The 54,419-nt window shown below is 43.8% G+C and overlaps 2 protein-coding genes and 1 long non-coding RNA gene across 13 annotated transcripts; 2 read left to right on the top strand and 1 right to left on the bottom strand.

Moving 5' to 3' along the window:
• The first annotated feature begins 2,131 nt into the window (after window positions 1-2,131).
• LOC116366526 (E3 ubiquitin-protein ligase MARCH3-like) lies at window positions 2,132-9,455 on the top strand. Of its 2 annotated transcripts, none has more exons than XM_031818638.1 (4): window positions 2,132-2,765; window positions 3,164-3,368; window positions 6,065-6,271; window positions 6,578-7,423. In XM_031818638.1, the coding sequence occupies exons 1-4, from the start codon at window positions 2,581-2,583 to the stop codon at window positions 6,605-6,607; spliced, it is 627 nt and encodes a 208-aa protein (XP_031674498.1). In that variant the 5' UTR covers window positions 2,132-2,580; the 3' UTR covers window positions 6,608-7,423. The 2 variants fall into 2 exon arrangements, with proteins under 2 accessions (XP_031674498.1, XP_031674497.1); XM_031818637.1 differs by lacking the exon at window positions 6,578-7,423 and adding an exon at window positions 7,577-9,455 and having other exon boundaries at window positions 2,154-2,765.
• On the bottom strand, window positions 9,443-28,026 carry LOC109884220 (lamin-L(III)). 10 transcript variants are annotated; one of them, XM_031818630.1, is made up of 13 exons: window positions 27,125-27,837; window positions 22,436-22,592; window positions 21,826-21,951; window positions 20,285-20,455; window positions 17,568-17,702; window positions 17,164-17,289; window positions 15,056-15,276; window positions 14,061-14,283; window positions 13,003-13,110; window positions 12,731-12,847; window positions 11,956-12,060; window positions 11,702-11,771; window positions 9,443-10,762 (listed from the first exon to the last, which is right to left on the bottom strand). In XM_031818630.1, exons 1-12 carry the CDS (start codon window positions 27,487-27,489, stop codon window positions 11,733-11,735), a joined length of 1,893 nt encoding a protein of 630 aa, XP_031674490.1. In that variant the 5' UTR covers window positions 27,490-27,837; the 3' UTR covers window positions 9,443-10,762; window positions 11,702-11,732. The 10 variants fall into 10 exon arrangements, with proteins under 10 accessions (XP_031674490.1, XP_031674487.1, XP_031674496.1 ...); XM_031818628.1 differs by lacking the exon at window positions 11,702-11,771 and adding an exon at window positions 27,892-28,026 and having other exon boundaries at window positions 9,488-10,762; window positions 27,125-27,515; XM_031818629.1 differs by lacking the exon at window positions 11,702-11,771 and adding an exon at window positions 27,856-28,026 and having other exon boundaries at window positions 9,488-10,762; window positions 27,125-27,515.
• A 5,974-nt stretch (window positions 28,027-34,000) lies between these two features.
• Window positions 34,001-35,157, top strand: LOC109884221 (uncharacterized). Its single transcript, XR_002254316.2, has 2 exons — window positions 34,001-34,091; window positions 34,472-35,157. It is a non-coding gene; the product is annotated as an uncharacterized LOC109884221 (long non-coding RNA).
• Window positions 35,158-54,419: the final 19,262 nt, after the last annotated feature.

A 54,419-nucleotide genomic window follows, 5' to 3' on the forward strand; every position in this document is an offset into this window, starting at 1 on the left:
GTATAACAAAACTTCTCTTCCCTCATCCAAAGAATTCATGTGTACTTCCATGTCAAATGAATAATATCAACCAAAATAAAAGAGTACACCAAAAGCCTTGCCTCAGCCACACCTTCGCTCCTCCATGGAGGTTTTATTCTAGGAGCATTACCATATGGACCGAGACGCGGGCTCAATGAGTGAAAGGGCCTTGGTTGAGGCTGTCTCTGTAACAGGATTATGGGGATATTATGGTGAGTAGGAGTGGCTACCTGGCCATGCTGCTGCTCCAGTTTCAACTTCCACCTGACTGTGCTGTGCTCTAGTTCAACTGTTCTGCCTTATTATTATTCGACCATGCTGGTCATTTATGAACATTGAACATCTTGACCATGTTCTGTCTATAATCTCCACCCGGCACCAGCCAAGAGGAGGACTGGCCACCCCACATAGACCTGGTTTCGCTCTCTAGGTTTCTTCCTAGGTATTGGCCTTTCTAGGGAGTTTTCCTAGCCACCGTGCTTCTCCACCTGCATTGCTTGCTGTTTGGGGTTTTAGGCTGGGTTTCTGTACAGCACTTTGAGATATCAGCTGATGTACGAAGGGCTATATAAATAAATTTGATATTGATTTGATTTGAGTTGATTTGCTCCCGGTGTAACTGGCTGTGATGTGAATAGGATTTCTGTGTGTCTGGTCTGATCAGGGCCGAGGGCTGGGGGAGGGTACTCTCCTCTCCCCTCCATCTTACTCCAAGATAAGTCCTTTACTGTTTCTCCCCTTCACCCCCCTGGCCGACCGTTCGACGTTCAGGATACTTCAATCTGCAGGCCACACACACACACGCTGCTACTGCTGCGGACTGGAGTTTTCTTCAGCTCCTCTCTGTCTCCACACACCAGAAACTTCACACAGAAAGGGAATATAGAGAAGAGAGAGGAGACAGAAAAAATAGCAAGCAGCCCGTGAGAGTAGGGCTTCACACTTTTTATTGAGGGCTGGTGACATGAAGAACTCTACTGGGATGGTAAGATCACTTGTTTACTTCTCTGACTGTCTCTCTCTCTCTCTCTCTCTCTCTCCCTCTCTCTCTCGCTCTCTCGCTCTCTCTCTCTCCCTCTCTCTCTCTCCGCTCTCTCTCTCGCTCTCTCTCTCTCTAAAAATGTCAATACCAGTGTGTTTACATTCAAATGAACTAGTTGTTTCCTCAGAAAATTCCCATTTTGGCATGTCCCACATCAAGATTTGAACCCACTTTATTTAACCTCTTGACCTGGGAAAACATGATTTATTATGAAGTTCAACACGTGCTCTTCATGACAGAATGTTACAATGAGGTGAAATTAATAGATTGACAGAATGACATGACCCTAAAGGCAGTCTACTCATAGAATGATGACCCATGTGTGTTTGGTGTTATCTTGGCTGTGCCTACAGTGGCAGCTTAGGTATTGGTGTATTGGCGCTAGTGTTTTGGTGATTCAGTGAAATTGTTTGTGATACTGAACATGTGGGCTATACCTGTCTCTGCAAGAAGGCTTTGGAAGTGAAAGAAGTACTCAACTTTAGAAAAAATACTAAATGAATTGAAATGAGCAAATATTTAGTCAATTCAATTGAACATTAGTTGTATGTTTTATATGAATCATTGCATTATTAGGCTTAAAGCTAGAATCTGCAGTTAATATAATAACAAAACAGAAACCCCGCCTTTGTTTTGGTAAAAAACTGAAGGATGGGGCTGGAGAAATGTAACCACTCTCAAATTCAAAGACAGAGCTATGGATGCAAAGACTGACCATCTATGGTATTAAAATGACAGTTTTAACCATGTTTTAACGCTATACAGTGTGTGTTTAAGTTGTTGACAAACATTGGAGTAAAACAAGCTTATATTTTGGGTTCTGATGGGTTACAACAGTTGATCTAAGCTCATGAAGCATTTATAAGTGTTTATAAATCCAAAAATGGATGTAGCAACTAAAGATTCTTGCTTCAATAGGTATTACAGTTTGATTGGTGTCAACATGTTTCCCTACCATAAAGCATTATGTGCAGTTCAGATATAATAACAAATTCATCTTTATATCTGACATGGTAGTAACTACATTCCATTAATTAACAGTGTCTCTTATACAGAAGGACGTATAATCAAATAAGGGACCTAGAGAGGATGTGTTATTTCAGTTGTGATTCATCTCTCTTCTCACAGCCGCTGTAGCGTGCAGAGTGCCCTCAGTCTGGCCAGAGACTGGGATTGACTATACTGAACATAGACCTTCCATAATAGTCTTATGTATTAGTGTAAATGGCTAGAGGTCATTGGTAGTGGCTATGTCAAAGCTACTTACTGTATATGGGAGCGTATTCCTGACATAATTCAATTCAAATTGGGAGTTGATTTTGCCATAATCAACCTCACAGTCAAATAGTTGGATGGTCAAACTCCTGGATTTAGCCACATGGCTTCATTGTTTTGAACTGATTCTCCTGCCAACAAATACCATTGCAAGATATATGATCACAGTGTACACTGATATTATATAATGCTAATATATTATTGTCCAAATGTGTAGCAGAACTCCACACCAGTCTGATTGAATGGCCCCCTCTGTAGCAGCCATGACCCCAGAGCAGCTCCTGGGCCCGCAGGTATGCAGTCCTGTAGGGGAAATAAAGGTCTTGCCTGAGGAGGAACGAGGGGAGGAGTCTGACCCCTGTCCCCAGGAAGTGATGGACTGCTATGGCCACTCCCCCTCAATGACTCACAGCCCCAGCACCAACAGGTGGGTCAGGAAACAAACAGACAACAGACAGAACACACACACACACACACAGAAACACCCACATCGGGAGGCAAGGGGGAGAGAGTGAAACACAGTGAGGAAGAGAGGGGATAAGAACACATGGTACAAGAAGGAGGGGGGTTAGAGAAGTTGTATGTGAGGTTATTCATAGAAGAATCCTTTAATAAGGGGATTTAAATTATGTACAATAACATCCATTGACTCTCTCTTACATCCTCCTTGTCTGGGTCCCAAATGTCTCCTTATTCCCTATATAGTGCACTACTTTAGACCAGAGCCCTGTGGTGTCATATAAAGGGAATAGTGTGCCATTAGGGACTCATCCCTGGACTCTCTGTTTTGCCCTGTGTTGACTTTGTCTCTTTGTTGTCCTGCAGTCTTAGCAGTGAGGAGCCCTTCTGTCGTATCTGCCACGAGGGAGGGGGTGTCGGGGAGCTGCTCTCCCCCTGTGAGTGTGCAGGGACGCTGGCCATGGTCCACCGAGGCTGCCTGGAACACTGGCTCACTGCCTCCAACAGCAGCCGCTGTGAACTCTGCCACCACCAGTACGCCCTGGAGAGACTGCCCAAGCCACTCACTGAGGTAGGGGAGAAAGAGTAGGGTGAAGTTACCCCTGGACGCTGATCTTGGGTCAGTTTATCATTTCCCCTCACTATTGGTTAACGTTAGGATTAAGGGAGGGGAAGCTGATCCTAGATCTGTACTTCATGGACATTTTACTGTGGCGTTAGGTGAGACGGAGACATATGCGCTCACATGCATGAAGGCACAGACACATCACTACGGTGAAGCATGGTTGTGGCAGCATCATGCTGTGGGGATATTTTTAGAGGCAGGGACTGGGAGAGTTATCAGGATCGAGGGAAAGCTGAACAGAGCAAAGTACAGAAAGAACCTTGATGAAAACTTGTTCCAGAGAGCTCAGGACCTCAGAAGGGGGTGAAGGTTCACCTTCCAATAGGACAACGACCCTAAGCACACAGTCAAGACAAAGCAGGAGTAGCTTCAGGACAAGTCTCTGAATGTCCTTGAGTGGTCCAGCCAGAGCCCGGATTTGAACCCGATCAAACATCTCTGCAGAGACCTGAAAATAGCTGTGCAGCGACGCTGCCAAAGGTGCTTCAACAAAGTAATGAGTAAAGGGTCAGAATATTTATGTAAATGTGATATTTTCAGTTTGTTTATTTTATTAACTTTGCTAAAAATTCGAAAAAACACTTTCTTCTTTGTTATTATGGGGTTTAGTGTGAAGATTGATGAGGGGGAAAAACAATTTTATACGTTTCAGAATAAGACTGTAAAGTAACAAAATGTGGGAAAAGTACTTTCCGTATGTACTGTACATCAACTATATTATGCAGTCTCAATTTATCAGGACTGAGGTCACTTTCAATTCACTTCCTGAATTGACTCAATTGAAATGGAATTTACCCCAACCCGCCTGTCACTTAATTTCAAACTGTAACGGCTCTCTTCTATCTCCTCCTCTGACGAAGAGGTAGAACAAGGATCGGACCAAAAAGCAGCGTGATGATGATTCATGATATATTTTAATGAAGGAAAAACTATACATGCAGAAACTACAGAACTAACGAAATGAAATAATGAAAACCGAAACAGCCCTATCTGGTGCAAACACAAAGACAGGAACAATCACCCACGAAAACACTCACAGAATATGGCTGCCTAAATATAGTTCCCAATCAGAGACAACGATAATCACCTGACTCTGATTGAGAACCGCCTCAGGCAGCCCTAGACTACTTAGACACCCCACAAAACCCCTAAGACAAAAACACACCACAATAACCCATGTCACACCCTGGCCTGACCAAATAATTAAAGAAAACACAAAATACTAAGACCAAGGCGTGCCACAAACCCATTAAGGAATATACAAACTGCTGTCTCAACGATAGTCTTCATAGAACAGAAGAAAACAAACATTATTCAGGTTGCAGATAGATATATATCATGTGTAGAACTGCAACGATTCCCTATACTACAGTCCACATAACCCTATCTATTCTATTCAATACATTTCTATCTGGTCATTGTGTAACAATTCACCCTCCTGAACAGAGCCCCTAGCTCGATTCACATTGGAGTGTCTGATGTCACTGACTGCTTTTACCAGTAAAGCCACTTAGCCTGAGAAACAGATTAGATGGTGTTTCCTGTCACTAGCTGTAGCTGAGCTGCAGCTGCTCCATAGAGTTTGATAGATGGTTCACTTGGCCCAAACACTGTTTTAGCATGGGCACAGTGATATCAAGGGCTTTCATCATTGTGAAGTAGTCAACTGGGTGGGACTTGCAATGGCTTAAGGAAGGATCCCAGAATTTCATCCAGGTCAGCAGAAGGGGTCAGCCAATGAAATATATTCCTGAGAAAACATTCCATAATGGCAGGTGGCAGTGAATAACCAACCTTGGCTTTAGCCTATACTTCCAGATTATACACACTCCAGCACAGTAGTGCGTTTATTTAGAAACTGGCAATTCCCTCTCAGAAGTAGAAAAAGAGGAGATTGTCTACTTTAAATGGAGACAGCATTGCCCTCAATGGCACTGCCCATGCTGAAACAGAAGCAGCCATTGCAAAGATATGAGCTTTGTAATGCATCTCTATGAGATTCCTCAGGACAGGACATTACGTCGTCTTGTATTAATGGTCTCCTCCCAGCCTATCGCATGTGTGTTGGCCACTGGCACCGGGTAATCTGTTAAGAACCATGTGTTGTATGGAGGGAGCTAATGTACGAGACACACACACACACACACACACACACACACACACACACACACACACACACACACACACACACACACACACACACACACACACACACACACACACACACACACACACACACACACACAGAGTAGGAGACAAAACAACAGCTGATCTGACAGATGAATGGAGATATGGCCTGGTCCATCACCACAGCGTTCAATATTCAGTGGTTAACATTTTAAAGTCTCAAATTCTAAAGTGAAATGTGATTTTCGATACTCATCCAAAAGCCAAAAGCCAAAAGCCAACACCATCTAGTGTAGATACTGTACTTGTACATAACAGTGATTTAGATTGTTCTGTTGTCTGGTCTACCCACTCTAACTTTATGTTCCCTGGCCTCCTCTCTGTGTCAGTGAATGAAGTCATGCGATGCTTAATGTCATTTTGAATTGAACTGATATTACCGTCATTCTATCCATTCTAATCACAGTACATCCCCCACCTCCCCCGTCCCCTATCTCCCTCCCTCCCTTCCTCAGTGGCTGGGCTCACCAGCCATGCAGCACCAGAGACGGACGCTCTGCGGTGACGTCATCTGCTTCCTGTTCATCACGCCGCTGGCTAGCCTATCAGGATGGCTGTGTGTGCAGGGTGCCATGGACCTGTATTTCAGTAACAGTATGGAGGCTGTTGGACTCATGGTGCTCACCCTGGCTCTCTTCACCATCTACTGCTTCTGGACTGTGGTGAGTTGTTGGGGCTGTTGTGGGTTGGGGTTACATTGGGATTGTGTATCGCAGTGGAGGCTGGTGGGAGGAGCTATAGGAGGACAGGCTGGAATGGAATAAACGGAACAGTATCAAACACACAGAAACCATGTTTGACTCCGTTCCATTTATTCCGTTGCAGCCATTACAATGAGCCCGTCCTCCTATAGCTCCTTCCACCAGCCTCCACTGGTATATAGTGTAATGGTGGAACAAAGTAAATAGAATGACTAATAAAACTATAATTATTAAAGGGTTAATGCAAGATTGTTTCTACTTCCCCAGAGTCAGCTGAACTCATGGACACATTTTTAAGTCTCTGTGGCCAGTTTAAAGAAAGCTAGAGGTAGTTACACCAATGCTAACTAGCGTTAAGCGCAATGACAAAGTCTATGGGATCAGCTAGCTGATTGTGCTAAAGCTAGCTGATCCCATAGACTTCCATTCATTACTATCTGTCAGAGATGATACTGTAAACCAAAGCCAGCTGTTATTGGGCAGTTTCCCATTTAAAACCTTTTTAATGTGTACGTGGACGTGGACGTTCCCTCTCTCAAGTGAGCATCTTTGAGCATGCTTACCTATGTACGCTCACGTGGAAAGCATGCTTAAGCGAGAGAGGGACCGCCTACTTACACAGACAGGAAGCAAAGATTAACTGACTTTTTGCGACGTCTTCATTATCCACCATCTTTGCTGTCCGTTTTCTTCAGTTTGGTGCCTAATCAACATGGCCCTGGTTGGGGAAGTAAACAAACACAGTTTGCATAAGTGTTTAAATTAAAGGGGAAGTTAAGTATTTTACAACTTAATGTTAGATGGTTCCTCACCCTGAAGGTAGTCTATGCACCAGGAGAGATTGTAATCCATGGTTCTGTTTTTTTAGAACAGCCACTACAAACATCCTTGACTTAAAGAGAAATGTCACAGTTTTCCCTTGTCATACACATCATCTCCAGCACCACCGCAACATCAACATGTGTGAAAATGGTGCGTTTCTATGTTTTGTAGTAAAAAAGATAGAGGAAGATAAACGTTTCCAATGACATCTGTGTGCATCATGTGATTTTAACCAATTATGAGTAGGCATTGCCTACCAAGTGGTTGATGTCATTGGAAACACTTATCTTCCTCTATCTTTATTAATACAAAACATAGAAATGCTCTGTTTTCACATATGTTGATGTTGGGGTGGTGCTGGAGTGAACATGAAGTTGAATATTTAAAAAAACGTCCCTTTAAGCCACTGTCTGGTAAAAATCAACTGCTCTCTTCCACCACCAGGTGTCGCTGCGCTACCACATCCACCTGTTCAGGACGTGGAAACAGACAGACCAGAGAGTTAGGCTACAGATCCCCCGACCAGCACGAACCATGCACACACACCACACACTGAACCTCAGCTTCCTTAGCAAGGCCACCAGAAAGGAGACTGTGGTGTAGATGGAGTGGAACTGGGTGCAGTGTCCACGATACTTTGGCAAGAAGACTGTGATGTTGCCAGAATGGGACGGGGTCTAGTGTCACATTTCTAGTGTCACATTTAACAGGTCCCCAGTGTCCGGTCTGGAGCGTGAAGTCACAAGCTCTGCTGGTTGGCTACTGCATAGCAACCTAGTGGTGCCAAAAGCCCTGGTCTGCCCTAAAAAGCCTATGTCAACCATCGCCAGAACGGCCAAACATATATATTTTTACGCCCGTTTTGGACTCCAAAATGTGTTTATTATGATCAATTTCAATCCCGATGGTGAATTATTTAAAAGTTCGCTACAAATCGAGAAATTGTATTAAATAGTGATCCATTCTGACTGCTACATTTGTCATCACACAGGATCAGGTGCTGACTCAGACCAATCAGGGACCATAAAGCTACGAGCAGGCTCTCTCAGGCAGGATGAAAACGACTACATCGACCGTGATCCTTCGCTAGTTACTGCCACTTTCACCATGATCCTTAGTGATTCTTTGGCGCCATTCAGCAATATGGTCCGCTTCAAATTCAAATAATTCCATGCGCCATCGGGAGCTTTCATAGGAACACGTGGATGACGTCAGCGCTATCACCATACTGGTTTTAATGTATATGGTTTCCTGGGCAAGGATACTTTGGTGTAGCTGGAGTGGGACTGGTCCCAGTATCCACTGTACGCTCAGCAAGGAGACAATGACATGAGCAAGGAGACTGTGGTGTAGCTGGATTGAAACCAGGCCAGATCTCACTAAGGATACAGTGGTGTTGCTGTAATGGGACTGGGCCTAGTCCTCATGCTGCTTCAACAAGGATACAAGGTTCATTTCTTTAGAATAAGGCCCCGTCTCTACACTTTTTTAACAAAGACTTGGATCAAGGAGACAGCAATGAAAATGTTCTACCAAGGAACCTTCAGAGGACCAAACCTTTCTCTGCGGAGAATACTTTTTATATATTTATAGACACCAGCCTTTGAGACTTACTCAGTTGAACATAACTATTTTCTAAAGACTGTTTTGTAAAAGAGTGATGAGATTAATGACAATGAAATTGATGTCCCACTCCCAGTTGATGTTGGGCCCAGAGTTTTTTCCAACCCTGTTCCCAGACTATGAAGAAAAAAAACCTCTTGGACTCTTGTTTAGAATGACTAGTTATCGTTCACTAAACACGATTTGTTACACCTGCAAATAACCACCATAGTTAGACGTGCAAACATCTTTAAAGGACATTTCACTCAAAAGTTTTGTTAGATATTTGGAGCTATATTCCTCAATGATGAACACTGTCTAATTTCCTGGTTTCCTGCTTAACAACCAATGTTGTGGGATGTGGCTACATTTTTACATCAGACTACTTTGAGGTTTGAAAACGTCTGACAAACTTTGACTTGAAAGTGTAATGTCTCTTTAAGTGACATTTGAAAACAATCTTTCCTGAGGACCACAAAGTCAGAAATGTTGCTTTGATGATCTGTGGTGTTTATACAAATCTTTAGTTCCACTTTATACTAAGTTTGTCACTACAAACACTGTGGCTAATTACTGTTGTAATATCACTAGAGTAACTTCAGCATTACTACAGAGGTATAAGAGAACCATTTTATGTAAAGGGTTATCCATGGTCTTTCCAGGCACAGGCTATACCAAACCACACCAACAATAAACCAAACACTGACATTAGTTAAGGAAAAATCTTTATTGAAATCATAAGTATTTTGGTGCATAAGGACAAGCCAACATTGAGTTTCTACGGACGTCAATCGGACGTTCAGAGGATGTTACAGTTAGTTGTTTTTATAAATAGAAAGAAAATAAAGTTTCAGAAATAAAATAAGAAACAATATTGCAAAGCCACCAAAGCATCCTGTCAAACACAGGCAAAGCATCCTGTCAAACACAGGCAAAGCATCCTGTGAAACACAGGCAAAGCATCCTGTGAAACACAGGCAAAGCATCCTGTGAAACACAGGCAAAGCATCCTGTGAAACACAGGCAAAGCATCCTGTGAAACACAGGCAAAGCATCCTGTGAAACACAGGCAAAGCATCCTGTGAAACACAGGCAAAGCATCCTGTGAAACACAGGCAAAGCATCCTGTGAAACACAGGAAAAGCATCCTGTCAAACACAGGAAAAGCATCCTGTCAAACACAGGAAAAGCATCCTGTCAAACACAGGAAAAGCATCCTGTCCACATACTTCCTCTCTCAATGGCAAAAGGTGCTGCAGGTTAAAGGGTAAAAACACCAGAAAACATTCATCTTACAGTTAGTTATAGTACTAACATACTGTAACACCATACAAGTGGAACAATCGGTCACTTTCCCAAACAGGATTTGAAACAGTCAGGACACAAGGCATATTCATACTGTATGACAAATGAAACAGATTTTCTTAAAAACTTTGACAATTGAATGATGTGGCATTAAAGACAGTAAGGCGCATATGAATGTCACTCGCAGCAAGCGGGAGGAGAGATGTGTTAGGAACGCCAGAATAGCAGGACAAACGCCATGTCGCTGCTTAAAGAATACAAGCCTGGTCCCAGATCTGTCTGTGCTGTTTAGACAAATGACCATAGGAGTTGACTAGACAGCACTAACAGATCTGCAATTTTAAAGGGCTACCCACTATTTTTCCAGGTACAGGCAACTATACAACCAGCCAAACTCTTGCATTAGTTTAGGAAAAATCTGCATTGAAATCACACACATTTGTGTAGCAGTGCTCCCAAATCACCATCAAGCTCCCACAGGGCACATAAATAATACCATTGGTGACATGGCCAGTGTCAAATGACACCCACTTCCCTGTGCAGTGCCCACGCTGTGGTTCATGGCAAAGTAACGCACTATGTAGGGGATAGGATGTCATTGTAGCCGTTCCAGTGGTATTCCTGGGAATTCCCGGGTCGGATGCAGCGTTCTCAGGTCAGAATTGTGAAAGGAGGAAGGTGGAGTTACATAACAGAGCAACTCTCGTTTGTTCCCCCCGGAGCCTGGAAAACATACAACAGTGTCAGTGAAGAGATACACACGCTCAGCCTCTTGACACATGCCTCGTGCAAACACTCAAACATACAATTAGTACAGCAATGATCACCCACACACCTCACACAAACAATTAGACTCATAATGTGTGCGTTGGCCAGCACACAGCAAGCATGGTTCATGCAGGGGTGAGGAACACACAGCAAGCTGAGCAAGCTGTGTCATCACACGGGAGGAACAGCAACCATTTGCAATGAGGTGTTGCAGGCCACTTCATTTCGGATGCACCCTAGGCCGTACTTAAGCCCACAGGCTCTGTTCAAAACTAGTGCTTTAAGAACCATTTTGATATTAAAAGAACATTTTGAAATGATTATGGATTATGTATTAGAAATGTGTATGGTGCCATTCAGTCATTGGAATAGGCTGATAGACGCCAAGCAGAGTTTCCAACCATGTCATTTTGTTTGGCTTCTGATCATTTTAGTGCCATTTTTTAAGATAATTTTGCCATCATCAAAATACCTGCAATGTCTTCATTACCCAATCCTGGAACTGTGTGAAAGAGCCAGACCTTGTGTGTACTACATGTGAAGATCATTGCAATCAGGAACTCACACATATTGATTGGATTTCTGGATAAATGGGAAATGAGTTGGAACCTCCAGTACCTGCATTTGTGTCTAAAAGAAATGGCTATTTAAGAATGTTGGACCCCACAAAAGCCATAACAAGTGTCATATAGAGGGAATAGAATGCCAAATGGGACTTGCTATGGCACCCTACAGGTTAGGTTATGGAGCATTAAGAGCTGTAGTAGGGATTAGACAAACAGGGGCTTCGACCCAAATGGCCCCCTCATCTTTATAGTGCACTATATAGGGAATAGGGGGCGATTTGAGACACATCCAGGGAGTCAACAGCCGCGCTGTAGACAGTCACCTCACCTCCATCGGTCTGTGTCATGAGACAGGCTGTTCACAACACCAGACAGCACTTCCTTTTCCTTCTCTTGGGCTTTTCCATCAAGGGGAATGGAGATCAAAAACACAGTACTGATCAGTTTCCCCTGGGTACAGGCCTGGGTACAGCATTTACCTGTCTGCTGAGGAGCAGCGTGTTCTGAGGGAGGGAGGGATGCATGCATGCGTGGACAGATCAGTGTGGATCTACACATCTCCTGGGGTGTGTGTGTGTGTACCTGTCTCCTGAGGTAGTGAACATCACTCCCTTCCATAAACTCTTCATCAACCTCCACATCGGAGTCGTCCTCTCCTCTCTCCTGCACACGCAGCTCTGCGGTCTCCTAGTGATGATGACAGCCAATGAACATCAAACATCCGCTCACAGCTGTACTGATTGGAGTAGGGTGAGGTTTCCCCCTAGACGTTGATTTTTTGTCAGTTTTCCATTTCCCCCACTAACGGTTAAGATTTGAACTGGTGGAGGGGAAGCTGATCCTAGATCTAAACATCCTAGAGAAAACTTCACTCTGCTGCAAATTCCTTACACTAATGGTTGCATTCCAGTTGATCTTATTTGCAGGGTGCTTAAATCATTTGTGTGGTTCGTGAGACACAAAACACTTCTCTGGGTCTTGTGAGATATCAAGCGTCTCAGAGTAGGAGTGCTGATCTAGGATCAGGTCCCCCCTGTCCATGTCATCTTATTCATTGTGATGTAAAAGGCTGAGAGGTTTGATACATATGGCCCCAGATCCATCTACGCAGCACAGCTGCATTGAAGACAACCTGAAATGCAACAGACATCTCTGCGAGCTTAGGAGCTTAAAGATCTTTGCAAGATGGCTATTAGACAAGTGCACAAGGATAGAAATCAAATGAACTATATAGTCACCCGTGTACAAGGATATGAATGAAATTAACTTGATTTCCCCTGGTGCACAAAAATGTAGAAATGTATTAAGTAGATTGGGCCAGTAGACTGGGTCGTGGTGGCCAGTAAGAATGGGTCACCTCTTCATCTGGGTTCAGTAGGGTGACAATCACGTTGTTGACCGGACCCCAGTTCCTCTGGTTCTTCATGACCAGGTCACCTGGAGAGGCCTCTACGCCTGCCTCCGAACCCCAGATCTGACACACACAATCACAGTCCCACACGGTCAGCTGGCAACAATGCATGTTTTAAATGTTATTTCAGTTTTGGAGATGAGGACCATTGTATATGGAGGCCTGATTAGTTTCCCCCAATACGTACATGTGTGTATTAGGTGCATGCGTGTACTCACAGTGAGGGTGTTGCCCCCAGCCAGTATGTAGGAAGGGGGGATCTGGAAGAACAGTTCAGGAGAGTCCAGGTGACTGCTCCTCACCACCCAGCCCCCTAGTGGCTGCTCCTGGAACAGCAGAAAAAAACAGCCAGGTCTTATTCATTAGGCATTTCCAATAAGGACTGCTTGTTCTGTTACAAAACATTTACAGCGGTGAGCCCGAATGAATACAACCCAGTTGAAATTCAGATTGGGGACAGCGGCATGTTCAGCTGGGTGTACTGGAGCAAAATGTTTTGCAATGGAAAACAATGGTCTCTTTTCTAAATTGGACAAGTTCAAGTAGCACCTCCGGTTTAAAAACGCTTCACCCTACTGAACACAACCCAGATCTTTCACACAGTTTCAGAGACTGGAATCGTTGTCAGGATACATTTGCATTGCAATGACACAAAACACAGGTTCGTAAACACAAAACACTGGACTTAAAGAGACTCTCAATGACACCCTATCCCTCATCTAGTACTCTACTGGTTAACCAGTGGCCTGGGTGACTTTAGTCTCAAAGTAGTACACTAAGTAGAGACGTAGAGCTTCAGATTCACTCAACACTTGATTGGTCGAAGCCAGGCGGTAGGTACTTCAAGATTGAATCCTTATTAATGGTCAAACTGCCTTGTCCTTTTGTGATATTACAACAAAGAAATTACAAACACTTATTTCCATCTCTGACATCATCGCACTGCACGATAGAAGAACACAATATGTACTGCATTTCATAACCATGCTGCACGATAGAAGAGCACAATATGTACTGCATTTCATAACCATGTTGCACAATAGAAGAACACAATATGTACTGCATTTCATAACCATGCTGCACAATAGAAGAACACAATATGTACTGCATTTCATAACCATGCTGCACAACGCTCCTCAGCTCAGCAACAACAATGCTGGTGGGGCGGCCAGTGGCACAGTTTCTCCCTACTGCGGATTCCATCTTTAATTGGTCAGAGTGGGTGGTAAGTTCACAGACTCTCCTAATTGGTCAGAGCAAGGCAGTAGGTAGGTACCTTCTCAGAGTTGTTCTTCAGCATGACGTAGTTCCCCTTCAGGTCTATCTCCGACACCATCATGTGACTGTGGGCCTTGGCGTGCTGCGAGACCTTGTAGGCTGGCGAGGACCCCGTGCCACCTTCGTTCTTGCGTTTCTTCCCGCGGACAACTCGGCGGGGGCCGTGTGCGTGTGTGCGTGCCACGGCCCCATGCTGGGAGGGGCTCGGGGAGAGGTGGAGTCTGGAAACACAGAACAACGTCAGGGAGATGTTTGGGAAACCCTGGTTTCTCTGTTTTATCTACTGTGCTCCATCTTTGCTGCCATCTAGTGACTTGTTTTATGTATGACTCCCTTGTTCTCACTAAATGTACCCTCCCCTATTCAAGACCACGACTACTTTGTCTTTTCTAATACTTCTAACCTTAACATGCATTTTGGATAATATATCTACATCACAATTTTGAATATATATATATATATATCCTACTGCTGTGTGGCTCAGATGGTAGAGCATGGCACATGCAACACCAGGGTTGTGGGTTCGATTCCCACAGATGACCAGTACGAACAAATATGAAAATGTAAGCACTCACTACTGTAAGTCACTCTGGATAAGAGCTCTGCTAAATGACTAAAATGGAAATGCCGTTTACTATGTTGTGTCCACCAATGACTATTCTGTAACCACTTCCTCTTCAAATCAGGGTTAAGAAGATGGTTTGTTGTTACTCCCTGATGAAGGCCAGTTTAAATAAAGGCTTTTTAACTAATTACATGAAGAGTGTCTTGGTCCCCTTAGTTTTTTATGTTTGGTGAAAGGACCTTGTAACCGTGTGTGTGTGTGTGTGTGTGTGTGTGTGTGTGTGTGTGTGTGTGTGTGCCAAACCTGGGTTGAAATTAAGGTTGCCCCAAAGATTTGAATAATTCAGAATAGATTTGCTTTACTCAGATTTGATTTAGTAGAATTCCCCATTTCAAAACGTATTTGAACCAGGTCTGAGGTGTACGTACCTCTGCTCCTCTCCCTCCAGCATCTTGCGGTAGGCGTTGATCTCCATGTCCAGGGCCAGCTTGACATCCAGCAGCTGCTCGTAGTCCTCCAGCTGGCTCTGCATCTGGGCCCGCATGGCCGACATCTCCTCGTCCTTGTGGCTCAGTCGCTGCTGCCACACCTCGCGCTCCCGGTCCAGGGTCCGCTCCAGCTCCCGCACTCGCCCCTCTAAGGCCCCGTTCTGAGGGGAGGAGACAGAGAGAAGAATCAGAGAGAAATAGGGGTTGTGAGAAAGTCTTCCACACAGACAACTTTCAGACTCCCTGACACCAGTCAACATACAGTCATGGCCAAAAGTTTAAAGAATGACACCATTATTAATTTACACAAGGTTTGCTGCTTCAGTGTCTTTAGATATTTCTGTCAGATGTTACTATGGAATACTGAAGTATAATTACAAGCATTTCATAAGTCTCAAAGGCTTTTATTGACAATTACATCAATTTTTGCAGTGTTGGCCCTTCTTTTTCAAGACCTCTGCAATCAGCCCTGGCATGCTGTCAATTAACTTCTGGGCCACATCCTGACTGTTGGCAGCCCATTCTTGCATAATCAATGCCTGGAGTTTGTCAGAATGTGTGGGTTTTTGTTTGTCCACCCGCCTCTTGAGGATTGACCACAAGTTCTCACTGGGATTAAGGTCTGGGGAGTTTCCTGGCCATGGACCCAAAATATCGATGTTTTGTTCCCCGAGCCACTTAGTTATCACTTTTGCCTTATGGCAATGTGCTCCATCATGCTGGAAAAGGCATTGTTCGTCACCAAACTGTTCCTGGATGGTTGGGAGAAGTTCCTCTCGGAGGATGTGTTGGTAGCAATCTTTATTCATGCCTGTGTTCGGAGGCAAAATTTTGAGTGAGCACACTCCCTTGTCTGAGAAGCAACCCCACACATGAATGGTCTCAGGATGCTTTACTGTTGGCATGACACAGGACTGATGGTAGCGCTCTCCTTGTCTTCTCCGGACAAGCTTTTTTACGGATGCCCCAAATAATCAGAATGGGGATTCATCAGAAAATAACTTTACCCCAGTCCTCAGCAGTCCAATCCCTGTACCTTTTGTAGAATATCAGTCTGTCCCTGATGTTTTTCCTGGAGAGAGGTGGCTTCTAGGCTGCCCTTCTTGACACCAGGCCATCCTCCAAAAGTATTCGCCTCACTGTGCGTGCAGATGCACTCACACCTGCCTGCTGCCATTCAAGCTTTGTACTGGTGGTGCCCCGATCCCGCAGCTGAATCAACTTTAGGAGACGGTCCTGGCGCTTGCTGGACTTTCTTAGGTGCCCTAAAGCCTTCTTCACAACAATTCAACCGCTCTCCTTGAAGTTCTTGATGATCCGATAAATGGTCGATTTAGGTGCAATCTTACTGGCAGCAATATCCTTGTATGTGAAGCACTTTTTGTGCAAAGCAATGATGGCGACACTGGTTTCCTTGCAGGTAACCATGGTTGACAGAGGAAGAACAATGATTCCAAGCACCACCCTCCTTTTGAAGCTTCCAGTCTATTATTCAAAGTCAATCAGCATGACAGTGATCTCCAACCTTGTCCTCGTCAACATTCACACCTGTGTTAACGAGAGAATCACTGACATGATGTCAGCTAGTCCTTTTGTGGCAGGGCTGAAATGCAGTGGAAATGTTTTTTGGGGATTCAGTTAATTTGCATGGCAAAGAGGGACTTTGCAATTGATTGCAATTGCAGAGAGGGACTTTGCAATTGATTGCAATTCATCTGACCACTCTTCATAACATTCTGGAGTATACGCAAATTGCCATCATCAAAACCTTTGGCCACGACTGTACATACATCTCTAGTCTGTTGTTTTTCAGTCTGAAACCAGTCAAATATTCCGGTACTATAATAAAGCCCTAGCAGCAGCCTGGTAGGTACAGGTTTCTGGAATGTCACTCAGACACACCGCCGGGGTGAAGTGTTCCCTAGCTACAGATCTAGGATCAGCTTCACTTCCCCAATCTTAAGCATAACCATAGTGGGGGAAATGCAAAACTGACCCAAGAACAGCATCTATGGGCAACCTTAGCCCTACACACATACAGCAAGTACCTGTTTTTGGAAGTGATTGAGTTGTGAGGAGAGGGTCTCGATGCGGAGCTTGGTGGCAGACAGCTCCTCTCTGGTGGACGAGGCAAAGTCACTACTCTTCAGCGCCGTCTGATGGGCGTTCTCCAGCTGTCAAAACACACACCCATGTTACGTACACACCAAAGGAAAAGCAATGTGTTAATGTGTGGAGATACATAACATACCAGAGTCAACTGCATACATGTTGAATACTTGAGGTGAACTTGATTTGACCAGTACATATGGTGAACTGGGTTTGCACTTTTGGGACAAGTCGGTTGGTTCCATTTTACAGAGCAAGCCAAATAAGGTGTACCTCAAGTGTTTGCTATTGGCTAGAATATGAGGACACTTCTACCTAACACGGGCTGGACCGGTGAGAATACCTTGATCAGCTGGACAAAGCTCTCCCTAATCTGCACTGGCATCTTTCTCACTCCTCTTTTCTCTTCCGTCATCATGCACTCCTGCTCTAACAGTGTGCACGACACACACAGAGAATCCCTGACACACAGCTCTCTCTGAGAGAAACACATACAGTTATACACCAGCAACACAGTGCCAGTCAAAAGTTTGGACACAGCTATTCATTCAAGGGTTTTTCTTTATTTTTGACTGTTTTCTACATTGTAGAATAAACAGTAAAGACATCAAAATAATGAAACACATATGGAAGCATTTAGTAACCAATAGAAAAGTGTTAAATCAAAATATATTTGATATTCTTCAAAGTAGCCACCCTATGGCTTGATGACAGCTTTGCACACTCTTGGCATTCTCTCAACCAGCTTTATTTTATGTTTTAACTAGGCAAGTCAGTTAAGAACAAATTCTTATTAACAATGACGGCCTACTTGTAAAGCCCCCTCGGCCAAACCCTTCCCTAACCCAGACAACGCTGGGCCAATTGTGCGCCGCCCTATGGGTCTCCCGATTACGGCTGGTTGTGATACAGCCCGGGATCGAACCCAGGTCTGTATTGATTCCTCTAGCACAACGATGTAATGCCTTAGACTGCTGCGCCACTCAGGACCAGCTTCATGAGGTAGTCACCAGGAATGCATTTCAATTAACAGGTGTGCCTTGTTAAAAGTTCAAAAGTGGAATTTATTTCCTTCTTCATGCGTTTGAGCGAATCAGTTGTGTTGTGACAAGGTAGGTTTGGTATACAGAAGGTAGACCTATTTGGTAAGACTATATTATGGCAAGAACAGCTCAAATAAGGAAAGAGAAATGTCCATCATTACTTTAAGACATCAGTCAGAGGAAAATTGAAAGAACTTTGAAAGTTTCTTCAAGTGCAGTCGCAAGAACCATCAAGCACTTTGATGAAACTGGCTTTCATGAAGACCGCCACAGGAATGGAAGACCCAGAGTTACCTCTACTGCAGAGGATGTCCATTACAGTTACCAGCCTCAAATTGCAGTCCAATGCTTCACAGAGTTCAAGAAACAGACACATCTCAACATCAACTGTTCAGAGGAGACTGCATGAATCAGACCTTCAAGGTCAAATTGCTGCAAAGAAACCACTACTAAAAGGACACCAATAATAAGAGACTTGCTCGGGCCAAGAAACAGGAGCAATGGATATTAAACCGGTGGAAATCTGTCCTTTGGTCTGAGGAGTCCAAATTTGAGATTTTGGGTTCCAACCGCCGCAGAGTAGGTGAGCTGATTATTTCTGCATGTGTGGTTTCCACCGTGAAGCATGGAGGAGGAGGAGCTGTGATGGTGCTTTTCTGGTGACACTGCAATTTATTTAGAATTCAAGGCACACTTAACCAGCATGGCTATTACAGCATTCTGCAGTGATACGCCATCCCATCTGGTTTGCGCTTAGTGGGACTATCATTTGTTTTTCAACAGGACAATGACCCAACACACCTCCAGACTGTGTAAGAGCTATTTGACCAAGAAGGAGAGTGATGGTGTGCTGCATCAGGTGATCTGGTCTCCACAATTCCCCAACCAAATTGAGATGTTTGGGATGAGTTGGACCGCAGAGTGAAGGAAAAGTAGCCAACAAGTGCTCAGCATGTGGGAACTCCTTCAATACTGTTGGAAAATTATTCTAGGTGAAGCTGGTTGAGAGAATGCCAAGAGTGTGCAAAGCAGTCATCAAGCCAAAGGGTGGCTACTTTGAAGAATATCACATATCTTGATTAACACTTTTCTGGTTTCTACATAACTCCATGTGTGTTATTTCATAGTGTTGATGTCTTCACTATTATCCTACAATGTAGAAAATAGTAAAAAATAAAACCTTTTGACTGGTACTGTACATACACACAAACCTCAACATAATCCAACATATACTGTGTCTGTAAAATGTACATAGGTTCAGAACTTAGTTAAACATCACAGCATAGTTGAACAATACATGGCATATAGAAATCACAACGGAATGGTCTTCAGATAGATGGGATGGGTTGAGGATTGCTGGGTGGGACTAAAACCATCTGCCCTTGAGCAAAGCACTTAACCCAAAAACAATACGCTGGAAGTAGAAGCCTAACTGTTGTTGTCCATTAGTTTACTCCAACTAGGGGGAAGTATATATTTAAAAAATAAAAATAGTCAGGGTGGCAGAGGCAGGGAGGCAGAGAGGGAGGGAGGCAGAGAGGCAGAGAGGGAGGGAGGCAGAGAGGCAGGGAGGCAGAGAGGCAGGGAGGCAGAGAGGCAGGGAGGCAGAGAGGGAGGGAGGCAGAGAGGGAGGGTGGCAGAGAGGGAGGGTGGCAGAGAGGCAGGGAGGCAGAGGCAGGGAGGCAGAGAGGGAGGGAGGCAGAGAGGCAGAGAGGGAGGGAGGCAGAGAGGCAGGGAGGCAGGGAGGCAGAGAGGCAGGGAGGCAGAGAGGGAGGGAGGCAGAGAGGCAGAGAGGGAGGGAGGCAGAGAGGCAGGGAGGCAGGGAGGCAGAGAGGCAGGGAGGCAGAGAGGGAGGGAGGCAGAGAGGGAGGGAGGCAGAGAGGGAGGGTGGCAGAGAGGGAGGGTGGCAGAGAGGCAGGGAGGCAGAGGCAGGGAGGCAGAGAGGGAGGGAGGGAGTGAGGGAGGGAGAGAGGCAGGGAGGGAGTGAGGGAGAGAGAGAGTGAAAGAGAGTGTGTACCTTGGCATTGAAATTCTTCTCCAGATCCTCTTTATACTGCTGGATTTGTCCGTCGTGCTCCTGCCGTAGCTGCTGCATGGCCTCAGCCAACTTACTCTCAAATTCTTTCTGTCTCCCAGAATCCACCTCCACCAGGCGACTCTCATGTCTGCTCCGGATCTCCCTGACCTCCTACACACACGCGTACGTGCGCACACACACACAGACATGAACAGAGACACACGTCTACCGCAGGAAGACGACATGGGTCACATTCCAATCGAACCCCTAGTCCTCTCCCAGACCCTATTCCCACCACCACCACCCCTTCTACTCAACATGGAGGAAACGACATGGGCCACATTCCAATTCAATCCCCAGCTCTTAACCATTTCTTCTCACCCTCCTACCCCTAGCAACTTCATTAACCCCTTCCCTCCTGCATGCTGTGGATACCCCACACCTCCTAGAAAAACAGGCAGAGACAACATTGAGTTTGATATCTTACTATTATTAGTATTTGTAAATAGTTACCCACTTCAACAACCAATCAATCTGACTTCTGTGTCGCTTCTGTGGCAATAGTGGGCCTTTCTTATGGCAGCAGTTACTGCAGTGTGTGTGTCCGGTTTCAAGTGTGTGTGTGTCCGGTTTCAAGTGTGTGTGTGTCCGGTTTCAAGTGTGTGTGTGTCTGGGTTTCAAGTGTGTGTGTGTGTCCGGGTTACAAGTGTGTGTGTGTCCGGGTTACAAGTGTGTGTGTGTCCGGGTTACAAGTGTGTGTGTGTCCGGGTTACAAGTGTGTGTGTGTCCGGGTTACAAGTGTGTGTGTGTCCGGGTTACAAGTGTGTGTGTGTCCGGGTTACAAGTGTGTGTGTGTCCGGGTTACAAGTGTGTGTGTGTCCGGGTTACAAGTGTGTGTGTGTCCGGGTTACAAGTGTGTGTGTGTCCGGGTTACAAGTGTGTGTGTGTCCGGGTTACAAGTGTGTGTGTGTCCGGGTTACAAGTGTGTGTGTGTCCGGGTTACAAGTGTGTGTGTGTCCGGGTTACAAGTGTGTGTGTGTCCGGGTTACAAGTGTGTGTGTGTCCGGGTTACAAGTGTGTGTGTGTCCGGGTTACAAGTGTGTGTGTGTCCGGGTTACAAGTGTGTGTGTGTCCGGGTTACAAGTGTGTGTGTGTCCGGGTTACAAGTGTGTGTGTGTCCGGGTTACAAGTGTGTGTGTGTCCGGGTTACAAGTGTGTGTGTGTCCGGGTTACAAGTGTGTGTGTGTCCGGGTTACAAGTGTGTGTGTGTCCGGGTTACAAGTGTGTGTGTGTCCGGGTTACAAGTGTGTGTGTGTCCGGGTTACAAGTGTGTGTGTGTCCGGGTTACAAGTGTGTGTGTGTCCGGTTACAAGTGTGTGTGTGTCCGGTTACAAGTGTGTGTGTGTCCGGTTACAAGTGTGTGTGTGTCCGGTTACAAGTGTGTGTGTGTCCGGTTACAAGTGTGTGTGTGTCCGGTTACAAGTGTGTGTGTGTCCGGTTTCAAGTGTGTGTGTGTCCGGTTTCAAGTGTGTGTGTGTTACCTGTTCGCCAATGTGTCTCTGGAACTCCAGCTGTTCCCGTAGCGTCTGCACCTGGTTCTCCAGGTCCACCCTCCTCAACATCTCAGAGTTCAGCTGGGTCTTAGTCTCCGCCAGCGCACACTCCAACTGAGACAAGGAGTCAAAGAGATCACCTTTTGAATTCAAGGACTTAACATTTAGCCAAAACGAAGCAACTCCCCTCAAATTACCTAGCCACGTCTCATAACAGCCCATAAGCGTCTTCTCTGTAGATGCTCGCAAGCTAATGTTAGCCACCCTACACTAGTACCAGCTTAAACCTATGGCTAACCGAACTAGTTAGCTTTAGACTATGATTTTTTTTTTTAAATAACATGAGAATCAAAAGGTTGAATCAGCGCATCTCTAGGCAGAATATACTTTGTTTTGTCTGATGCTGTTTAATGCCTTTTGCGTTGTCAACCACTCCTTCTCAGAGCTGCGTTCACAGCCGACACAGAACCTGATGCATAACACTGTCAAAATGCTGCAAAAACATCTGTATGTGGTATTGGTTTAATTGTATTTAACTTTAAACAAAACATTAAATTAACCTCACTAGAAGGCCTATAGATGGCAGTCTAGTCCTTACATTGGCCACCTGGGCCTGTAGGTCAGTGACGTCATCCGCTTGTCTTCTGTTATCTGCCAGTTGATTGGCCAGCTCTGCGTCTTTAGAGTTGAGGACCGCCTCCAAGTTCCTCCATTGACCCATGGCCATGTTACACTCTGCTTCCTTCTTCTGGTTCCTGGTAGGATGAAAAAGAGAGGACAGGTGGTTACTATGGTTCCTGGAAGGAGGAGGGCAGAGAGAAGACAGGTGGTTACTATGGTTCCTAGAAGGAGGAGAGCAGAGAGAAGACAGGTGGTTACTATGGTTCCAGGAAGAAGGGAAAAGTGATAGAAAGAAGTGAGAGGTCAGGGAGGTTAGTATGATTCCTGGAAGGAGTGAAGAGATGACAAGAGATGAGAAGATATGGCTTCCATTGTTCCTGGTGGGAGGAAAAAGAGATCACATTTAAATTTGAGTAATTTAGCAGATGCTCTTATCCAGAGTGACTTACAGGAGCATTTTGGGTTAAGTGCTTTGCTCAAGGGCAGATCGACAAATTTTTCATTTAGTCAGCTCAGGATACGAACTGGCAACCTTTCATGACTACAAAATTCAGGTTAGCCAACTATGGTGTTACAGGGACTACCTGTTAGTGGGACTAGGTCCCCATCTAGTGGTCTTCATGTGTATTGCACCTAGAGTATGTGACGTTGCATTGTTGTCTATCCATCCTAGCGTTCTATTATGAACATGACTGAAGTTAAAGTGCAAATGAATGCAAGAACCAACTTCTCTGGTTGAAATGTGGCATTAGTCAAACATTTATTCCAATGTCAAAATTGACACTTGGGCATAAAATCAGTATTATTCCAAAACAAAGTAGTGGGATATTTGTCTAACGAGTTATTTGGGGTTGGGTTTTGATTTCGATCATGCCCACTATAAAGGGATTGTAGCACCTATGGCGAATTGTCATGCACCGAGAAACAGCTGTGCAGATTGCGCTCGGTCTAATCATACCGAAGAACACGTAGAGTTAGAGACTTGCACCTCGGACTTGTTTACATAAGACAACACATTGCCAAATGGTGGAGTTGGTTTTGCATGGCGCCAGGGACCGATGCCCCGGGTGGGTGGAGATTTCACATTAAGAACCAATGGAATGGTCTAAAATGAGCAAACTCTGCCTACCTGGGGGCACCGGGCCAAGCAAAATGAACTTGACCATTATTATGTTGAAAGAAAACTTGGCCCAGAAGCCCTTTATGAAGTGGCCACTTGCTGAGGTGTTTGATAGGGATCACTATAGTCTGCGTAGTGGTTGACTTGGACTGATAGGTGCCGGTAGCCTACTCCTTTTGGGTGCAGGTACTGTTTATATTTAGGTGCAGGAACTCCATAATACTTTGGAGCTAATATTCTATTTGAGGTGCAGGAACTCAAGCAGTTGACCTCTTGCCCAAGTCAACCAGTCTGAGAATTGACTGGAGATGATGTGTGCACTTGTATCCCAACTGCCACTTGTCAACATTCCAACATTCTGAACCCAGTAGTGAGCATCTTGTATCCCAACTGCCACTTGTCAACATTCCAACATTCTGAACCCAGTAGTGAGCATCTTGTATCCCAACTGCCACTTGTCAACATTCCAACATTCTGAACCCAGTAGTGAGCATCTTGTATCCCAACTGCCACTTGTCAACATTCCAACATTCTGAACCCAGTAGTGAGCATCTTGTATCCCAACTGCCACTTGTCAACATTCCAACATTCTGAACCCAGTAGTGAGCATCTTGTATCCCAACTGCCACTTGTCAACATTCTGAACCCAGTAGTGAGCATCTTGTATCCCAACTGCCACTTGTCAACATTCTGAACCCAGTAGTGAGCATCTTGTATCCCAACTGCCACTTGTCAACATTCTGAACCCAGTAGTGAGCATCTTGTATCCCAACTGCCACTTGTCAACATTCTGAACCCAGTAGTGAGCATCTTGTATCCCAACTGCCACTTGTCAACATTCTGAACCCAGTAGTGAGCATCTTGTATCCCAACTGCCACTTGTCAACATTCTGAACCCAGTAGTGAGCATCTTGTATCCCAACTGCCACTTGTCAACATTCTGAACCCAGTAGTGAGCATCTTATATCCCAACTGCCACTTGTCAACATTCTGAACCCAGTAGTGAGCATCTTGTATCCTGCCATGACTTGCTTTGTTATTTATTTTTCCTTTATTTAACTAGGCAAGTCAGTTAAGAACAAATTCTTATTTTCAATGACAGCCTAGGAACAGTGGGTTAACTGCCTGTTCAGGGGCAGAACAAAATATTTGTTATTCCTTGTCAGCTCTGGGATTTGATCTTGCAACCTTTCGGTTACTAGTCCAACACTCTAACCACTAGGCTACCTGCCGCTTTACATGATTCACTATGAAACAGTGCCAGAAAGACGCATACTAATAGAGAGAAAGTTGAAAAAACCATAACGGCACCGAGGCACACACGTCACACCCGCCATTGATTTGATAGGCTGATTTATCTAACGTGGCTTTCCTGCTCAATGTGCCTGCTAGCTAGCTTCATTGACAAACACAGATGGAACTTAGCCTGCTAGTGATTTTGAGCGCTGATAAACAGCGTGTAGCTTATGCTTTATTTACAATTGTTTGTCAGCTTGCTGATTAAGGTTGGAACGAATCAGTCCTGTGCAGCTGTTGTTTATTCATGTTCTGTATGGACCCCAGGAAGAGTAGCTGCTGCTTTTGCAACAGTGAAATGGGGATCCGAATAAAATACCAAATAAACAGCTCTGTGTGTGCAGCAGCAGACAGGATATTCATCTGCATTGCAATGCTAGTTTTCATGCACATTTTTGAACTTGAGAAATACTGCACCAAACACCTAGCTAGGATGTAAAATTGCACAACAAAAAATGTCCTCTGCAAAAACATCAAAATTAATTACAGATTTCTTGATTCATCTTAGATCAATTGTGACTATTTTGGGGAGGTGGTAAGCTAGTGGCTCTGTTGTTGCTACGGTGTGTCAAAAGCGACAAATAAAAAGAGAAAATATTTCAGAGAAAAACAGCTCCCTTGGACCTTTTAAGAAAAACAAGATTTCAGTCTTGTGGGCGTGGTTCGATGTGGGCGTGTTATCAAACCACACCCCCAAGACTGAAATCAAATTTTTCTTATATATATATATTTTTTTTTAACAAGTCCACGGGTGCCATTTTTACCTCAATATCAAATCATTTCTGGGTAACAATTAAGCACCTTACTGTGAACATTTTATTTGAAAACAGTAAAAAATAAAAAATAAATATATATTTAAAATAGCTTCTTAGCAAAGAGTAATTTCTCAAGCAAGAATTTTGCTAGGACTGTCAGAGTGGTCTGAATGGGGAGGGGAAAACTGACAAAACTGGCAGAGAGGCTTGGAACTCTTTCTGATTGGTATATTAACTAATTCACAGCATGGTGATGTAACCACGGACAAAACCCTCATCCCACCAAAACAGGCCGACATTTCAGGTGGTCTTTCAAACAGCTTTTACACTAAAAGTACATTATCATTTTCACAAATTCACAGTATTAGTCCAACCTCAGTGTGAAAATGTAAATAAAACTCAGGAAAATCACATTTGACTGCATTAGGCCTTTAAATGAGCAACTGAAAAACAAAGGGAATCACTGAGTTCAGTCGCCCTTTAAATCTTAGCTCCGACTCTTTGCCATTATTACTACACAAACACCTGGTGGGAGGAAAAGAGATGACAGAAGACAGGTGGTTGCTATGGTTACTTGTAGGGTAAGCTAGAGATGACAGAAGTCTGATGGTTACTATGGTTCCTGTTAGGATAGAATAGAGATGACAGAAGTCTGATGGTTACTATGGTTCCTGTTAGGATAGAATAGAGATGACAGAAGTCTGATGGTTACTATGGTTCCTGTTAGGATAGAATAGAGATGACAGAAGTCAAGTGCTTATATGCTTCACTTCCTGAAGGGAGTGATTTTAGAGATCGTTTTTTATTCTGGGTATAATTCAATTGTTACTTTAATTGTGGATGTTAATACACGGCATATGGTTCTATTGATATTAGGCTACTATTATGATATTAGGTTACTATAATGATATTGTGGTTATTCAAACAAGAGATAGCAGAAGGATAATAATAACAGGAGGATATTCTCATGCTTCTTATTAGGAAAGAAAGATGACAAACCAAATCTATCTGAGGTCTCTTCCTCAAAAGGTAATCATTACTATCTGTAGATCATGTCTTGCAAAGACAAACAATATGATCATAAATGGGGAACCCCATACTCCAAGAGTGTCTAAGGGGAGTTGGGATATGCCAAAAACACTAACAATTCACACGTGTATAATACACATTTATACATAGGTGAAATAGGACAAATAAGCACCCACCTAATTAGTATTATTTAAATGGAGAATTTGCGATTGTTTAATTAATGATAAAGGCTAGACATTGATTTTTGAAGAATTTAACTTAGAAATGCATCATTAGCTTAGTTCAACTTTCGTACCCTATCCCAAAATATACAACTTTTTACTGCAACAATTTAGGCCTAATTGCAAACTAACCATTTATGCTATTTTTATTTTTTTTAAACTATGGATCTCAACACTCAATGACAACAGCGCGAATACACAGTACAAACATAGATTGGTTTGTAGGTTATTATATCTAACGTTACCTGGTTTGTAGGTTGCTATGCTCTTCAGAAAGATGACCCATCTCTATCTGCAGCCGGGCCCTGTCGTTAGCCAGCACGTCCAAGCTCTTCCTCGCGTCGGCCAACTCGGTCTCGTACAGCCGCCGAACGTTGGCCGTCTCCCGGGTCGTGGACTCCTCTTTCTCCTCCAGGAGAAGCAGCATTGAGGACTTGTCATTCTCCAGCTGGCGGACCCGCTCTATGTAGGCGGCCAGGCGGTCGTTCAGGTGGCTAAGCTCCTCTTTCTCCTGGCTTCTGGAGAGCCGGGTTGGGCTGGAGCTGGACGGGCCGGCGCCGCTTCGTCGGGAGGAGCGAGTTGAGCGACTGGTTGAGGTAACTGAAGCCATGGCGCGTTCTCATGTGACTGCATGCGCTGGGTTTGGGATGAGTTTGCACCAATAATTTATGTATACAACTAGATTACTTTTAGGGGGCGCTGTGTTGAAGCCACCGTGCCTCCATCTTGGCACTCCCCCAACGTTGTAAAAATTTAGGAAGCTATAGATATGCATGTATTAATGTCTACATTCGTTTTTGCCACATTCATTATATTACATACACCTTAATGCATACGTTTACATTACTATTATGTGAGCTAAACATACCAATAAAACATGACAAAAAAGATATAAACATTACAAGTAAAACAAGTATACTTTTTAGATATAGCTAATGTTACTGTCCCCAACATTACAAAATAAGTACTTAAATACATGTCATTTTGTCCTTGAAACAATTAATTGAAATACTGTAGAATTCCATTCATTCCTGTGGAGGACTGCTCCTACTGGGGTGTGCTCTCAATGGCCAATAGATAGAATTACATTCCAGGATGTTATACATTATTGGTTTGCACTGAGTTCTTCTTCTTCTTCTTCTTCTTCTTCTTCTTCTTCTTCTTCTTCTTTGGTATAATGGTGGTCCGCAAACAAGCGTTTGAGGTGAATGCTGACACCTACTGTGCTGGAGGTGGTGGCGCAGAGGAATGGAGAATAAATGAATAATCAGTGTATGTTAAATGTTATAAATAAATGGAGGGCATCCGTAGAAGAACGTGGAATACGCAGGTACGTGTAAAGCCTATCAATGACAAAAGAAACGTGCATTACACTTATTAGAGATTTCACATGACATCCTACACAATTAAATGTTCTAAGAGTGTGGAGGTGCCATTACTGTAGTCATCTGATTGTGAATTTTAAGGCCATTGATTCGATTCGATTCGAGTGAAAGTTGATTGCATTCGTTTTGGAACCGAGCTGCCTCCTGGGCGTGAGCCAGGTGCCCCGTTCAAATCCCACGGTGAAGTCATCTAAAAAAAGTGACATAATTATGAGTAGGATTCTGTGTTTTCACATGCAAAAGTGATTCGTTTTGATAAAAATGCTTTACGTGCCTCCCCAATGAAAACTAGTTTGAAAATTCAAACGTATATTTTACGGGAAAAATATGTTGTATGTTTCTGGAAGATGCACCATGCTGCCTTTATTTTGACATCATGGCCGATCAGCGCAGATTACTGCTCCATTTGAGAAAGGCGCTCCTCCCTCACCGCTTTTTCCCGTTCAAGTCATGGGCCATAGACCGATGCCCCACGGCTCAGCATAATCAAATCCGACGATTCACAGCTGACAGGGCTTCTATCCAGTCTCTGTGTTCTGTTAATGTGTTAATTGTAAGTAGTCTTATCCTGAGTACAACTTGTGTTTGGTAATTGTGCGGACATGGAGACAGCCAGCAAAGGTATTTATTGTGTAATTGTACAAAAGCGTAATTATTTAGACGCCACTGTCGGATGGTTGTAACCAACTATTATTCATTATATTGACAATATAGGCGAGTGACCACTCTAACGCATGTCCTCAAAGATGGAAGGCAGGCGAGATCAGGTGGGACCATTCTAGCCAATGAGAGGGCAGATATGTGTGTGAACAACGGGCACAACTCTAATATAACATGTTTTTTTCAAAGTTGCCGAAATTCCACATGCGTCCACTTATATCAGTGCATTCGTAACAACCTAACCATAACGAAACTTTTATTCGATCAAAGAAGCCTCATGTAGCAAATTAGCAATTGCATTTTTTGCTGACCAAATTCGACCCTCTCATTGACCTCCTTTGTGGACAGATTTTGTGCGGAGTAAACCCTCTTTCCTCTTTCTCTCTGTTGTGACATATGCAAAAATCTGAATAGAACATTGTAACATCCACAGGTTTTTTTTTTTATTTTATTTTATTTTTTATTTTACCTTTATTTAACCAGGTAGGCAAGTTGAGAACAAGTTCTCATTTACAATTGCGACCTGGCCAAGATAAAGCAAAGCAGTTCGACAGATAAAACGACACAGAGTTACACATGGAGTAAAAACAAACATACAGTCAATAATGCAGTATAAACAAGTCTATATACAATGTGAGCAAATGAGGTGAGAAGGGAGGTAAAGGCAAAAAAAGGCCATGATGGCAAAGTAAATACAATATAGCAAGTAAAATACTGGAATGGTAGTTTTGCAATGGAAGAATGTGCAAAGTAGAAATAAAAAAAATAATGGGGTGCAAAGGAGCAAAATAAATAAATAAATAAAAATTAAATACAGTTGGGAAAGAGGTAGTTGTTTGGGCTAAATTTTAGGTGGGCTATGTACAGGTGCAGTAATCTGTGAGCTGCTCTGACAGTTGGTGCTTAAAGCTAGTGAGGGAGATAAGTGTTTCCAGTTTCAGAGATTTTTGTAGTTCGTTCCAGTCATTGGCAGCAGAGAACTGGAAGGAGAGGCGGCCAAAGAAAGAATTGGTCTTGGGGGTGACTAGAGAGATATACCTGCTGGAGCGTGTGCTACAGGTGGGAGATGCTATGGTGACCAGCGAGCTGAGATAAGGGGGGACTTTACCTAGCAGGGTCTTGTAGATGACATGGAGCCAGTGGGTTTGGCGACGAGTATGAAGCGAGGGCCAGCCAACGAGAGCGTACAGGTCGCAATGGTGGGTAGTATATGGGGCTTTGGTGATAAAACGGATTGCACTGTGATAGACTGCATCCAATTTGTTGAGTAGGGTATTGGAGGCTATTTTGTAAATGACATCGCCAAAGTCGAGGATTGGTAGGATGGTCAGTTTTACAAGGGTATGTTTGGCAGCATGAGTGAAGGATGCTTTGTTGCGAAATAGGAAGCCAATTCTAGATTTAACTTTGGATTGGAGATGTTTGATATGGGTCTGGAAGGAGAGTTTACAGTCTAACCAGACACCTAAGTATTTGTAGTTGTCCACGTATTCTAAGTCAGAGCCGTCCAGAGTAGTGATGTTGGACAGGCGGGTAGGTGCAGGTAGCGATCGGTTGAAGAGCATGCATTTAGTTTTACTTGTATTTAAGAGCAATTGGAGGCCACGGAAGGAGAGTTGTATGGCATTGAAGCTTGCCTGGAGGGTTGTTAACACAGTGTCCAAAGAAGGGCCGGAAGTATACAGAATGGTGTCGTCTGCGTAGAGGTGGATCAGGGACTCACCAGCAGCAAGAGCGACCTCATTGATGTATACAGAGAAGAGAGTCGGTCCAAGAATTGAACCCTGTGGCACCCCCATAGAGACTGCCAGAGGTCCGGACAGCAGACCCTCCGACTTGACACACTGAACTCTATCAGAGAAGTAGTTGGTGAACCAGGCGAGGCAATCATTTGAGAAACCAAGGCTGTCGAGTCTGCCGATGAGGATATGGTGATTGACAGAGTCGAAAGCCTTGGCCAGATCAATGAATACGGCTGCACAGTAATGTTTCTTATCGATGGCGGTTAAGATATCGTTTAGGACCTTGAGCGTGGCTGAGGTGCACCCATGACCAGCTCTGAAACCAGATTGCATAGCAGAGAAGGTATGGTGAGATTCGAAATGGTCGGTAATCTGTTTGTTGACTTGGCTTTCGAAGACCTTAGAAAGGCACGGTAGGATAGATATAGGTCTGTAGCAGTTTGGGTCAAGAGTGTCCCCCCCTTTGAAGAGGGGGATGACCGCAGCTGCTTTCCAATCTTTGGGAATCTCAGACGACACGAAAGAGAGGTTGAACAGGCTAGTAATAGGGGTGGCAACAATTTCGGCAGATAATTTTAGAAAGAAAGGGTCCAGATTGTCTAGCCCGGCTGATTTGTAGGGGTCCAGATTTTGCAGCTCTTTCAGAACATCAGCTGAATGGATTTGGGAGAAGGAGAAATGGGGAAGGCTTGGGCGAGTTGCTGTTGGGGGTGCAGTGCTGTTGTCCGGGGTAGGAGTAGCCAGGTGGAAAGCATGGCCAGCCGTAGAAAAATGCTTATTGAAATTCTCAATTATGGTGGATTTATCAGTGGTGACAGTGTTTCCTATCTTCAGTGCAGTGGGCAGCTGGGAGGAGGTGTTCTTATTCTCCATGGACTTTACAGTGTCCCAGAACTTTTTTGAGTTAGTGTTGCAGGAAGCAAATTTCTGCTTGAAAAAGCTAGCCTTGGCTTTTCTAACTGCCTGTGTATAATGATTTCTAGCTTCCCTGAACAGCTGCATATCACGGGGGCTGTTCGATGCTAATGCAGAACGCCATAGGATGTTTTTGTGTTGGTTAAGGGCAGTCAGGTCTGGGGAGAACCAAGGGCTATATCTGTTCCTGGTTCTAAATTTCTTGAATGGGGCATGTTTATTTAAGATGGTTAGGAAGGCATTTTTAAAAAATATCCAGGCATCCTCTACTGACGGGATGAGATCAATATCCTTCCAGGATACCCCGGCCAGGTCGATTAGAAAGGCCTGCTCGCAGAAGTGTTTCAGGGAGCGTTTTACAGTGATGAGTGGAGGTCGTTTGACCGCTGACCCATTACGGATGCAGGCAATGAGGCAGTGATCGCTGAGATCTTGGTTGAAGACAGCAGAGGTGTATTTAGAGGGGAAGTTGGTTAGGATGATATCTATGAGGGTGCCCGTGTTTAAGGTTTTGGGGAGGTACCTGGTAGGTTCATTGATTATTTGTGTGAGATTGAGGGCATCAAGTTTAGATTGTAGGATGGCTGGGGTGTTAAGCATGTTCCAGTTTAGGTCGCCTAGCAGCACGAACTCTGAAGATAGATGGGGGGCAATCAGTTCACATATGGTGTCCAGAGCACAGCTGGGGGCAGAGGGTGGTCTATAGCAGGCGGCAACGGTGAGAGACTTGTTTTTAGAGAGGTGGATTTTTAAAAGTAGAAGTTCAAATTGTTTGGGTACAGACCTGGATAGTAGGACAGAACTCTGCAGGCTATCTTTGCAGTAGATTGCAACACCGCCCCCTTTGGCAGTTCTATCTTGTCTGAAAATGTTGTAGTTTGGAATTAAAACTTCAGAATTTTTGGTGGTCTTCCTAAGCCAGGATTCAGACACAGCTAGAACATCCGGGTTGGCAGAGTGTGCTAAAGCAGTGAATAGAACAAACTTAGGGAGGAGGCTTCTAATGTTAACATGCATGAAACCAAGGCTATTACGGTTACAGAAGTCGTCAAAAGAGAGCGCCTGGGGAATAGGAGTGGAGCTAGGCACTGCAGGGCCTGGATTCACCTCTACATCGCCAGAGGAACATAGGAGGAGTAGAATAAGGGTACGGCTAAAAGCTATGAGAATTGGTCGTCTAGAACGTCTGGAACATAGAGTAAAAGGAGGTTTCTGGGGGCGATAAAATAGCATCAAGGTATAATGTACAGACAAATGTATGGCAGGATGTGAATACAGTGGAGGTAAACCTAGGTATTGAGTGATGAAGAGAGAGATATTGTCTCTAGAAACATCGTTGAAACCAGGAGATGTCATTGCATGTGTGGGTGGTGGAACTAATAGGTTGGATAAGGTATAGTGAGCAGGACTAGAGGCTCTACAGTGAAATAAGCCAATAAACACTAACCAGAACAGAAATGGACAAGACATATTGACATTAAGGATAGGCATGCTTAGTCGAGTGATCAAAAGGGTCCGGTGAGTGGAGAGGTTGGTTGGTGATTTAGACAGCTAGCCAGGGCATCGGTAGCAAGCTAGCATAGGATGGAGGTCTGTTAGCCACCCCTTACGTTCCGTCAGTAGATTAGTGGGGTTCCGTGTGGTAGAGGGGATTAATCCAAATCACACAACAACAACAAAAATAAAAACAATAGATATAGTTATAGAGGCCCAAGAAGAAAATATAATAATAATAATTTAAAAAATAATTTAAAAAAAATAATAATAAAAAAATTGTCCGATTGTCTATTCAGATAGCAGCCGGTAAGACAGCTAACGGTTAGCAGGCCGCAGATGGGCGTTCAGGTAACGTCGCGACGGAGGAGCCGGCCGAATAACTCCTTCGGGTAGATAACGTCGGCAGTCCAGTTGTGAAGGCCCGGTGGGGCTCCGCGAAGGCAGTAAAACGGGTCCGGATAGGTGACTGCAGCCCAGGTGTGATTGATGGAACTCAGGAGTGATTGACGGAGCTTGCTAGCTCCGATGGTCACACGGATAGCAGCTAGCTAGCTGTGAGATCCGGGTATGAATGTCCAGGGACATGGAGAGAAAAATTGGTCCGGTATGTTCCGTTCCGAGCCGCGCTGCGCCGTACAGAACTGGCGATAGATTTTCGAGCTAAAGGATAGCTGATGACCACAAAACGATTTGCCAGTAAAGGAGCTAACTAGCTTCTGAACTAGCTTCTGGATTAGCTTCTGGCTAGTTTCAGGCTAGCTTCTTGGAGTTTCTGGCTAGCTTCTTGGAGGATTACAGATCTGAGGTAAATAATACTTTTTTATAAATATACATTGGTGAGGCGGGTTGCAGGAGAGTGTTTTGAAGATGAGTTGATGGAAAATAAAAATAAAATGTATGTGAAAAAGTTGTAAATATATATATATACAGGACACGACAAGACGAGGACAAAAGACGTCTGAACTGCTATGCCACCTTGGGACAGGATCAATGGAGACCACACCTGGATGCTGGTAATGGAATCACACAACACAGGATTATCACACAATATATATTTTATTACAAAGATGTTTAAAATAGTACATAAGCTGTAGGGGCTGGCGGGCTTAGAATGGCAGGTTCAGTGTTTTCAATACAAAAGGCTGATATAATAATTTCAGTGTAACATGCGATATTCAATTATTCAGTAATGTAGCTTAGGCACAGCAAATGTCAAGATATCAAGTTCAGCAGAGCAAACTTCACACAACAGGTCTTGTAAGGTAGGGGCCTATTTCCAAAAGGGTCTCAATGTTGTAAACACTGAAAGTGCTTCATGCAATAAATAATCAAGCACTTGTACAATATAAATACATGAAAATATGTCCCATCTGATTACTGTCATTTGTCACAGCTCTCAAACTCTCCCGACTAAACCTGCTGTCTCTCATGGATCCCTCCAACTCTCAAACTCACTTGACTCAACATGCTGGCTCTCAGGGTCCCTCCAAATGCCTTCTACAAGAAGATGGAGGGGATCTTTGCGGATCATGGTTACCATGAGAAGAACTGAGAAGTTCAGACGTAAATTGGGAAACATGCTAAGGACTTACAAACAGGCCAAAGAACGTTGCCGGGAGACAGGCCAAGGGAGAACCACTTGGCTGTGTTTTGAGGTTAATGTCTCTCTGGTGCATAGGGTTATGATTAACACAATATGATCTTCAGGATTTCTTATTCCCCTCAGGTAATGAATGACATACAGTTTATAAATCATTCACTATTTATTCTAACAAAAGTTGAAACAAAAAAAAACATGTTTTGGTGTTCACACATGTATTTGTTTGATTTACAAAGTCTGAACAGGACCAAGAAAAACATCTACCGGTATACTGAAATTGAGATGGTTGGCTCTATTCTTATGCATTTCACTGTTCCTGTGCATGTGACAATAACACTTGAACTCAGAGGAGAAGGTGGTTCGAGACCTCAATGCTGGAGGGAGTGGCTGCCATGCAGCACATTCTTCAGCAGATGCTTATAAGTCAGAAAGAAAGGGTTACACTGTTGAAAAAGGAAAATAAATGATGCTTGACATTCCCTCTGGTCTGTCTTCACTATCCCAGGTGTTGTCCCATTATGTCTATTTGGAGTGTTCATCTCCTTTATGGTGTAACCATTGAACACCTCTAACAGCAGACATGCAGATGGTAAACTTGTTTCTAAAATGCTGCTTTCACTTTGTGAAAAGTATAACCCTTTAACCAGCCTGAGTGTGATGTTTCTTTGTCAACGATAGGCAGTCTGGATATGGAATCTTTATCCGATTTGAATCAGGCACAGGATGACAGGAGGTAGTTTGTTGAACCGAGGTTCCCAGACGGATTTGGGCATGAAACGATGCCTGTTAGACAGATCAGTTTCGTCATCTTCAAAAAATGCAGCCAGTTTCTATTGTCTGTGGTAGGAACTTATCTATGCGTAGTTGTGTCTTGCAGCCCCATGTAATGCCCAGCGTTGGAATAAATGACAAACCTCGTGGTAAAGTAATCTGAGCCAATGTCAGGCAGAAGTGACTGGAGTGGGCCCCTTGGCACCCAGATTGATGCGCAGGGGAACACTCGAGCCACCGTGTTGAACAAAAGGCCAACACGCTTGTTGTGGGGCTGAGTCGTGCCCTTGTCCTTGTTGTTAAGACCAAAGGACAGGATCACCTTCCTCACCTAGGGAAACATCCTTCCCTGTGGTCCCTCCCAACTTCCTGCCAGTAGGAAAGGAAGTCACTGGAAGCCCCCAAATGCACCACCCGTCTGATGTCGTCCACCTGGATGCCCATACCGAATGCCACTGTGGCCACCACACACCTGATGTCGTCCAGGCATAAGGATCCAGTGCTTCCCGAAGGCGGAAGTAAACTTCTGTGACCCGTTTAATGGTCCTGCAGTCATCAAAGACAAGTAATATCGGTACTGATTTGTTAATAATTCATTCCTACATACATTCCTACATGTCTTTTTTTACATGAAGGAATTGCCAATTGCATCATTTATAGTTACGACAGTGGATGTACTGTACTGCATGCTGCATAACACAACATTTCAGTGCCTCAAAAAGGGTGTAGGTTCCCTTGGACTCAACAAATCTGCAGTACACTATGACCTTGACCTCTTCTCTGCCACTTTCTCTCAATTTATCCACCAGCCATGGCCCCTCAACTATGATGTTGATGCTATGGACGGACAGTTAGATTTTGGGTCAGTCTTGGATCTGATGATACACAAGCCCAGTTGTATAGTTACTGTAGCATCCACATCATGGAACATGTGACAATGAAACATGCAATAATTTCACAATCATGGGCTGGACAACAGCACTGTATAAGCTATAACTAATAAAGGAGGAAGTAGCCACAATCACAGACTAGGAAGAACAGTCATCATCTCAACGGAGCTCATGGAGCGGTCCATGCGCTCAATGGACTCGGCCATCTTCTAGTGAGCATCAGGACGGGTGCTGAAATTATACTTCTTTCAGAAGGGATTTTGAGGTACTCCTCTCGAAAGGATGTGAGCCCCTGTTAAACAGACAGACAGACCAGTGGATGAGGATTTAGGAATTTGGCAGAGTATGCTTCAGAGATACATTCTTCTTCTTCATATGTCTGAGACATGCTATAATACAATTTAAAATAGTCATTCGGGTGCATTGGTCAAAGGCAAAATGATCCAAGTTTAGACCAGAAATGGTCTAAACTTGTGACCTATGTATTATAGCAGGCTCCTGCTACCTTATTTCACATGCTTTGGACATACATGAAATGTATTGATTTCTGTCCATTTCTGTCCATTTTTCTCAAAAGTCCATTTCTGAGATGTTTTCCAAGGTACTGGAGAGGCCTATAGAACCTTCTGCCTTTGTTGCAGTGGAGACTCCTCAGAAGAGGAAGGGGAGGACCATCCTCCACAGTTCATTTCATAAAAATACATTTCAAAAGTCATTATTTTTAGATAAGACAATACTAAATATTTATTCACGTCACCAAATAATTCATTAAAACACACTGTTTTTCAATGAAGGTCTACAGAATCCTCAGCAGCACTCTGTAGGGTAGCACCATGGTATAGCCAGCAGACCGCTAGCTTCTGTCCTCTGGGTACATTGACTTCAATACAAAAGCTAGTAGGCTCATGGTTCTCACCCCGTTCTATAGACTTACACAGTAGTTATGACAACTTCCCGGAGGAGGTCTTCCAAACTGGTCAGAGCTCTTGCAGAATAAACTGACATGTTGTCCACCATATCAAAGGAGAGTGAGAGTGTATTTTTTTTCCACTTTCACTTACTTGGCTAGCTAGTTTAGCCTACTCCAACACCAGGCTCAAACAGAGAGGGAGGCTATGTTAGCTAGCTGGCTATGGCTATCCAACAGAGAGGGAGGCTATGTTAGCTAGTTGGCTATGGCTATGGCTATACAACAGAGAGGGAGGCTATGTTAGCTAGATGGCTATGGCTATACAACAGAGAGGGAGGCTATGTTAGCTAGTTGGCAATGGCTGTCCAACAGAGAGGGAGGCTATGTTAGCTAGTTGGCTATGGCTGTCCAACAGAGAGGGAGGCTATGTTAGCTAGTTGGCTATGGCTGTCCAACAGAGAGGGAGGCTATGTTAGCTAGTTGGCTATGGCTAATCAACAGAGAGGGAGGCTATGTTAGCTAGTTGGCTATGGCTGTCCAACACTGGAACTCTTCCAAATCAACATAAGCTTTTGGTTTTATTATTGCCAGCGGGGTGTAACGGCTAAACTGTACACTGTACTGCACCTGGGTGTAACGGCTAAACTGTACACTGTACTGCACCGGGGTGTGACGGCTAAACTGTACACTGTACTGCACTGGGGTGTGACGGCTAAACTGTACACTGTACTGCACCGGGGTGTGACGGCTAAACTGTACACTGTACTGCACCGGGGTGTGACGGCTAAACTGTACACTGTACTGCACCGGGGTGTGACGGCTAAACTGTACACTGTACTGCACCGGGGTGTAACGGCTAAACTGTACACTGTACTGCACCGGGTTGTAACGGCTAAACAGTACACTGTACTGCACCGGGGTGTAACGGCTAAACTGTACACTGTACTGCACCGGGGTGTAACGGCTAAACTGTACACTGTACTGCACCGGGGTGTAACGGCTAAACTGTACACTGTACTGCACCGGGGTGTAACTGCTAAACTGTACACTGTACTGCACCGGGGTGTAACGGCTAAACTGCTTGCTGCTGATTGTACACTGTACTGCATGATTGTAGTGGAGCTACGTTGACTATGACATGGCATGGATGTAGGGTGTGTGTAGAGGTTAGCAGGAGTTTTTTTTGCCTGGTCACAGACAGCTGATTTAAAGTCCAAAAGGGAAGGGAAAAAGTGAGAGGAGAGCACGTAGATAGATGCGAGAAGGAATTATATATATGGAATTATATATATACAATGAGCTGTTTGTATGTGGCTGCTATGAAAGTGGACTTTGTTTGCGTGTAATCAGGGCTGTATTCATTGCACCAATTATTTTGAAAAACGATTCTTAAACGGAAGCAAACAGGACGAAACCGGATAAACATATCTGAATTTGTCCAATAGAAACTCTCGTTTGCAACTGTTAGACTAATGCTTACACCCTAGATCAGCTAGATGCAGGCAAGAGTGTGAAAGTCAGTATTGAATGTGTCGCTCTCTGTCACCTAGATTACTCAAAATACTATCGACCTGTAAACTTTGATTCAGGCTAGGTTCTAGCAACCTCATGATCGTTATAGGGAAAATAACAGTATCATGTAGTCGCCTGAACCTATCGATGTTACATTGAACTGGGTGAATGGAATATGAATAACAGTCATCCAATATGCTGTAATAGAAATAAGGCCATGTTCATAAAAAAAGGTATAATCTCCCTCATCTTTAACTGCACCAATGGGCCACTGCTTTGTTCTATTATTGGGAGTGGCACCACAGGATTCCCCTCTGGACAGTTATATCTTTTTATATTTGACCTTTATTTAACTAGGCAAGTCAGTTAAGAACAAATTCTTATTTTCAATGACGGCCTAGTGGGTGGGTTAACTGCCTTGTTCAGAAGCAGAACGACAGATTTGTACCTTGTCAGCTCGTGGATTTGACCTTGCAACCTTCCGGTTACTAGTCCAATGCTCTAACCACTGTCAGCCATTGGATAAAGGAAGTCATGGTCATCTCAAGCTAGAGAAAAGGCACTATTCCCTAAAATTATCTGCAAGTCAATTGTATGATATCTGGCAACTTTTCTTATCTTTTGTAGAAAACATGGACCTAGCTAATTTCACAACTGCATAAACGAACCCAAATTAGAATTTATATCACTATTTAGACTTTTATAGTATCTGTGTTTTTCATTATTTGATTATGTCACTTCCATTCTGTCATGCCTGTTTAATAAAAGTCTGGTATTCGGGTGGAGCTCTGTAGGAGCATGAGGGTTGGGGTGAGTTTGATGTGGTAACTTTGTGGCGCAGCTAATCATATACCGAGCACAACATAACGATTCTAAACAATATTAGTTGGTCGTTGTAATAATGGACAAGAGATCGGTGAAATGAGTTTGATCATTACATACTGTGTGCCCACTATGTGTCTGGCCTCGAGCTCCAAACACTGCTGAACATCTTACACCACGGTACTCAATAAACAATGACATAGTACCTATGCATTCATTATCATTTCTATGAGATTGTGACAGGATGAGAACAGTCACAGTCCCACTTGACAATAATTTGACAGTGGGAAAATTCTGGGTCATTTGGTTAATCAAACAGCAGAGGGAGACAAATCTCCAGAAAATAGCCCTGCAGCAATCGAGTGTAAAGGAGAAAGTATGTTTCAGATTGTCCCCCTGCACCGGCTGTGATCTTAGTAGAATGACTCGCACAAAAACTAGAAAAGCATACCACAAAAACTGTGGCAAGCCCAATACAGTATAGGAACAGAGGGTTTGTAATGTCCTAGTTCAATCAAAAGCCCCCAATTCTGTCTCAGCCTTTATTCCTGACCTCTCAATTACTGGCAAGCTGACTACCTCCTGACTGTCATGCCTAGGGTCAATACTAAAGGGGCACCTGTACTGTGGAATCATCCATTCATCCATCCACCTACCAATCCATTTGATCCATCTGTCTGTTCATCCATCCATCCCCCTATCTATCCAAGCTGTGAGTTTACAGGTAAGCACGCCAGAGTTACAAAGACAATAGGATCATTGGTTGAAAGTGAAGTGAGTTTGTAATACCCCAGTTCATCCATGTCCAAAGCCCTGCCCTGCCCTCACTCGTCTACCTCCCATCTTACTGCCCTCACGCGCTCATCTCTCCCTCCCATCTCACTGCCCTCACTCGTCTCCCTCCCATCTCACTGCCCTCATGCGCTCATCTCTCCCTTCTCCTCTCACTGCCCTCACTCGTCTCACTCTCTCATCTCTCCCTCCCCCTCTCACTGCCCTCACTCGTCTCACTCTCTCATCTCTCCCTCCCCCTCTCACTGCCCTCACTCGTCTCACTCTCTCATCTCTCCCTCCCATCTCACTGCCCTCATGCGCTCATCTCTCCCTTCCCCTCTCACTGCCCTCACTCGTCTCACTCTCTCATCTCTCCCTCCCCCTCTCACTGCCCTCACTCGTCTCACTCTCTCATCTCTCCCTCCCCCTCTCACTGCCCTCACTCGTCTCACTCTCTCATCTCTCCCTCCCATCTCACTGCCCTCTCTCGTCTCACTCTCTCATCTCTCCCTTCCCCTCTCACTGCCCTCACTTGTCTCACTCTCTCATCTCCCTCCCCCTCTCACTGCCCTCACTCGTCTCACTCTCTCATCTCTCCCTCCCCCTCTCACTGCCCTCACTCGTCTCACTCTCTCATCTCTCCCTCCCCCTCTCACTGCCCTCACTCTCTCATCTCTCCCTCCCCCTCTCACTGCCCTATCTCCCCCTGTATCTCCCCTATGCTTTGCCAACATCTATTCCTCACCTCATAATAAAGGAGAACCTCCCCAGCATGTTGTAATAGCCACTTTGATCTGCCACACCACAGGGCATGGTGAGGGATGGCTGTAATACACCACTTCTCTACAGTGCCTGTATTAGGGCCAGGCGAGTGAGCAGCGGTGACAGCAACAGCATAAATGAGTCCAAAATGGCACCCTATTCGCTACTACTTTTAGCCAAGGCTCATAGGGCTCCGGTCAAAAGTGGTGTTCTATATAGGAGATAGGGTGTCATTTTAGATGTAGACAAAACTGTGCTGGAGTTTGCCTATCTGGGTTGATTAATTAAAGGCCCAAAATCACAGTGTGACAGTGGTACACAAGTTTACTAGGGAGGTCTTGAAACGTTATATTAGTTTGAGAATGAAAATGTGCCTGGGGTACGCAAGGAAAAAGACCTATGGAACTAGTTACAGTTCATAAGGTTGGAAACTGGTGTACTGATAATATTTCCATTATCTTCATTCTTTACTGTTTGCCCCTTGTAATAAATGAGATGATGATGACTGCATGATGATTGTTAATCATGATGATGATGACCATGATGATTATTAGGATAATGATCTGAATGATGATGATGGTGAGGAGGAGGATTGTTGTTATTATAGTTATTATTAATGTGACGAAGATTAATATTATGATCATCATGATGATGATAACGATGTTGAAATCTACTGAGTAAACGTGAAGCTCGAACAAATCAACATAATCACGTACCCCTATTCTCCTGTAGCCGATTCTCAAATCCATATTGGCGATGGGACGAGGGCGGCAATCAGCTGCGCAGCGCTCTAACTTTGTCGGGTCATTATTTGAGCTCCATATCGCTACTTCCCAGTCGCGCTACATTTAGAGCGAGAGAAAGAGGGAGAGAATTCAGACTTTTATTGTGACTCCGTAGTAGGCCACAGCACAACGGGATATTTAGTTGTTGTGTGCGAATTAGTTGTGTATCGATTTGATACATCATATTTGACTGCGAGTTTTGGTTGCGGTTCTGAAATCGGGGAGTGTCGCGCCGGGTGGAAATCAGGTTTGAGGAATCGGTGGGATATGTTGATCTGTACATGAGCGCAGCGCATTCTTCCGAAAGAAGGTAACATTATATATCTGTTACATCGTACTGTCATTCTGTCCAGATGTCTGTGAAATATTTGGTGCCTGTGAATGGTCTCTATCGCGCCACATAATCAGTTTAACCAAGTGCAAGTTGATTATTTCAGCCTAAATATTGTTGTTGTTCTGGCATTTTATGTTTACAGAACACCGTTTACATTTAGAAATGCGCCGCGTCATCTTTTTGACACGGTAGACCTTCTCTGTCGCTGTTGGCAATATCGTTATTATTTTAAATACGTTTTATAGACACATGAACTGCCTGCTATACTGCCTTAGACATCGCTGAACTGTGTCATTAGAGCTACCCCTACCCTGCGGGAGCATCCTTCACTGTCTAGAATGAACTTTCGAGAAAGCGGGAGCCTATCTGACAAGTAGAATGAATTAGCTAGAAATCAATAATTGGCCAATGCTATTTCCAGCGGAGGGAAGTGCTTCTCCTAGGATTCCATCCATGTAGCGGTTGTGCTGTTACATGTGTCAGTTATCCAACAACTTTTCAGTACATCGTTATAATCACATTCATGCAATATTGAACCCTGATACCCAAAGAAACTACCTACCTAGTGTCATTCATAGTAATTTACAGACGCATATATGCCAATATCTCTATTTGTTATAGGCTATACATTCAATCTCAATCTGATTCCTTCTATTTAGGCTAATTTATACAATCTAACTTTATCATCGGTGACAGCTGATCGCCTATTCCTGTATTTTCACACATGTTTTTGCAACATCACTGTATTGTGTAAGTATTAGACTGGCCATAATAATATTTTGATTTGATGGGAAGAGCGGTGCACCTTCTGGGTTTTTGCCTTTCTCTCCCCTGTCTTGACACTGACTGAAACATGTGCTCCCTATCCCAGGCTGCACCTCACCAACACATAACAGCACGTTTAACCGCGGAGCTAAGATGAAACCACTCCTGTTCCTGCTCTGGGAGACTGGGATAGCTCTCTCTCTGCTCTACTCGACTGCACAGGTACTGTACCATTCACATGGTGGCATGTAAATAAACGTTTGATTCCATTTGATATGGCACAGTGTTTCCGAAATTGTGGGTAGGGCCCGCTAATTGGACGAGGAGGCCACCCACTGTGGAGTTGTAAAACTTAATGTAAAGTGTGATGCTTGTTCAACCCTGAAAAAGGCCCTGGGTTCCAGAACGTTGGTTCTGTTATAAATGATTGGGAGTGATGAAGGGTGCATCTCAGTTGTATTTCCTTAATTCTTTGAGTCTGATGTCCTCACCTCCTTCTCAAAGCATGTTGGAGGAGAAGGTCTGAGGGGAGAACCTCCCCCCTGGTCACAGATGTCAGTTCAACGTCTAGTTTTGATTTACATTTGGTTGAGTTGTCAACTAACGTCAATTCAATGTTCAAATTCACTCAGTGTATTTAGGTTAAAAGTTGGGTGAAAAAATGATGAAATTCCCCACATTCATGACTTTTTACAAATCCAATCAGTTTGAGTCAACGTCATCAAATTGCAATTTGGGGTTGAAATGATGTAGAAACAACAATGATTCAACCAGTTCTTGCCCAGTGGGTCAGATCTTCTGCAATGCGTTTTGAAAAGGAGACAAGGATGTGAGAAATCAAGCAAAGACCAGATTAACCCGTAGATTGTCTCACTTTCTTTGTTTTTTCAAATTGATGGTCAGTATATAGTCTGCACCTTGTCAACTATGTGGGGGTGTGCCTCTCTTCCAAATGACACTCCGTTCCCTATGTAGTTTACACTACTTAGTAATGCACAATATAGTTTACACTACTAAGTAGTGCACTATATAGGGAAAACGGTACCGTTTGGGACACACAGATGGTCACATCTCGAAGCTCTTGTTCCTGGCTATTTCAGCCTATACAGGTGTGTGGCTATTATTATAGATGTGTGTAGTACATATTATTGTAGATGTGTGTAGTACATATTATTGTAAATGTGTGTAGTACATATTATTGTAGATGTGTGGAGTACATATTATTGTAGATGTGTGGAGTACATATTATTGTAGATGTGTGGAGTACATATTATTGTAGATGTGTGGAGTACATATTATTGTAGATGTGTGTAGTACATATTATTGTAGATGTGTGGAGTACATATTATTGTAGATGTGTGTAGTACATATTATTATAGATGTGTGTAGTACATATTATTGTAGATGTGTGTAGTACATATTATTGTAGATGTGTGTAGTACATCGCTATGGGACAGTTGGAGGATGTTCGTCTGCCTGGCTATGTGTCTATTTGGAGCCAGCTGAATTGAATGTCACCTCTCTTTATGAGGATCAACCCTCTAAAGCCCTAAGGTTGATATATATATATATATATATATATATAGTGATTATACTAGTGGGTTGTAGTGGTGTCTAATACACACACATAAACAGACACGCGCGCACACACACACACACGCCCGCACGCACGCACGCACGCACGCACGCACGCACGCACGCACGCACGCACGCACGCACGCACGCACGCACGCACGCACGCACGCACACACACACACACACACACACACACACACACACACACACACACACACACACACACACACACACACACACACACACACACACACACACACACACACACACACACACACACACACACACATCCCATCCTTGTCTGCATCCCAAATGGGTCACTGGTCAAAAGTAGTGCACTTTATAAAATAGGGTACCATTTGGCATGCAGACAAGGCTTGCTAGTTAACATGTAGTAAGCTAGTGTCTGAAAACAGATGGAGCACACTGAAACCTGAATCTGCTAGTTGACTGTGATGTTGGACACGCTGCTTTAGGCTTCTACAGGAGACCAAAATAGAGTTGGAAGTCTGTTTGATGATTTGTTTGTATAACATGCTGGTATTTGTATTTACATGTTGTCTGTATGTAGTAAAGGGAATTACCTATAGAGATTAGAATAACTTTGAGTCTCCTCTCCTCTCTAGTGTTGATTCAGGTTTCCCAATAGCCCAATGTAGGGCCCCTTTACAGCACTTGTAATTGTCTGGTTTCTGAAAGATGTGTCTGTCTTATAGGTCCAGTCCTGCATTTCATTTCTGTCTGTATGTGAGTGTAACACGTAGAGCCGTTGCGTGGGTAGTAAGTCAGAACAATGAAAGCCACCAGTGTCGTGAGGACAGGCGTGTCTGCTAAGGCTCTCTCCTAGTTCCCAGCCCTCTCACTCATCTGCTCATACAATTAGACCCTGAATCTGGTGCCTAACCTCTTAGTGACCACGGCCCTGACACACACACACACATGCACGCATGGACACACACAGACACACACATGGATGCAATAGACAACAAGGAATCCACAGAGTCGACCAATTGGATCCTGGTCTAAGTGTGCAGCACCATCATTGTTGACTCAATAACCCCCATTTTTTATTTAACATTGTTATCAGGAAATATTCCAAAGTATGTAAATCAGCTCTTGTGCTGCCACTTCATAAGGGCAGGGATAGTAGTGATCTTAATTATTATCACCCCATTTCAAGGCTTCCTTTTCTAGTTAAGATTATTGAATCCTTGGTAAATGTAGAACTTTGCTCTTTTTGTCTCAGAAATGAATTTTGAATGTAACCTCACAGGGTTCAGGCCTGGACAGAGCACTATTACAGCAACCACTCTAGTAGTGAATGATCTTGTCAATGCTTTACACACTACAATGAAATGTGCTGCTTTGTTTGTGGACCCGTCAAACACTTTTGATACTGTTGATCATGCTATTATATACGTTTTCCTCAATAGGCCTGAGCTCTGTCGCCTGTTCATGGTTTCAGGATTATCTTAGTGACAGAACTCAGGATGTTGTGATTGATGCGGTTAAGTCTGAATTTCTTGAAGTATGTAAAGCTGTACCACAGGGGTTGATTTTGGGTCCTGCTCTCTTCACTATTTACTGTATATACAAACCATTGGTCAGTCTGTTAAAAATGGTGAACTTCATCTATATGCAGATGATAGTATTATGTCTGCTACTGCCCGACTTGATCTGACTGTTGATCTGACTGTTGATCTGACTGTTGATCTGACTGTTTGATCTGGCTGTTGATCAGGCTGTTGATCTGGCTGTTGATCTGGCTGTTGATCTGGCTGTTTGATCTGGCTGTTGATCTGGCTGTTGATCTGGCTGTTGATCTGACTGTTGATCTGGCTGTTTGATCTGGCTGTTGATTTGAATGTTGATCTGGCTGTTGATCTGGCTGTTTGATCTGGCTGTTGATCTGAATGTTGATCTGGCTGTTGATCTGGCTGTTGATCTGGCTGTTGATCTGACTGTTGATCTGGCTGTTTGATCTGGCTGTTGATCTGAATGTTGATCTGGCTGTTGATCTGGCTGTTGATCTGACTGTTGATCTGGCTGTTTGATCTGGCTGTTGATTTGAATGTTGATCTGGCTGTTTGATCTGGCTGTTGATCTGAATGTTGATCTGGCTATTGATCTGGCTGTTGATCTGACTGTTGATCTGGCTGTTTGATCTGGCTGTTGATTTGAATGTTGATCTGGCTGTTGATCTGGCTGTTTGATCTGGCTGTTGATCTGAATGTTGATCTGGCTGTTGATCTGGCTGTTGATCTGACTGTTGATCTGGCTGTTTGATCTGGCTGTTGATTTGAATGTTGATCTGGCTGTTGATCTGGCTGTTTGATCTGGCTGTTGATCTGAATGTTGATCTGACTGTTGATCTGACTATTGATCTGGCTGTTGATCTAACTGTTGATCTGAATGTTGATTTGACTGTTGATCTGGCTGTGTATCTGGCTGTGTCTAAACTACAGTCAGCTTTTAGAGCTATGCAGGAATCCCTTGCTGATTTAAAACTTGAAAACTAAATACATACTGTTTTGAAACTCTCTCAGAATGTTTCAGAAGACCTACATGTTCACTCTTTAGATGTTTCTCCAATCAAACGTGTTCCCGCATATAAATACTTATGTCTTTGAAATTTTAAAAACATAGATGAACTGGTTAAGAAGCTAAGATTTAAAGTTGTCTTTTTCTACAGAAACAGATGGTGCCTTTCTCTAAGCAGTAGGAAGCAGATCATTCAGTCAACCTTTTTATCAGTTCTTGTTTATGCAGCTGCTACTACACTTAAACCTTTGGATATCATCTACCGTAGTGCCTTTGTTTTGTTACAGGTGAAGGTTTTAATACTCATCACTGCATCATCCTGTATCAAAAGGTTGGCTGGACTTGGCTAAAGACCCGTAGGTCTCTACATTACTCCCTTTATGTTTACAAGGCCCAAATTCATAAACTTCCATCTTATCTAACTTTGCTTTTGAAGTATAGACACCTGAGTTGCCTAATCCTTTCATGTGATTGGTTAACTGTTGAGGTTCCTAGGGTCTCCACAGAGCGAGGTAAATCTGCTTTTAGTGTTAATGCAACCGTATGGCTGGAACAAAATTCTAAATACTTTTAATCTTGATGTTCTGGTGCCGTTCTGATTGGGGACTTATTGTGGAGGAATGTCTGTTTTTCTGGGTGATTTGTGATGTTTTATTTGAATGTGTATAGTTTGGGTGTAATGTGTTGTTGTAAATACGGGGCGCATTTTCAAAAGAGACCCACATCTCAATATGTTGTCCCTAAAGGTTAAATAAAAAATAATAATATGGATAGATACATATGTACACATGACTGCTCTCACACACACACACACACACACACACACACACACACACACGCACACACACACACACGCACACACACACACACACACACACACACACACACACACACACACACACACACACACACACACACACACACACACACACACACACACACACACACACACACGGATGCATACTCACATAGGCAGGCACATGCACTCAGGTAGGCTTTCCCTCTCTCTCCTTCTCTCTTTCCCTCTCTCTCTCTTCTCTCTTTCTCTCACACACAGCTGCCAGGGGTCTTTCACCGGCCACACCTGTGGCTTAGCCTCCCTCTGTGACCAGTGGAACAGAGGCTCACACAGGCTCTGTGTGTGTGAGTGTGAGTGTGAGTGAGTGAGAGTGAGAGAGAGAGAGAGAGAGAGAGAGAGAGAGAGAGAGAGAGAGAGAGAGAGAGAGAGAGAGAGAGAGAGAGAGAGAGAGAGAGAGAGAGAGAGAGAGAGAGAGAGAGAGAGAGAGAGAGAGAGAGAGAGAGAGAGAGAGAGAGAGAGAGAGAGAGGAGAGAGAGAGAGAGAGAGAGAAGAGGAGAGAGAGAGAGAGAGAGAGAGAGAGAGTCTCCTAGGGAACAGATGGAGGAGAACACATTATATCAGCTGAGTGCTTTAGCAGATAGCATGTCCAGGTTTATTTGTAATTCTGTTGAGTTCATGTCTCCATAATATATCAGTTGTCCATTCCCCCACTTTATCTCTCACACACACACACACACTCCAACTGTGCCTCTCTCTTAGCTGCATATCGCCCCAGTAATGAGTTAACTGCATAAAACGACGTGCTAAACTCCTTAAAGTCTCTTAAAAGTGCTGATTTCACCACATTTGTGATCACGTGTCGCTGTAAATACTGCTGCTGACAGGAGCAAGGGACACAGCTTGCTCAGTCAGAGCACCGGCCTCCAGAATGCTGCAGTGATTTGTGAGTTAGACCTCAAAACACTTCTCTTTCTCCCCCTAAACGCTGTTTTCCTGGACCCAGAGTAGCCCTTTCCAGCAGTCAATGACCAAAAGCGCCCTCTTTGGCCTCATGGGTGGAATGTTATTACTTTTTCATAATTTCATAATTATTGAAGATACTTTTTTTTACGACATCTGGTGTGTCAATGTCAAACAGTTTTGTTATATTTCAGTCTTCTGTGATCTATATAAAGTGTAATATTGGGATGTTATACATTTCAACTATATCTGACATGGTACATTTTTATTTTTATTTTTTATTAGTCCATAACCATGTGTGTGAGGTGTATACTTTTGTTTCAAAGTAGATTTGCGTAACACTACAAATAATCTCTCTGTGTGGCCCTGATTTAGCCCACTGCAGTAATTGAAGAAGGCATCTATTTATCCTTCAAAAGTTTAACTCATTTAAACTCTTTTCTTTAAAAAAACCACACAAAAAACAGACTAATTACGGATGGTCTGTTGCCGGTCAACGTATGAGCCCCATACCGTCTTGGGCTCAATGTTAGTCTCCATTTTTTACGGAATTCGTGACTGATACAAAATCTCTGAATCTCTGTGTGGCCCGCTGTAATCTACTCCTGACCTGTACTATAATGTAAACTCAATGGAGAATGTCCACTGAAAGTGTTTTTCTGTTGAAGCGTGAGGGAAAGATTCAACTTGGTGGTGGAATGTTTTGGGCATTGGACAGTAGAGTCAGTCAGCCAGCCAGCCAGCCAGCCAGATAGCCAGTCAGTCAGGTCAAATGAGGATTGGTAGGGTGGAGGGTTATGGGGGCTGTAGTTAGGGAAGGGTGGGGAGTTATGGGGGCTGTAGTTAGTAGGTCCATGCTTGGCTGGGTGTCCGCCTGGATTATGACAAGCAGATGTGGGATTAGACTCACGCTTGATTGGCTTTTATTGTTGCCGTGGTTTTCTAGAGGTGCTGTAAGACTTAGAGCTCTGCTTTCCTCCTCTTCAATTTCTCTCTTTCTCTTGATCTCTCTCTCGATCTCTCTCTCCTTCTTTCAGTGTCACTCTTTCTCTGTCTCTATCTCTCTATCCCCCCTTTCTCTCTCTCTGTAACCTCTTTCCTGTCTCTGTCTCTGTCTTTCCTGTATCTCTCCCTTCCCCTGTTTCTCCCTGTCTCTATCTCTCTATCCCCCCTTTCTCGCTCTCTGTAATCTCTTTCCTGTCTCTGTCATTGTCTTTCCTGTATCTCTCTCTCTCTCCCTCCCCCTTTTTCTCTCTCTCTGAGGTTACTGAGTACAAAAGTTCACTACTGGTATTGCGCTGTTAGTCAGGCATCCATTTTGACAGATTTAGCTCAGGTCAACAGGTCAACACTTTGTTGTTGTGTTCATTGGCAACAGAAAATAGTGAGAAGACTGTGTGTGGTGTGTGTGTGTGTGTGTGTGTGTGTGTGTGTGTGTGTTGTGTGTGTGTGTGTGTGTGTGGTGTGGTGTGTGTGTGTGTGTGTGTATAGACTCAGGAATAGAAGAATAGACGGTAGAGGTCGACCGATTAATCGGAATGGCCGATTAATTAGGGACGATTTCAAGTTTTCATAACAATCGGAGATCGGTATTTTTGGACGCAGATTTTGCAGATGACGTTTATTTTTTATTTTTTTACATCTTTATTTCATCTTTATGTAACTAGGCAAGTCAGTTAAGAACACATTCTTATTTTCAATGACGGCCTAGGAACAGTGGGTTAACTGCCTTGTTCAGGGGCAGAAAGACAGATTTTACCTTGTCAGCTCGGGGATTCAATCTTGCAACCTTACGGTTAACTAGTCCAACGCTCTAACCACCTGCCTCACGAGGATCCCACCTGTTACGCGAATGCAGTAAGAAGCCAAGGTAAGTTGCTAGCTAGCATTAAACTTAATCAATCATAATCACTAGTTATAACTACACATGGTTGATGGTATTACTAGTTTATCTAGCGTGTCCTGCATTGCATATAATCGATGCAGTGTGCATTCGCAAAAAAGGACTGTCGTTGCTCCAACGTGTATCTAACCATAAACATCAATGCCTTTCTTAAAATCAATACACAGAAGTATATCTTTTTAAACCTGCATATTTAGCTAAAAGAAATCCAGGTTAGCAGGCAATATTAACCAGGTGAAATTGTGTCACTTCTCTTGCGTTCATTGCATGCAGAGTCAGGGTATATGCAACAGTTTGGGCCGCCTGGCTCATTGCGTACTAATTTGCCAGAATTTTACGTAATTATGACATAACATTGAAGGTTGTGCAATGTAACAGCAATATTTAGACTTAGAGATGCCACCCGTTAGATAAAATACGGAACGGTTCCGTATTTCACTGAAAGAATAAATGTTTTGTTTTCGAGATGATAGTTTCCGGATTTGACCATATTAATGGTCGTATTTCTGTGTGTTATTATGTTATAATTAAGTCTATGATTTGATAGAGCAGTCTGACTGAGCGGGTGGTAGGCACGAGCAGGCTCGTAAGCATTCATTCAAACAGCACTTTAGTGCGTTTTGCCAGCAGCTCTTCGCCATGCTTCAAGCATTGCGCTGTTTATGACTTCAAGCCTATCAACTCCCGAGATGAGGCTGGTGTAACCGATGTGAAATGGCTAGCTAGTTAGCGAGGTCTGCGCTAATAGCATTTCAATAGCGTTCAATAGCGTCACTTGCTCTGAGTCAGCATGGGTAACGCTGCTTCAAGGGTGGCTGTTGTCAATGTGTTCCTGTTTCGAGCCCAGGTAGCGGCGAGGAGAAGGATGGAAGCTATACTGTTACACTGGCAATACTAAAGTGCCTATAAGAATATCCAATAGTCAAAGGTATATGAAATACAAATCGTATAGAGAGAAATGGTCCTATAATTCCTATAATAACTACAACCTAAAACTTCTTACCTGGAATATTGAAAACTCATGTTAAAAGGAACCACCAGCTTTCATATGTTCTCATGTTCTGAGCAAGGAACTTAAACGGTTAGCTTTCTTACATGGCACATATTGCACTTTTACTTTCTTCTCCAACACTTTGTTTTTGCATTATTGAACCAAATTGAATATGTTTCATTATTTATTTGAGGCTAAATTGATTTTATTCATTTGAATAAGTGTCATTCAGTATTGTTGTAATTGTCATTATTACAAATACATTTTAAAAATCGTTCCGATAATTGGTATCGGCTTTTTTTGGTCCTCCAATAATCGGTACCAGTATCGGCATTGAAAATTATAAGCGGTCGACCTCTAATAGACGGGCACATGGCTGTTATCTCCCTCTGACGATGGTGTTGGGGGGGTAACAGCTACGTAATCACAGGGTGTTCTTCTTGGAGCCTTCCTGACATCAACACCTTCTCTCTGTAGTGGAGGGAGACTCAAAACACTCAGAGGGTATTAGCACTGCTAACGCGTTTTCTCCAAAGACTACTTCTGGTGAGCAGGTATCCACGTTGTCGCACCACAGAGATTTTCATTGCAATCCAGTGAAGGATACACAGTATGTGTGCTAGAGACTGTAGCTGCCCTGTAGGCAGAGGAGGGTGGGGTGGGAGTGGTGTTCCCATGGCTCCTGTTTGGATACAGAGGGGTTAAGGGGGCACACAGTAACCACATTGTGTTTGAACAGCTGTCTGTTACAAACAACAGACTGAGTGATGACAGGAAGTCACCTGGGAGGTCAACAGGAAGAGGGAAGTGGTCAGGGGTAGATTTGATGTCACTCTATACTGTGATAAAGGCACAAAGGAGAAATGGCTTTCACAATAAAACCATGGAAATCCCTGAGGGAGATGGTCTCTGTGTGGGTTATAGAGGGAATAGTATGTTAACTTGTTATTATCCATTAATGCAGGTTTTCAAAGCAGTCTCAGCGTGAATCTCCCTATATCAACCCCTCCCTCCCTCTCTTTCTCTCAACATGTCAACCTCTCCTTCCCTCCGTCCCTCCCACTTTTTCTATCAACATCGTCAACCTCTCCCATCCCTCCGTCCCTCCCACTTTTTCTCTCACCATGTTCAACCTCTCCCTTCCTCTCTACCTCTTTTCCTCTTAACATGGAGGAGGGAAACTCACTGATGAGGAGATTTAGCAGTTCCACAGAAACATCGCGTGTGCTGTTAGCTGACTCTGTTGGACTCTTATCTTGGTTTTGGGTGGATTCTACCATGGGTTCATGGTATTGCACTGGGGCCATAAGACTACTCTTTATAGTAGGGGTACACTTGGTGTAGTGGGTGTGTTGGGTGTAGTGTTGTTGATTCACCACAAGTGTGTGTGTTAGTCTACAGTGTATTTGTGTGTTACTATGCAAGCTTGGAGTGTGTTGTCAATCTTGTGCTGAGGCCCCTAACACCACAATTCAGTGTTAGCATGTTGTCAATCTTCTACAGGGGCCCCTATAACCCAATTTTGATTCCCTTGGAAGCTATCCATCTTGATTCTGCCATGCAAACTGCCCTGGCAGCCACAGGCACCAGTCCTTCACAAATTGGACTCCATTAGATCCTTGCAGGCGATAGCATTAGCGCTAGCGTCGTCGCTAGCCAGTCTCTCCAGTGTCAATGATTAGCATGGATTTCACAGCTCTGTTCAAAGGGGAAACCCAAAACCCTGGCGCAGGATGATAATAGTAAGTGTAATCTGGAGTACAATCTGGAGTAATGTAATTTTGACCATGTGGCTGGGCTAGTGACGGCGGCTAGCTAGCGTGTCTTAGCGTGTTTTGTGTTATCGCCGTTGTCCTTGTTTATTCACAGTTTGGCTCCTGTTATTTTTCGGTAGTGGATTCATTACGTCTCGGAATGTCGTTATCAAGACGAGTCTTGCTGGTGAATTTCCTTTCTGTGGTTTATTATTGATATTACTCCAGCCCCGGCTGACTCTCTCTCACAGCTGTATGTGTGCCTGCGTGTGTGCATGTGTGTATGTGCGTGCATGTGTACGTACGTGTGTGTGTGTTTCAGCCATCCATTTAGCAAAACTCTTTCCCGGCCAAGGAACAAAATCATTTTCACGTGTGGGTGTTATTAAAGGGACAGTGCAGTCAATTCTCCTGTTTTTTAATGATATTTCCACACATGAAAATTATGACAATGCACTTTTAGTGTAAGAGCTTTAAAAAGAAAAACACCTGGAATTTTAGCCTGTTCCTGAGGGGAGGGAATTTTTGACCCACAGCATGACATCACAATCACACCTGATTATTCTGATTATTTGCATATGTGTCCTCCTACATTAAAGGGGTAAGCGGGGTAGCCTGTTAAACTGTGAGTGGTTGTTTTGACGATGTACAGTACACCTGTGGTACCCACTCTGTTCATTTCAGTCGGTAAATAGAAAGGGACATATCATTTAAAAGCTACAGCACTTGTTCTTTTGATAATGAAACTCAAACCTTACTACTGGCAATGTCATAAGAATCCCCCCCCCCCTTCATATTCATAGAGTATGCAATTAGGTCAAGTCACGAAAAGTGCAAAAATGTTGCATGCATGAAAATGCCATTTGGGTGCCATGTGGGACACAGATTGCTTT

The sequence above is a fragment of the Oncorhynchus kisutch genome, unplaced genomic scaffold (genome assembly GCF_002021735.2).
Source record: "Oncorhynchus kisutch isolate 150728-3 unplaced genomic scaffold, Okis_V2 scaffold1525, whole genome shotgun sequence".
NCBI lineage: Eukaryota > Metazoa > Chordata > Actinopteri > Salmoniformes > Salmonidae > Oncorhynchus > Oncorhynchus kisutch.

Excerpts from the sequence above, each read along its gene's own strand:
- LOC116366526 (XM_031818637.1), top strand. The coding sequence starts at position 2,581 with ATGGCCCCCTCTGTAGCAGCCATGACCCCAGAGCAGCTCCTGGGCCCG. Across the intron at positions 3,369-6,064 it reads TGCCCAAGCCACTCACTGAG|TGGCTGGGCTCACCAGCCAT; the intron begins GTAGGGGAGAAA and ends TCCCTTCCTCAG. Across the intron at positions 6,272-7,576 it reads TCTACTGCTTCTGGACTGTG|GTGTCGCTGCGCTACCACAT; the intron begins GTGAGTTGTTGG and ends TTCCACCACCAG.
- LOC109884220 (XM_031818630.1), bottom strand. The coding sequence starts at position 27,489 with ATGGCTTCAGTTACCTCAACCAGTCGCTCAACTCGCTCCTCCCGACGA. Across the intron at positions 21,952-22,435 it reads TACAGGCCCAGGTGGCCAAT|TTGGAGTGTGCGCTGGCGGA; the intron begins GTAAGGACTAGA and ends TCCTTGTCTCAG. Across the intron at positions 20,456-21,825 it reads AGAGACACATTGGCGAACAG|GAGGTCAGGGAGATCCGGAG; the intron begins GTAACACACACA and ends GCGTGTGTGTAG.